Below are 72,089 nucleotides of genomic sequence, written 5' to 3'. Positions count from 1 at the left end.
ACGCTGTGCTGCTGCCTGACCCGACAGTAACAGGTCACCATTCCAGCTCGGCAAGAATGGTGGCACCAATCCTGGCGCTAACGGGTTCCATTCACGGATGGCTGAATGGTTGAATGGGCAGGTGGGAGGCGGTTTCCCCTACGAGCGTATTTTTCTAAATGACTCCTAGTGACTCCCCAATATTTAATATGTGTTGCAGTGCAGTGTAACTTGCAGTGCAGTGGTAATAGCATATCCAAAGGCTTTGTACTTTTCTATTTCCGTTTTTATTGGCCCAAAGTGGGACGAATATATTGATTGTATGTTTCGGAATACGGTTGTTGGATGTGGTTTACATTACATAATCCAACATTCGGTTACAGAACCCATTCGGTTACAACAGATAAGCCTCGTCTTTTGTAGATTTGTTTAATTCAATAAGAGTAGGGTTGCGGAATGTTTCACCAGGTTTGATGTGCTTCCTGTAAACTTTAATACAGTATAGCCCATTTTACAGTCAACAAAGTCGACAAGTAGTTCTCCATTTTGGTTTTCAATTTTGGAGAAAAATTCCCAGACATCGCTTTTGCCTCTCTTTTTCATAAAAGGTGTACATACCACTTTGCAGATTCTCTTTGATACTCACCGCGCCTTGCACAGCCTAAATATTTCAAACAAATTAAATTAACTCTGACAAAAAAAAATAACACAAAAAACACTTATGGACAGGTCACAAATACACAGTTTAATACCTAACAAAACCACGTACAAATACAAAAAAACAAATTGTTATAAATATACATATTACTAGCTGACCCGGCAGACGTTGTTTTGCCACCAGATGACTTTACAATTTCTGTACAAAATTTACTTAGTTCTAGACTTATGTATTATAAAGTCATCTGCATATCTAAAGTCATCTATCGTTATCAAATCTACATCTATAAAGCAGATTTGTAAGAATTTATGTGGTTCGGTTGGCATTACTCACTACTGTGAGCCCATTTTATGATAAACTTGGCCTCTGATTTTGAATGTAGAATTGTAATGTTGACCATTTGCATTAGTATTTCGAACTAAAAGCATGATTTTTTTTTATTTTTCTTATGCTCTCTACAAGGTACTTAAGGAAAAAAATATTAAGAAACACGTTCTTAAGTTGCCGCAAAAACCATAAAGATAGCCCTTTTCTATTTCCTATACACATTGATATTTAGTGACAACACATTAAGTTCGTTTATTTTAAAGACTAAGAAGTTGTTTTCTTTCTAATAAGTTTTTGTTAGTCACGGTAAGTTCACTTCACTTCATATCGTTTTTTGGTAACTTTTGGTGACTACACAGTAACCAATAAAAGAAACCAACAATCCCAGCAACCAGACGTATAATCTTAAGCCGCAGAACTCGAAATATGGCAAGTCAAAGATATATAAGAGCAAATCTAACAAATCTAACAAATAGCAAATTTTCTCTATCATTTAGTTTGACCTGCCAAATTATGAGAGGAACACAAACTTGTACTCATACAATGACATTTCATTTCTAGCATTCCTTTCACTCCATTCTATTCTATGTTATGAATGTTATCATGCAGATGTCTAGTACATCCGAGGTGTATTTAAAAAGTAAAAGTAAATTTTGCATCAAATGTTGTGTAAAAAATAAAATTAAGTGCTCCGAAACTCTTGAAATATTGACAGAGGCATACGGTGTCAGAGAGAGTTGCTGAAGATGTCGGTATATCGCTTGGCTCGTGCCATGATATTTTTTCAAAAGTTTTGGGCATGAGTATGTCAGCGGAGTTTGTTCTGAAATTGCTGAATTTTGACCAAAAGAACCGTCGCATAAGCATCGCTCAAGAGCTGTTGAATGACGTCAACGATGACCCAGATTTACTCAAAAGAGTCATAACTGGTGACGAATCATTGGTTTATGGCAGTGGTCGGCACGGCCCTACCCGAGGGCATAAGAAATTTTTCTGCCCGAGCTCTGCCACACACACACAGTATAAAAAAGCTAAACGTCATGCTCACAGCCTACTTTCTGCTATTCGTTACTAACACCAATGCGTTCAAATCATATCAATGTATTGGGGTACCGACCACTGGTTTATGGTTATGATATTGAAACCAAAGCCCAATCGTCCCAACGGAAGAGCCCAGGTAAGCTAAGATTGAAAAAAGCACGCCAAGTTCGATCAAATATCGAAGTTTTGATCACGGTTTTTTTCGATTACCATGGCGTGGTGCATTAAAAGTTCTTACCATATGGCCGTACGGTTAATAAACAGTATTATGTGAAAGTTATACGCCGTTTGCGAGAAGAAATACGAAAAAACGTACAGAATTATGGAAAAAGAATTCATGGTTTTTGCATCACGATAATGCCCCTGCTAACTCATCTTTGCTTGTGAGATATTTTTTGGCCAAAAAACTGTATTTCTTTCTTCGAAAACACGAAAGTTGGGTCATTTCCGATCGTTCAGTTATATGGCAGTTATAAGATATAGTCGGCCAATCCTTATGAAATTTAGCATGTCGTATTATTTTGCCAAAAATATGCCAAAAATAAATAGCACAAGAAAAGAAAATAGGAACAGACACGTGACATGCAAGAATATATTTTGTATATAGCAAATAACCAAACTGTTCTATATTATGAATTTATGGCTTCACAGGTAATATAAGATTATTAAGAGAAGATGTGGTTCGGGGTTAACTTCATTGAATCAGAGAAATTTTCAAGGTATTTTTTAATGTAAATAAATATGGTTTTTACGCAATTAATGGTTTTTAGTGCTTGCAGTTCAATTTTTAACACATTTATTAGGGGTTCAAATGCCAGGGTCAGTCAACGGGTGCAACAGGGGGACTTACACGCAAGCAATTTCGTGCCGTAACTGTGGGCATCAGTGGTAGTGCGACTATACTCTCCACGCAAGGGCGGCTAGTAAAAGGTCCCGGTACGGCCATGTCTATGCCACATGCCTCATACATGAACAACATCTTGCGACGCCAAGGCATCTTCTTCCAAAGCGGGGCTACCCATGGAGCACCGAACGGCGTGGAGAGGAAGACCCCAGGGTCAACCTCTAAACCAACCGACAGGGCCCTTAAGGTGAACCCTGGCCCGGGAGCGTCCGAGAACCCGTACCAGGCCGAGATTATTAAGTGGGCAAGGAAAGTCCTGCCCGACTTCAAACCGGAAGAAACGTGTATGAGGCTAGAGCCGAAACGAATCGCTGGATCAGATTCTGCCAAGGATACCGCGCAAAGCGCGAAAAGGCAGAGATCTACGGAGGGAGAAGCCCCCCAAGCCCAACCGCTCGTTTGCCGAAGTGACGAAGGGAAGAACCCTCATTGGAGTCCTGGAAAAGGGACAAAAGATGGGCTCATCCCCAAGGACCCTTGGTAACGAGTGGTTAACGAGTTGAATGGACGCTTCGTGGAGAATCAATGCAATCCGACGCTTCCAACGGCGGACTGAAAAGTCGCCAGGGTCAAGGAGGCGGTAGGACTGCGGAGGCAGGTCGTCCTTACTCTCAACGAAGAGACATTCGTGAAATTCGTGGAAAAGTCAGAGCACCGGATCAAATACGGATTCGAGCATGTGACGTTTCTACAAATCTGATGCGATGAGCAAACCAGGAGGTATAGAGCTGGAGGCAGACGTCCAAGAGCTAGATTTGGAGGAGCCGACCGAAGAGGGGCACCCGGAAGAAATGTCAAATGAGGAGGAGGACATCCTGGATCGGTACACCTCAGAGGAGAGCTATTTTCTGTTGACCTCTGAGACGGAGGCAGAAGTTACTGTGGTGGAGAATTTTAAGAATGTCCCTGACAATCTTGCAGATAAACAAGATTCGGAGACAGGATTCTTGGGTTGGGGGCGGCGGAGTATAGGCGCTGCAAAGCCGATACAACAGGTAAAAGGCGAGCAAAATCCTGCATCCTCACAAAAAAGAACCTTAACCTCTTTTTGCTACCCAATTTCATTAATGAAGACCACGTAGCACAAGGGCCCTCTAAGCCATCCCCCCGCAAAACAGCAGGAAGCATAAGATCGACCTGATCATAGGTTGCGATGCCAACGCCCATCATCATCAGTGGGGAAGCACTGACCAGAACGAGAGGGGTGAGTCAATCTTCGATTTTATCCTAGGCTGAAATCTTCTGGTGGGTAACAGGAGTACATTACCCACCTTCACAGTCAAGAACAGAAGGGAAGTACTTGACATTACTCTTTACTCTGACTCCCTAGCTGACAGGACTGTTAGATGGGAGTCTTAGAGAAATACTCTTTATCGGACCATCGATACATAGAATTAGTGGTCAATTTCGGGAACTTCAATCGACTAACAGTACGCAATCCGAGAAAAGCAAACTGAGAGTTATATACGAAAAAATTAGAAAGATCCTTGGGGAAACCTCAAACAGGAGACGTTGGCAGCAGGGAAGACCTGGATGCCATGGTGGACACGCTAACGGCGTCGGGCGCCAGGGCTTTCAATAAAGCTTGTCTCAGAAGTACGAATCCACTGTCTCAAATGCACGAACATTCAACAAACATCGGAAGCCTCCCGACTCAGGAAGGTCCTCGCAACAACTGCACCAAATGTAGGATACATTATAACCTCGGAAGGTAGCTGGACTATGTCCAGCAAAGAAACCCTGGAGGCTCTCACATATGCACATTTCCCGGAATGCTCTCAAGATGAAACAACCCCGGAAACGCAGAAACAACGAGAAAACCCCTCCTTCCCAAACCAACTCGAATACCTATTGAGTGATAGGTATCTTAGCTGGGCGATAAACATCTTCAAGCCTTTCAAATCCCCAGGCCCAGATGGCATTGTCCCGGCACAACTAATCAAAGCCTTACCCAATCTGGAGTCATGGGTCAGGAAAGATTTCTCAGCAATTTTCAGAATAGGCATCGTACCCGCAATGTGGGTGCGGACAAAGGTTGTTTTCATACCCAAAGCGGGAGAACCATCACACTGCACCCCTAAGGAGTTTAGACCTATAAGCCTGTCGTCCTTCCTCCTCAAGACAATGGAGAGACTAATCAGCTTCCACATTAATCTTACCTTCAACCCAGATGATATCTCGGGATCACAGCATGCTTAATGGAAGGGCCGATCCACGGCGACGGCACTCCACGAGATCTCTACGTTCGTCGAAAAGGCACTTAGTGACAAGGAATCCGCACTCACTGCTTTTCTAGACATTGAAGGTTCGTCCAACAACATCCCGCTATGCTCGATAATCAATGCGCTGACGAGACTATGAATCAATCCGTACGCCTTATAGAGCTGTCGAGGCGTCATTAGGAGGAGAATCTACTCAAAGATACGTCAGAAAAGGCACTCCGCAAGGTGGTGTACTCTCACCCCTACTGTGAAACGTGGCGGTTAACAGCATACTACGATCCCTAAAAGGTGGTGTTTGCAAGTTTATCGCTTATGCGGATGATGTCGCAATTTCCTTCTCTGGAAAATTTCCCCAGACCCTATGCGACCGCATGACGGACAAACTTAGGGTTCTCTCAACAAAACCGAGCTCGTCCTCTTCACTAGACATGGGATTACGCTAGACAGGAAACTGAACTGGAAGTCAAACACTATGAATAGAGCTACCAAGGCAACAATCGCGCTCTATACATGCCGAAAGTCCATTGGACTCGAATGGGGAATGTCCCCAAAGATAGTCAGATGGCTTTACACAGCAATCATAAGACCCATCCTTTTCTACGGGGTGGTGGTTGGGTGGCCTGCTCTCACAAACTCCACAAGTAGAGAGAGATTTAGGACACGGATGGCGGAGATCAGGATTATAGGCAGCCTGCGTACCACACCGACTGACGCCCTAGACTTCATACTCGACTTATTACCTGTAGATATAGTGGGGCCAAAATAGCCACGCTATCGGCAATTAGGCTACGGGAGATGGGTCTATTGAAAAGGACTTACTATGGACATACTGAGTTGGACCAACATCATTGCACGCCAATGGTGGCTACAGACTACAGGATACCCCTCGATCATCTCACTTTAAACTATAAGTTCTCCATTCCATTGAGGGAGGAATGGGCTACACAAGTCCCGGGACGGGTTTCCTTCATACATACACATAGTTGAAAGTTGAATGGCTAGGTGGAAGGCGGTTTCCTCTGCGAGCGGCTGTGTCTAAATAAATCTTTCAGACTCCCCGACCTCTGTAGTGTGTTCCAAGCAGAAGTAATAGCTATCGGGGAATCACTTAGATCTCCAGCACTTACTGGCAATCAAGACACAATCTTTATCTTCTAAGACAGTCAAGCGGCACTCAAAGCCCTTGACGGTTTTCATCCAACTCCAGGACATTGAATGACTATCGCAGATCTCTTAACGAGATGGCAGAACAGCATGACATCCACCTCATATGGTTGCCCGGACATAGCGACCACGAGGGAAATTGCGCCGCCGCCGCTAGCATGGGCAGGTACTACCAATCCTCTCCTCCCAGAGAAGGAACTTGTAGGCATTCCCTTGGGTTAAAAACAGAATATATATCGCAAATATGGGATATATGTAGTTATGAGAAGGCCGATCCTTATGAGAATATTATAATAAAATCAATTAATTACAATAAAATATCTTAAAAATAAAGTCCCAAGATTCTATCTTCAAAAACACGAAAGTTGGTTTTTCTACCAAAAACCATTTCCGATCGTTCAGTTATATGGCATCTATGAGATATAGTCGGCCCATCGTTTTGGAATTTGGTAGGAATCAGTCTTCATCTAGCTTTCTTTGAGTTCGGACGTCTACTTTTTCGCTCATGTCGCCTCTCGTTTGCACCGAGTGCAGTGCAGAAGTTACTGCTACCCAACTTCGTGGGTGTGAGGCCGTTCGGTGCGCGTCGATCTGCCGGCGTGCCTTTCACACCGCTTGTGTTGATTTGCCCTCGGAGGCTATAAAATTACTTATTAACATTCCGAACTTAATGTGGCAATGTGATAGCTGCGTCATTGGAAATGATTCGCATTCCAAAATTGATGAGCTAAATCATAAAGTTCTTGATCTGGAGTCCCGCTTCGAAAGCCTTAATGCCAAAGTTGACCTTGCCCTGGTAAATGGAGCGGCTGTGCCCGCTGGACGCGCCTCCTCGGCTGGGGTGCATGTTGTCGCTCCCTCTGCTATGCCCACCAGCACTGGGAGCATAAAGGCTACTCTGGGGCAGGCCACAACGGCATCTAAGGAGGCTGTCCCGAAGAAGAAGCGGATCAACCCTAATAGGCGCATTGTGGGACAAGCACCCAGTTGCGCTCAACTTCAAGTGCTTCCCACCTTGAAATACCTTCATGTGGGTAAATTCGCGACGTCTACTCAACCGGATGCACTGTGCAAATTTGTCGCAGATAAGCTGAACGTGGAGCCCAATGATTTAGTCTGTGCTAGGCTGATCAAAAAGGATGCTGACATCAACGCCCTCAAGTTCGTCAATTTTAAATTGGGAGTCCCGGAGCAAAATTTCCCAACAGTCTTCAATGACGATTTTTGGCCTATGTCGGTAAAAGTCAGCCGGTTTGTTCATAGAGAGCCGGCTAAGGTTATTGACCTCCCGGCGATTCTACCTTTACCGCATTCGCAATCTTCCAAAAACCCCCAGTAAGCGGCGCCGCTGGCGCCGTTACATCGTTTTCTTCTCAAGCTGCAGTTCGTCACCCCGATTGCTCTCTGCTGCGCTACCAACAACAATCGGCGTGGGTGTTCATGGTAACGGCTATTTTGCAAGCTATGCGTATTGGATATGCCTCCACATGCACCAGAACCAGGAGTGCACTTTCACCATCACCGCCTTGCCGTCCAATTCCCAGTTTGGACTGTAGCTACTCGTCGTCCTCGGACCCTAATAAAAGCCTAAAAGTTCTATTCCAAAATATATCGGGAATGAGAACCAAGACCCGGATGGTATTCCTCAATTCTTCTGCCTGCGATTTTGATGTAATCATCCTTGTGGAAACGTGGCTCAATGACAAATTCAGCTCTTCTGAGTTCTTCGACCCTAATTTGTACCATGTATTTCGAAAGGACCGAGATGCATTCAGTACCCAGTGTGAGCGAGGTGGAGGTGTGATCATCGCTATCCGTCGATCTCTTCAGGCTACACCTTTACTGGATCAGCTTGCGGTTTCAATCCAGGGCGTCCATGGCCCGTTCGTCATCATTGCATCATACATCCCTCCGAACAGCGCATTTAGTATCTTTCATGCGCATATGGAAAACATCAGTAGTGTCTGTGCTAGAACGTCGGACCCTACCGCTTTGATGGTAGCTGCCGATTTCAACCTGAGCTCCATTGTCTGGTCTTGGGACCCGGATTCTCCTTGCATGCTACCTAGCAACGTTCACCAGAGTCATGAAATTGTAGTTTTAGATGATATTTTTAGTCTGGGCCTCTCCCAAGTAAATAATATTTTTAATGATTTATCCAAAATTCTTGATCTTATATTTTTAAATAATTTGGTTAATAGTAAAGTAGAATTATGCAATGTACCATTAAGTCCTTGTGATATGCACCACAAGCCGTTGGTAATTAATATTGAGTTTTATAGTTTTCTGCCTTCTGCTTCTCCAATTCCATATTATCATCTGAATGATACTAACTTGTCACTTATTAACGCCTCTATTTCAGCCTTTGATTGGGTTTCCCTTTTTTCGGATGGCTCAATCAATTGTTATACTAAGTTCTTGGTTGCCCTTTTTAATATTATAGATACTTATGCCCCTGTGAGGGTACGAAGATCCTATAGGCTTCCCTGGTATACAAAAGGTTTAAAAAATTTAAAGAATAGAAGGGATAAGCACTATAAACGATTTATAATGACAGGTGAGACTCGAGCAGGAGAGCTGTACCGGCAATTTAAGCGGGAATTTGATTTCCTTAATAAGTTCCTCTACAATCAGTATATATCCGATGTCGAAGCTAGCCTTCGATTCAATCCTAAAGCTTTTTGGCGGTTTGTTAACAGCAAAAAGTCAAAATCGGACATACCTTCATCCATATGTTATGGTAATTTAGCAGCCGACTCGGATAAGGGCGTTTCTGATCTTTTTGCAAAATACTTTGCCTCTAACTTGGAGCCGAAGGTTTCTTGGAGTGATCATGAAACTCTTCTTAGCATTGAGCCTTTTCTTAATGTGAGTAACATGGACATTTTGGACGGTGACCTAGTTGAAGCCACTGGACATTTGACCGAGTCGCTCACACCTGACGTGGACGGTATCTCCCCATTCTTTCTTAAGAGGAGTATCGCTTCTCTTTCTACTCCCCTTCAGTTGCTGTTCTCCTTTTCGCTCTAATCTGGTAGATTCCCCCAACGGTGGAAGATGACTTCTATAACGCCTATTCACAAAGGTGGCAGTAGGTGTGATGTTACCAATTATCGACCTATTGCCAAAATTTGCAATGTCGCTAAGATACTGGAGCGGATAGTAACTAATAAATTGACTTTTCTGGCTCGCAATTTCATATCCCCCAACCAGCATGGTTTTCTGCCTGGGAGGTCCACTACCACTAATTTAGCTGTCTTTTCTAAGCACTGCTTTGAAGCTTTTGAAAACCGATTTCAGGTTGATGCCATTTACACCGACTTCTTCAAAACCTTCGACAAAGTGTGTCATGCTGCCCTTCTGGCCAAATTATATAAATTAGGTATTCATTCCTGCCTATTAAGTTGGTTCGAGTCTTATCTGGCTGACCGACCTTGCCACGTTACTGTTGGAGATGCTATCTCAAGTCCATTTGTCACCTCCTCTGGTCTTCCACAAGGCAGCTCTCTTGGACCTCTTCTATTTATCATTTTCATTAATGACATCTCGTCATGCTTTCGTCATTCGCACTTTTTAATGTATGCGGATGACCTTAAAATCTATAAAGAGATTAGCTGCATTAGTGACAGTTACTTGTTACAGGAGGATATATCCAGAGTTTACTCATGGTGCTCCCGCAATCTTCTTCCATTAAACTTATCTAAGTGTTTGTTTACCCGTTACAGTAGGCGGTCTCTTGAAATCTGTACGGGTTATTCCATCAATAATTATAATTTGGCAGCTAAAGAAGAGGTGTTAGACCTTGGTGTCTTATTCGACAGCAAATTTAAATTTTTTGGTCACTTAGACTATATTTTACCTAAAGCGTATGCTATGCTGGGCTTTGTTAAGAGGCACGGGAACCAGTTCAAAAGTCCATACTCGAGCCTCAGCGTCTATGCTGCATTCATTCGGTCGAGGCTGGAATACGCCTCAATCATTTGGAATCCGGAGTGTAAAGTTCGTTCCAACCGAATTGAGCGACTCCAGAAAAAATTTTTAAAATTTGCACTTCTGCCTCTAAGGTTTCAGGATCCTGTTCCTTCATACCAGAGCCGTTGCCTTCTTTTGAACGTTTGCACGTTGGAGGATCGGCGTAAACTGGCAGCGTTTACTTTTTTAAATAATTTAATTGCTGATAACATTGATTGTCCTTTTTTGTTGGGACTCGTTAATTTTAATGTTCCTCAAAGGGATCTTCGTACCCTTGCCCCCTTTCGGGTCAAGTGTCATAGGGCCAATTATCTTTTAAATGAGCCGATAGAGCGGGCTCTTTCTTATTTTAATTCTTTGCCGCCTAGCCTCCGAATTGAGTGGGGCTCTGATAAGGGTGTGTTAAAACGAAAGGTCATACGGCATTTATTAAGTTTTTCTTAATTTTGTAGTTTTATTTATTAGGTGTAAGTTGTTATTATGTAGCCATGTAAGGATTTGTCCGTTGGCGAAATGGAACTTGGAGCCGAAGGTTCCTTGGAGTGATCATGAAACTCTTCTTAGCATTGAGCCTTTTCTTAATGTGAGTAACATGGACATTTTGGACGGTGACCTAGTTGAAGCCACTGGACATTTGACCGAGTCGCTCACACCTGACGTGGACGGTATCTCCCCATTCGTTCTTAAGAGGAGTATCGCTTCTCTTTCTACTCCCCTTCAGCAGCTGTTCTCCTTTTCGCTCTCATCTGGTAGATTCCCCCACCGGTGGAAGATGACTTCTATAACGCCTATTCACAAAGGTAGCAGTAGGTGTGATGTTACCAATTATCGACCTATTGCCAAAATTTGCAATGTCGCTAAGATACTGTAGCGGATAGTAACTAAAAAATTGACTTTTCAGCCAGCATGGTTTTCTGCCTGGGAGGTCCACTACCACTAATTTTGCTGTCTTTTCTAAGCACTGCTTTGAAGCTTTTGAAAACCGATTTCAGGTTGATGCCATTTACACCGACTTCTCCAAAGCCTTCGACAAAGTGTGTCATGCTGCCCTTCTGGCCAAATTATATAAATTAGGTATTCATTCCTGCCTATTAAGTTGGTTCGAGTCTTATCTGGCTGACCGACCTTGCCACGTTACTGTTGGAGATGCTATCTCAAGTCCATTTGTCACCTCCTCTGGTCTTCCACAAGGCAGCTCTCTTGGACCTCTTCTATTTATCATTTTCATTAATGACATCTCGTCATGCTTTCGTCATTCGCACTTTTTAATGTATGCGGATGACCTTAAAATCTATAAAGAGATTAGCTGCATTAGTGACAGTTACTTGTTACAGGAGGATATATCCAGAGTTTACTCATGGTGCTCCCGCAATCTTCTTCCATTAAACTTATCTAAGTGTATGTTTACCCGTTACAGTAGGCGGTCTCTTGAAATCTGTACGGGTTATTCCATCAATAATTATAATTTGGCAGCTAAAGAAGAGGTGTTAGACCTTGGTGTCTTATTCGACAGCAAATTTAAATTTTCTGGTCACTTAGACTATATTTTACCTAAAGCGTATGCTATGCTGGGCTTTGTTAAGAGGCACGTGAACCAGTTCAAAAGTCCATACTCGAGCCTCAGCGTCTATGCTGCATTCATTCGGTCGAGGCTGGAATACGCCTCAATCATTTGGAATCCGGAGTGTAAAGTTCGTTCCAACCGAATTGAGCGACTCCAGAAAAAATTTTTAAAATTTGCACTTCTGCCTCTAAGGTTTCAGGATCCTGTTCCTTCATACCAGAGCCGTTGCCTTCTTTTGAACGTTTGCACGTTGGAGGATCGGCGTAAACTGGCAGCGTTAACTTTTTTAAATAATTTAATTGCTGATAACATTGATTGTCCTTTTTTGTTGGGACTCGTTAATTTTAATGTTCCTCAAAGGGATCTTCGTACCCTTGCCCCCTTTCGGGTCAAGTGTCATAGGGCCAATTATCTTTTAAATGAGCCGATAGAGCGGGCTCTTTCTTATTTTAATTCTTTGCCGCCTAGCCTCCGAATTGAGTGGGGCTCTGATAAGGGTGTGTTAAAACGAAAGGTCATACGGCATTTATTAAGTTTTTCTTAATTTTGTAGTTTTATTTATTAGGTGTAAGTTGTTATTATGTAGCCATGTAAGGATTTGTCCGTTGGCGAAATGGAACTTGGAGCCGAAGGTTCCTTGGAGTGATCATGAAACTCTTCTTAGCATTGAGCCTTTTCTTAATGTGAGTAACATGGACATTTTGGACGGTGACCTAGTTGAAGCCACTGGACATTTGACCGAGTCGCTCACACCTGACGTGGACGGTATCTCCCCATTCGTTCTTAAGAGGAGTATCGCTTCTCTTTCTACTCCCCTTCAGCAGCTGTTCTCCTTTTCGCTCTCATCTGGTAGATTCCCCCACCGGTGGAAGATGACTTCTATAACGCCTATTCACAAAGGTAGCAGTAGGTGTGATGTTACCAATTATCGACCTATTGCCAAAATTTGCAATGTCGCTAAGATACTGTAGCGGATAGTAACTAAAAAATTGACTTTTCAGCCAGCATGGTTTTCTGCCTGGGAGATCCACTACCACTAATTTTGCTGTCTTTTCTAAGCACTGCTTTGAAGCTTTTGAAAACCGATTTCAGGTTGATGCCATTTACACCGACTTCTCCAAAGCCTTCGACAAAGTGTGTCATGCTGCCCTTCTGGCCAAATTATATAAATTAGGTATTCATTCCTGCCTATTAAGTTGGTTCGAGTCTTATCTGGCTGACCGACCTTGCCACGTTACTGTTGGAGATGCTATCTCAAGTCCATTTGTCACCTCCTCTGGTCTTCCACAAGGCAGCTCTCTTGGACCTCTTCTATTTATCATTTTCATTAATGACATCTCGTCATGCTTTCGTCATTCCCACTTTTTAATGTATGCGGATGACCTTAAAATCTATAAAGAGATTAGCTGCATTAGTGACAGTTACTTGTTACAGGAGGATATATCCAGAGTTTACTCATGGTGCTCCCGCAATCTTCTTCCATTAAACTTATCTAAGTGTATGTTTACCCGTTACAGTAGGCGGTCTCTTGAAATCTGTACGGGTTATTCCATCAATAATTATAATTTGGCAGCTAAAGAAGAGGTGTTAGACCTTGGTGTCTTATTCGACAGCAAATTTAAATTTTCTGGTCACTTAGACTATATTTTACCTAAAGCGTATGCTATGCTGGGCTTTGTTAAGAGGCACGTGAACCAGTTCAAAAGTCCATACTCGAGCCTCAGCGTCTATGCTGCATTCATTCGGTCGAGGCTGGAATACGCCTCAATCATTTGGAATCCGGAGTGTAAAGTTCGTTCCAACCGAATTGAGCGACTCCAGAAAAAATTTTTAAAATTTGCACTTCTGCCTCTAAGGTTTCAGGATCCTGTTCCTTCATACCAGAGCCGTTGCCTTCTTTTGAACGTTTGCACGTTGGAGGATCGTCGTAAACTGGCAGCGTTAACTTTTTTAAATAATTTAATTGCTGATAACATTGATTGTCCTTTTTTGTTGGGACTCGTTAATTTTAATGTTCCTCAAAGGGATCTTCGTACCCTTGCCCCCTTTCGGGTCAAGTGTCATAGGGCCAATTATCTTTTAAATGAGCCGATAGAGCGGGCTCTTTCTTATTTTAATTCTTTGCCGCCTAGCCTCCGAATTGAGTGGGGCTCTGATAAGGGTGTGTTAAAACGAAAGGTCATACGGCATTTATTAAGTTTTTCTTAATTTTGTAGTTTTATTTATTAGGTGTAAGTTGTTATTATGTAGCCATGTAAGGATTTGTCCGTTGGCGAAATGGAACTTGGAGCCGAAGGTTCCTTGGAGTGATCATGAAACTCTTCTTAGCATTGAGCCTTTTCTTAATGTGAGTAACATGGACATTTTGGACGGTGACCTAGTTGAAGCCACTGGACATTTGACCGAGTCGCTCACACCTGACGTGGACGGTATCTCCCCATTCGTTCTTAAGAGGAGTATCGCTTCTCTTTCTACTCCCCTTCAGCAGCTGTTCTCCTTTTCGCTCTCATCTGGTAGATTCCCCCACCGGTGGAAGATGACTTCTATAACGCCTATTCACAAAGGTAGCAGTAGGTGTGATGTTACCAATTATCGACCTATTGCCAAAATTTGCAATGTCGCTAAGATACTGTAGCGGATAGTAACTAAAAAATTGACTTTTCAGCCAGCATGGTTTTCTGCCTGGGAGGTCCACTACCACTAATTTTGCTGTCTTTTCTAAGCACTGCTTTGAAGCTTTTGAAAACCGATTTCAGGTTGATGCCATTTACACCGACTTCTCCAAAGCCTTCGACAAAGTGTGTCATGCTGCCCTTCTGGCCAAATTATATAAATTAGGTATTCATTCCTGCCTATTAAGTTGGTTCGAGTCTTATCTGGCTGACCGACCTTGCCACGTTACTGTTGGAGATGCTATCTCAAGTCCATTTGTCACCTCCTCTGGTCTTCCACAAGGCAGCTCTCTTGGACCTCTTCTATTTATCATTTTCATTAATGACATCTCGTCATGCTTTCGTCATTCGCACTTTTTAATGTATGCGGATGACCTTAAAATCTATAAAGAGATTAGCTGCATTAGTGACAGTTACTTGTTACAGGAGGATATATCCAGAGTTTACTCATGGTGCTCCCGCAATCTTCTTCCATTAAACTTATCTAAGTGTATGTTTACCCGTTACAGTAGGCGGTCTCTTGAAATCTGTACGGGTTATTCCATCAATAATTATAATTTGGCAGCTAAAGAAGAGGTGTTAGACCTTGGTGTCTTATTCGACAGCAAATTTAAATTTTCTGGTCACTTAGACTATATTTTACCTAAAGCGTATGCTATGCTGGGCTTTGTTAAGAGGCACGTGAACCAGTTCAAAAGTCCATACTCGAGCCTCAGCGTCTATGCTGCATTCATTCGGTCGAGGCTGGAATACGCCTCAATCATTTGGAATCCGGAGTGTAAAGTTCGTTCCAACCGAATTGAGCGACTCCAGAAAAAATTTTTAAAATTTGCACTTCTGCCTCTAAGGTTTCAGGATCCTGTTCCTTCATACCAGAGCCGTTGCCTTCTTTTGAACGTTTGCACGTTGGAGGATCGGCGTAAACTGGCAGCGTTAACTTTTTTAAATAATTTAATTGCTGATAACATTGATTGTCCTTTTTTGTTGGGACTCGTTAATTTTAATGTTCCTCAAAGGGATCTTCGTACCCTTGCCCCCTTTCGGGTCAAGTGTCATAGGGCCAATTATCTTTTAAATGAGCCGATAGAGCGGGCTCTTTCTTATTTTAATTCTTTGCCGCCTAGCCTCCGAATTGAGTGGGGCTCTGATAAGGGTGTGTTAAAACGAAAGGTCATACGGCATTTATTAAGTTTTTCTTAATTTTGTAGTTTTATTTATTAGGTGTAAGTTGTTATTATGTAGCCATGTAAGGATTTGTCCGTTGGCGAAATGGAACTTGGAGCCGAAGGTTCCTTGGAGTGATCATGAAACTCTTCTTAGCATTGAGCCTTTTCTTAATGTGAGTAACATGGACATTTTGGACGGTGACCTAGTTGAAGCCACTGGACATTTGACCGAGTCGCTCACACCTGACGTGGACGGTATCTCCCCATTCGTTCTTAAGAGGAGTATCGCTTCTCTTTCTACTCCCCTTCAGCAGCTGTTCTCCTTTTCGCTCTCATCTGGTAGATTCCCCCACCGGTGGAAGATGACTTCTATAACGCCTATTCACAAAGGTAGCAGTAGGTGTGATGTTACCAATTATCGACCTATTGCCAAAATTTGCAATGTCGCTAAGATACTGTAGCGGATAGTAACTAAAAAATTGACTTTTCAGCCAGCATGGTTTTCTGCCTGGGAGATCCACTACCACTAATTTTGCTGTCTTTTCTAAGCACTGCTTTGAAGCTTTTGAAAACCGATTTCAGGTTGATGCCATTTACACCGACTTCTCCAAAGCCTTCGACAAAGTGTGTCATGCTGCCCTTCTGGCCAAATTATATAAATTAGGTATTCATTCCTGCCTATTAAGTTGGTTCGAGTCTTATCTGGCTGACCGACCTTGCCACGTTACTGTTGGAGATGCTATCTCAAGTCCATTTGTCACCTCCTCTGGTCTTCCACAAGGCAGCTCTCTTGGACCTCTTCTATTTATCATTTTCATTAATGACATCTCGTCATGCTTTCGTCATTCCCACTTTTTAATGTATGCGGATGACCTTAAAATCTATAAAGAGATTAGCTGCATTAGTGACAGTTACTTGTTACAGGAGGATATATCCAGAGTTTACTCATGGTGCTCCCGCAATCTTCTTCCATTAAACTTATCTAAGTGTATGTTTACCCGTTACAGTAGGCGGTCTCTTGAAATCTGTACGGGTTATTCCATCAATAATTATAATTTGGCAGCTAAAGAAGAGGTGTTAGACCTTGGTGTCTTATTCGACAGCAAATTTAAATTTTCTGGTCACTTAGACTATATTTTACCTAAAGCGTATGCTATGCTGGGCTTTGTTAAGAGGCACGTGAACCAGTTCAAAAGTCCATACTCGAGCCTCAGCGTCTATGCTGCATTCATTCGGTCGAGGCTGGAATACGCCTCAATCATTTGGAATCCGGAGTGTAAAGTTCGTTCCAACCGAATTGAGCGACTCCAGAAAAAATTTTTAAAATTTGCACTTCTGCCTCTAAGGTTTCAGGATCCTGTTCCTTCATACCAGAGCCGTTGCCTTCTTTTGAACGTTTGCACGTTGGAGGATCGTCGTAAACTGGCAGCGTTAACTTTTTTAAATAATTTAATTGCTGATAACATTGATTGTCCTTTTTTGTTGGGACTCGTTAATTTTAATGTTCCTCAAAGGGATCTTCGTACCCTTGCCCCCTTTCGGGTCAAGTGTCATAGGGCCAATTATCTTTTAAATGAGCCGATAGAGCGGGCTCTTTCTTATTTTAATTCTTTGCCGCCTAGCCTCCGAATTGAGTGGGGCTCTGATAAGGGTGTGTTAAAACGAAAGGTCATACGGCATTTATTAAGTTTTTGTTAATTTTGTAGTTTTATTTATTAGGTGTAAGTTGTTATTATGTAGCCATGTAAGGATTTGTCCGTTGGCGAAATAAATAAATAAATAAGTAGGTCGGATTAACTGACCAAAAATATAATCTATACTAAGTTCCAGCTTTCTGTCTATAAAAACATGAAACTTGGGTCATTTCCGATCGTTCAGTTGTATGGCAGCTATAGGATATAGTCGGCCGATCCCGGTCTTTCCGACTTATATACTGCGTGTAAAGGAACGAAGGGTGTGTGCAAAGTTTCAAGTCGATATCTTTAAAACTGAGAGACTAGTTTGCGTAGAAACAGACAGACGGACAGACGAATAGACGGTCATGGTCATATCAGCTCAGGAGGTGATCCTGATCAAGAATATATATAGGGTCGGATCCTTCACTGCGTTGCACTCTTACGACCAAAATTATAATACCCTCTGCAAGGGTATAATAAATAAACATTACACTAAACATTAATATAACATTATTTAAACATTAACATTAAGACGCTGTGCTGCTTCCTGACCCGACAGTAACAGGTCACCAATCCAGCTCGGCAAGAATGGTGGCACCAATCCTGGCGCTAACGGGTTCCATTCACGGATGACTGAATGGTTTAATGGGCAGGTGGGAGGCGGTTTCCCCTACGAGCGTATTTTTCTAAATGACTCCTAGTGACTCCCCAATATTTAATATGTGTTTCAAGCTGGAGTTATAGCTATCATGGGAGCACTTAGAGCCCCAGCGCTGGCTGGCATCCAAGAAACTATTTGTATTTTATCAGATAGTCAAACGACACTTGGGGTTCTTGACGAATATTCATCCCATTCAAGAAATGTGAATGACTGTGGGAGATCTCTCAACTAGATGGCGGAGCAGCATGGTCCCTATACCACGATGGAAATTGCGCCGCCGAAAAATTAGCAAGGGGAGAAAGAGAGAACTCCGGAGAAAGAACAAATAGGCATTCCCTTAGCAACGCGTAGGCTCAAATGTAGGGATGACTTCGACCGGGAAAATAATATAATTTAACTACAGAGGATTAGAGAGAGGAGTATCCTCCTTAGACAGCTTTTTGGATGCCGTCGTCAATAGAAATTTAGACAAAAAAAAAAAAAACAAAATTTTACGAATTTTCGTTTTTATTTTCTCTTTCATTATGAATTTTTAATCTTAACTAGTTTTGAAAAAATTTTTATGTGAAGTATGAACACAAAATCAATTATCGGACTAAATGAAGACAAGCGTATATAATAACGCAATAATGTCATCTAAATTCTTCCCTATATATGTAAATATATAATTATTTATTTATTTCACATATGTGGAGCACAATATGCTATACTTTTCGTTTGTTGTTATTCATTTATTACAATAATTTTCTTTTTTGAGTTGCTTATATTAAATATACAAAGTTTATAACGTTTCACCTAAATACGTTTTTTATACAATTATATATGTATACTGTTCTATTCGTATATACATAAAAATTTTTGCGAACTCGAAGACATACTTCACAATATTTTTAAAATGTATTTATAAAACAAAAATCTCAAAATATCTTATAACCAAAAAAAGTAAAATAAAAACAAAACAAGAAAGAACATAAAACTTTTAGTCGAGTTCTTTAAATTTCACCTTTACCATATTCAAAATACCTAACATGATTGTAAATATACATATTGTAAATGAATACTTAATATATCCGCGGATACTTTATCGTAGAGTACCATTTTACAATCGCCTTTGCAAATTTAACATTGCAAAATCATTTGTAATGCTTTTAAAAACTAATTTTCTATTCGCTTTTTTTATAAGCGTGTTTATTAATTCAGTATTAATTTCAGTCAAAATACCCACGGTACTATTTCTTGCACAATGAGAAATTAAACGTTACATTTATCTTTTTTTTTTTCTTATAGCCCTATTAAGGCTTATAAGGATATTAAAAGGGAATGTCCGAGTTTGTTTCAGATATTAAAGTTCTCATTCATTATTTCAGCGGATTAAGCGGATGGATTAAGATAAACTTTCTGATTCCCACAAACACCAAAAAGTGACTTTAAAAATCAAAAGGAAAAAATATCGAGCGGATAAGTGGCTAGTGGCTAGGCACTTTACGGCGTATAACTAGCTATCTTGCTAGTTCTGTATATACCTGGCCCGTGGTACTTTATTAAAACTTTTTTCAATATCTTTAGCCGTTTTCCTTTATGATTTAGTTATAACTAGATCCCTACATCTAGCTTTCAATTTTAAATATGCTTTATTTATTATTTTTTTGTTTATTAAATCTATTTCACCTTTCTCCTTCTATCTGATCTATTATCCTAAATTTTCAAGTTGGAATAACTCGATCGATTGCAAATATACGTTTAAATCAGTATTATTAAACCCATTATGTGATTTAAGCCTGGTCAGTAGAACACCCACTACATCAAATACCAACTTGAATTAGAAAATGTTGCCCGATATTTGCGTTATTAATACACAAACATTGGGTATGATAAAACAAAACACCTGACAGTTTAAAGGTTATATATGTTTGTGGCAGTTGAGGAAACTGTAAAATAATTAATATAGGGAGTGCATATAATATTATGTGACCGATACAATTGTGGTGTAATTAATGCTTTACCAGCTATGTAGTGCACTCCAAGCACAGTAGCCATACTTAATGCTAACGGTGAATTTATCCAATTCGCGAACATACAGCAAAATGAAGGTAAAGTTATCGATAGCCAGGAAAATGTCCGAATACATGTACTGTAGATGCAGCAATTTGGAGATGAAGATCCACTGTTATACGTCAATTCTTCATTCTTAACGACCTCGTTGGGATGCTTCTCATAATGATGATCATCTGTAATTAAAAATATTGTAAGTTTAATACTAAAAAAAAATGTTGGGCACATTAATACTAAAGGGGAAGTTTGTGTGATTAAAACCAAATATTTTTAGTCTTGGCACATATCCTTCTTTCCTAAATGCCATACCTTTAATGATCCCTAGGCTAAGAGGTTGGGACTTTCCAAACCAAAACACAGAATATTAAATATTTTTTTGTGTATTCTTATAAATGAACGCCCAAAACGTTCATAATTTCATGGAACGATTATAATAGGAAGGTTAATATCAGACCAATTTTGGATAATGTGAAATTCGAAAAAAAAATCTCATGTTTGCATTTACATTAAACGTGTAACATTTCCGACCATTCTGGCAAATCACAATTTATACAGTATTTAATAATACCTGGTCGAAATAAATATTGGGACATTTTATTTTTATACCCTTACAGAGGGTGTTATAATTTTGGTCAAAAGTGTGCAACGCAGTGAAGGAGACATCTCCGACCCTATAAAGTATATATATTCTTGATCAGGATCACCTCCTGAGTTAATATGAGCATGTCCGTCTGTCCGTCTGTCTGTCTGTTTCTACGCGAACTAGTCTCTCAGTTTTAAAGCTATCGTCTTGAAACTTTGCACACACCCTTCTTTCCTTTGCACGCAGTATATAAGTCGGAACGGCCCGGATCAGCCGACTGAGCCGACTATAACTGATTGATCGGAAATGGTATAACTCTAGTGTTTTTAAAGTTAGAGAGTTCAAATTTTAGGTGAGAGCTATTTTTGGCAAAATAATACGACATGCCAAATTTCGTAAGGATCGGCCGACTATATCCTATAGCTGCCATATAACTGAACGATCGGAAATGACCCAACTTTGACCCAACTCGTGTTTTTGAAGATAGAAAGCTGGAACTTGGTACAGATTATATATTTGGTCAGTTGATCCGACCTACCAAATTTCATTAGGATCGGCCGACTATATCCTATAGCTGCCATATAACTGAACGATCGGAAATGGTACTTGGTAGAAATATCAACTTTCGTATTTTTGAAGATAGAAGTCTGGACTTTTTTTAGATTTTGTATTGTAAAAAATTGGATTATATATTCCTATTCCCATAAGGATCGGCCAACTATATCCGATGTTTGCGATATATATCCGGTTTTAACTGCAAGGGTATATAAACTTCGGCTCCGCCCGAAGTTAGCTTTCCTTTATTGTTTTTAAATAAAATCTTAAATGATTTTTAATTTTTTTTGTTTTTATTTTATTTGTAAATATAATTTTTCCATCAGGACCATTCAAGTTGAAAGGAAAAAGGCCCTAGAGATATCCGCCGTGAACGCAAGTCCTGCTATACTCGCAATATCGGAGGTGGGTCACTGATGGTATGGGCCGCATTTGGACACGCCGTAATGAATGAATGAACACGAACACGAATGAATTCTCAGATGTACATAAGACTAATGGACGACGTTTTGATACCGTTTCGCGAAACTTATTTTGAGAAAAAGTTAATTTTTCAACAGGATAACGCCGCCATCCACGTATCCAAAGTGTCAAAGCAGTTTTTTGAGGATAAAAATTATTCTTTTGGGGTGGCCAGCTTGTAGTCCCGACCTAAACCCGATTTAGAATGTGTGGGGTATACACTCAAATAGAGTATACAGCAATGGACGACAGTTTGAAAATTTGGCACAGCTCACAAAGGGTTTTGTTGAAGAATAGGCCAAAATCGACTATAAACATTGCAGGATTTGGCTAATTTAATGTCTAAACACTTGGCTGAAGTAATTTCAAAGCACGGAGGCAATACCCACTATTAGGAAAGAAAATACATTTTTTTTCTACAATTATAAATTTTTTTAAAATTATTTTCTTTACAGTGTCCCAATAATTATTTCTAAGGGAGCTAACATAACAATATCAATTTTCGTGGAAAGGATCAGTAAAATAAAAAAATTGTATCTGTTTTCAATGCAATTCTTCTCTATATTTACAAATAAAATAAAAATTAAAAATCATTTACGATTTTATTTTAAAAAAAAATAAAGTGTCCCAATATTTATTTCGACTAGGTATAAATATCTAAAATATAACTTGGGCTCAGTTTGTAGCCCAGCTGTAAACATCCCTATCAATGCGGGATCTACGTCATACTACATTTTACTCGGGTGCCGTGCGTGCCGTGTAGTTGAACCAAGTTTAAAAAGTTGAACCAAACGTAAAAATTAACTAGAATTTAATTTTATATTTTATATTAATACTATAAAAAAAATATGGCGGCTTTTGTCTTGCCGTCGAGTTCTCACGAACTCTTAGAACGTAAGCAGCATTTTCCCCCCTCGCAAGCTTAAGTCAGATATAAACAAATTCCCCCTGATCGCCAACTGCAAAAACAATGAAATAATAAACATCCGAATCGATCACGCCACCGAGGCTTCCCCCTTTGGACATTTCGGTCGCTATCCAAACTTCTTTGCTGATCGAAGCAATCCCAATTAGGGAACCAAGATAAAAAATTACTTCGGATTCATCTTCGTAAAGATTCTAAGTCAAAAGCATGGAAAAGCTTGAGAAAATCGGACTTGGGAGGAAGATAGAACTGTTGTGCTTATAACTCCGTCCTTTAATAAAGTTTTTTTTTCAAAAGCTTCTGCTGAATGAGCAAGAGGATAACAAGAACTATATCTTATCGCACAACTGTCTCGACCCAGCGCCCAAGTTTCATTCATAATCATAATCATAATTTTCAGTCATTGTAGTTGGTGTTAATATTTGATTTATTGAAAAAAAAACAAACATTTCAGTAGTAAGTACTCCCTCCTTTGTTAGTAATAACTTCATATATCCAGTACAGGGATATAATAATACATGGAATCTATGTTTTTCAACGAAATCTTGCTCCAAGCACGTTTAATAGCTGAAGTTAATGTTTCCTTATTTTCGTATAGCTTTCCTTCTTCATATACCTTCCGCGTTAGTTAGCCCCAAACATTTTTAATCACGTTAAGATCTAGAGAATATGGTGTATCTAGGAAATCAGACTCCAACAATGTTTTAAAGAGATCGCTGTTCATCTTCTGATCGATACAAATCAAGTCAATTGTTTCATAAAACGTAATGGCACCCCACTGTGCTGGCGACTTGAATATATCTCATCTTTTCGGAAATCGTGATAATAATATTGAAAGCCATTGGGCCCATATAAATTAAAACGTCTTTCATCAGTAAAAACAACGTAATGAATTCTTTCGCGAATTGAAGCCGTTTTTCTTTGCATGTTGCATTCAGAGAAGATTTTTTCTTGATTTTTAGACGCTTTAGGTGGTCTGCATTTCTGATTATACGCTGAACAGTTGAAATGCTTGATTTTACTCCGGCAAATTCCTTAATCTTAGCTGCGGACTTAGCCGAATTTGATGCAATTCTACCATTTTGCGTACTGCTTTTTCAGATAGTGATCTTTTTTTTTTCTTTCAAGTTTTTTCCATATTTATCTGGATCTTTTAAATATCTTTTAACAGTCTTGGATTTATCTGCGATTTATCTTTTTGGCAACGTTTCGATTGAACAGTCCTTGCGAGTGAAAAAAATCTACATTTTGACGTTTTAATAAGCTAATAACACCAGCTTTTCCCATTTTCCCTTTAAATATTACTCTTAAACAATGTATTTGTTTCTTTTTAATATTTTATCAATACAAAAAACTGCACTGGTTTACGCAAGACCAAGGAATCTAAAGTGCGTCTATTTCAATGACCAACCGCAAATACGCGGGATTGCCAAATAATTTTCTGAAATCTTCGAATGTACAGATATTTTTTCGCAAATCAACCAACTGTGAGCACATATTTTTTGAACAAGATTCAAACTCTGATAAGAAAAGCTTTTTGGACAATTAGAATAAGCATTATTATAAATACACAAAGCATATTATTTAAAAAAAAAAAAAAGCCTCTAAGCTATGAACAGCAATAGTTTATATATCTATTTATTATATCCAGAATTATTAAAATGTTATTGACTGAAGCATTTAGAAAAAAATAATGCTAACTGTCAAAAAATAAGAAAAATGAAAAAAATTTCTGCTGAGGCGCATATGACTCGAACATAAAACACAAAATTTTAGAGCCAGCATTTTTACACTTAGACCACAATTCGTTTTGTTTGTAATGCGATAAATACGATTCCTATTGTCCTCCTGTCCAACGCACTACCACTTTGGATGTTAGTGACGAATTTTTCAATTGGGTAATATTTTAACTTATGCTAGATATCATAGTAACAGGAGAAAGAAATGGAGTTAAGGATAGTGAACGATATGTTTGATAATTTTCTCTGGCGTCTTTTGCAATGTTTCATTATACCCTTGCAGAGGGTATTATAATTTTGGTCAAAAGTGTTCAACGCAGTGAAGGAGACCCTATAAAGTATATATATTCTTGATCAGGATCACCTCCTGAGTTGATATGAGCATGTCCGTCTGTCCGTCTGTCTGTCTGTTCTACGCGAACTAGTCTCTCAGTTTTAAAGCTATCGTCTTGAAACTTTGCACACACTTTTCTTTCCTTTGCACGCAGTATATAAGTCGGAACGGCCCGGATCGGCCGACTATATCCTATAGCTGCCATATAACTGATTGATCGGAAATGGTATAACTTTGGTGTTTTTAGAGTTAGAGAGTTCAAATATGACACAAGAGCTATTTTTGGGAAAATATTGGTCGACTATATACTATAGCTGCCATATAACTGAACGATCGAAAATGACCCAACTTTCGTGTTTTTGAAGATAGAACTTAGTACAGATTCTATTTTTGATCAATTGATCCAACCTACCAAATTTCATTAGGATCGGCCGACTATATCCTATAGCTGCCATATATCTGAACGATCGGAAATGGTTTTTGGTAGAAATACCAACTTTGGTATTGTTAAAGATAGAAGTTTGGGACTTCAACAAAATGTTGTAAATTTTGTATTATAATAAATTGGGTTATATTATCATACTAGCGACCCCGGCAAACGTTGTTCTGGCCTTTTTTGTTTTCTATAAGGGCTAGCTGTTTTTTATTCATTTATTTTGGTTAATAAATGTTTTTCAGTATTTCAAGTACATCAGTATTTTCACGTACAACAAAATTCCCCTCGCCAATATCTAACAGTTGTTTAGAGAAAGGATGGATCCTGAAGCATTTGATCGCGCATATTCTTGGTCAGTTCTTTTTCAACATTACGCCACAGTTGCGATGATTTTAAGCAAGCATTGAATCCTTATATCCCTAAATGACCAATCCAATTCCCCAAGCGAATTTTTACGTCCTATAGTGCATTCATCCAAAATATGGGCACTATGCCCATAGACGATTGTTTTTATGTTGCACACTGCATCTGGATTATTTTGAATGTTCAATGACAGCTTAAGTGCTGAATGAGCTGTTATGCCTCCATCTAATAAGGTTGCTGCAACGCCAGAAGATGCAATGGCCAATGCGTTGCCATTTTTTTTTTATCGTAACTCGGCAGGAAGAAGCGAAATAAGGAACGTTCACTTTGGAACTTTCACTTTGAATGTTCACAATAATCACTTTGGAATAAGCAGAATTTTCAACATCAGGCTCTTACTGGAATGCTAGCCGACGAAATTGCCCAGATGTGAATCCTCGATAAACTTGTTGCCGTTGTTAGTTAATTCTTCTTCTAACTATTAATCTGTGCGCTTCTCTTCTTTGAAAAGTGGTCTTTGTTGATTATGTTCATCTCGTGCATCTTTCGATTGTGATTCACGTAACTGCGCCATGCTTACACGCGCCTTTTCATTACCTTTATAAATTTGTTCTCCTGATCTCTGTATTCTTCTATCTCGCGCAGCTCTAGAATTGACTGTTTGATGACTAAAATTGGCCCAATTGCGTTTTCTTGGCATTGGTGACTGTAGATAAGTAATCGGCGGACCCCTATTTCAGGGGCATATGACACACACATAAATGTACAATACGTTACGCTCACAGCCTACTTATTGTTATTCATTACTATAAAAGTAGCCAACGGGATAAAAAGTATCCTATGTCCGTCTCCTGGCTCTAAGCTACCTTCCTACCAATTTTCAGTAGGGTTGTTGGTTTTTGAAAAAATATCGTATTGATGATATTTGCTGTGAAAAAATATCAATCGATAATATTCAGAAACATCACAAAAAAAAAATCGATATATCGAGTATTTTCGATATTTTTAATAGTCAGCTAAAACTGAAAAAAGGTTATTTTTAAATTTAAAAAAAGGTTTTAATATGTGTTGTCATCCGTCATGAACTGCAAACAAGACATATTTTTTATTTAAAAAGTGAATTGAAAAAACAACAAATATTTATACCCACTCTCAAGCAACTTTTATTTAAGTTCTTTGAAATAAAAAATAACAAAATTATTAAGGACATTGTATTCAAATTTATTTATAAAAAAAACTTTATACAAAAAAAAAAGTTTCATGGAATTTATGAAATATGTACTTAATAATGCTAATTACTTAATTCTCTTATTTAATGCTCTTAATTACAAAATAAATCTTTCTTCAATGATTTAAAAAAAACTCTTTCGGTTATATGCTGGTATGTCATTCGACTACGGGAGTCACAGACAACACATTTAATGGCAGAAGCCAACCGTTCAGATGGAACCGAACTTCCAGGCGTGATAAGAAAACTTAAAGCAACCTTCGCTAGCATCGTCATCGTTGAAATTTGTGAGTTCCAGAATTCCAACGGATTTGTCTCCCAAATACAAAATGGCATACTCAAGTAAACCTGCATTTCCTTTCTTTCGCAACTAATATCGGAGAACACCAACTCAAAAATATTATTATCGACTATTTTTGCCCAAAAAATATCACGATAATAATATTTTTTTAAGAGAAAATATATCGATATATCGATATTTTGATATATTTCCGACATCCCTAATTTTCAGCCAAATATGTTCTGCCGTTCTTGAGTTATAAGTGGTGTAACTAACACGACTTTCTTTTATATATATAAATAAATAAATTGGGTTATATTATCATATTTTCATAAGATTCGGCCAACTATATCCGATGTTTACGATATATATCCGGTTTTAACTGCAAGGGCATATCAACTTCGGCTCCGCCCAAGGGTAGCTTTCCTTTCTTGTTATACCCTTGCAGAGGGTATTGTAATTTTGTTCAAAAGTGTTCAACGCAGTAAAGGAGACATATCCGACCCTATAAAGTATATATATTCTTGATCAGGATCACCTCCTGAGTTGATATGAGCATGTCCGTCTGTCCGTCTGTCTGTTTCTACGCAAACTAGTCTCTCAGTTTTAAAGCTAACGACTTGAAACTTTGCACACACCCTTCTTTCCTTTGCACGCAGTATATAAGTCGGAACGGCCGGGATCGGCCGACTATATCCTATAGCTGCCATATAACTGATTGATCGGAAATGGTATAACTTTTGTGTTTTTTGTTTGCGATATATATCCGGTTTTAACTGTAAGGGTATATCAACTTCGATTCCGCCGGAGTTAGCTTTCCTTTCCAAAAAACTGGGCGAACAAATCGTCTTGAACACCAGCCCGCACACACGAATTTTGAAAAAAGGGTGTGTGAAATGTTTTATGTCTGCACACTTATGACGTTTATACTTATACTTTTGACGTATAAGTTTTGGATAAAAGTGTGTTACGCAGTGAAGAAGACTTCTGGGACCCTATAAAGTATATAGGCAACGACTTGCAACTTCAACACGATACCTGTTCTGAAGATTGCTGTGAATATTTTCCTAATCCATAACCGCAGATCGGACCCGGCTTTGGTTAGTTGGGCCGGGAAGATGCCATCTGAGCATCTGGAGATTTAAAGGGTTTGAAACTGTTTATCGCCCAACTGAGATTCCTTTTACTTAGGAGGTATTCGAGTTGGTTCGGCATGGGGGAGCTGTATCGCGGCTCTGCATTTCTTGGATTTTTTTTTCTTCTGAGAACACTGGTCCTGGTACAGGCATTCCTCTTTGCCCTAGGCATTTGTTTGTTGCACTTCTTGATGCCCGCTTTATACGCCTCCCAAACTACTTCTGTGTTTGCTTTACTACCGAAGTAAAAGGCTTTTCGGGCCTTAATTTTAAAGGGCGCAAGTGGTTGCGACCACCATGGTGGTTTCTTTAACGTGCCAGATCTACTTTGGGGACAGGCCCTATTGAATGCCCTGGCGGATGCTACCGTTAGCGGACCCACCACGGCGTCCAGGTCTTCCCTGTTGTTAAAATCTCCCTTGTTGGAGATTTCCCCTAGGATCTTTCTAGTTTCTTCGTGTAGAGCTCTCAAAGTGCCTTTCTAGCTAACATGGCTAGCCCCGCTTTAGAGGAAGCTGCCTTTGCACGTCTCTCCTCTCTTTTGAGGGCCCTGGTTCGACCCAATTTGACCCAATTTCCGGTTCTCCACTATGGTTTTTATTTAATTTTCAAAACTCACCATCAGGTTATGCAATTTTCCACGAATTTCTGACATATGTACTTTGACATTTTCGCGAACCGGTACTTTGATCTGATTTTCTTTTAACACTTTGATCTAGCTGCCTAATCACGAACGAACCTCACACACGAACCTCACACAATCTCCTAATAGTGGACTCTAGGATTCAATTCCGTTTGTTGTACGACTTACTTTTAGCGCATTAGTAATGAATGAATTACTAATGAATTTTATTAAGTTCAATATACAGTACCTAGATGGGACATCTCATAAAAAAGTGCTCCTATGGCGGGTGGTGTGCAGAGTGAAACAAATTACAATCGATCTTAACACATCTACGTTAAAGGGGCCCATCCACAGGCGAGCATGTTCGTCAACCTGCTTGCCTACTTGAATTTTATTTTCCTCACTAACTAGAAACAACATTCGTGCGAACATCATTTTTCGATTAATTTTCAAACTATCAACATGTCAACGGACAACGACTGCGGCACTGTAATTGCACTTAAGGCAATAAGTATTTGCTTAGAAAAAAAGAAAAAAAAAATGAAGCGAAAAAACGGAAGCACAGTGCTCATCGAACTCTTTATATTTTTTGAGTTGAACTTCTTATGAGAAGAGAAGCGCACAGATTAATAGTTAGAAGAAGAATTAACTAACAACGGCAACAAGTTTATCGAGGATTCACATCTGGGCAATTTCTTCGGCTAGCATTCCAGTAAGAGCCTGATGTTGAAAATTCTGCTTATTCCAAAGTGATTATTGTGAACATTCAAAGTGAAAGTTCCAAAGTGAACGTTCCTTATTTCGCTTCTTCCTGCCGAGTTACGATAAAAAAAAAATGGCAACGCATTGGCCATTGCATCTTCTGGCGTTGCAGCAACCTTATTAGATGGAGGCATAACAGCTCATTCAGCACTTAAGCTGTCATTGAACATTCAAAATAATCCAGATGCAGTGTGCAACATAAAAACAATCGTCTATGGGCATAGTGCCCATATTTTGGATGAATGCACTATAGGACGTAAAAATTCGCTTGGGGAATTGGATTGGTCATTTAGGGATATAAGGATTCAATGCTTGCTTAAAATCATCGCAACTGTGGCGTAATGTTGAAAAAGAACTGACCAAGAATATGCGCGATCAAATGCTTCAGGATCCATCCTTTCTCTAAACAACTGTTAGATATTGGCGAGGGGAATTTTGTTGTACGTGAAAATACTGATGTACTTGAAATACTGAAAAACATTTATTAACCAAAATAAATGAATAAAAAACAGCTAGCCCTTATAGAAAACAAAAAAGGCCAGAACAACGTTTGCCGGGGTCGCTAGTATGATAATATAACCCAATTTATTATAATACAAAATTTACAACATTTTGTTGAAGTCCCAAACTTCTATCTTTAACAATACCAAAGTTGGTATTTCTACCAAAAACCATTTCCGATCGTTCAGATATATGGCAGCTATAGGATATAGTCGGCCGATCCTAATGAAATTTGGTAGGTTGGATCAATTGATCAAAAATAGAATCTGTACTAAGTTCTATCTTCAAAAACACGAAAGTTGGGTCATTTTCGATCGTTCAGTTATATGGCAGCTATAGTATATAGTCGACCAATATTTTCCCAAAAATAGCTCTTGTGTCATATTTGAACTCTCTAACTCTAAAAACACCAAAGTTATACCATTTCCGATCAATCAGTTATATGGCAGCTATAGGATATAGTCGGCCGATCCGGGCCGTTCCGACTTATATACTGCGTGCAAAGGAAAGAAAAGTGTGTGCAAAGTTTCAAGACGATAGCTTTAAAACTGAGAGACTAGTTCGCGTAAAACAGACAGACAGACGGACAGACGGACATGCTCATATCAACTCAGGAGGTGATCCTGATCAAGAATATATATACTTTATAGGGTCTCCTTCACTGCGTTGAACACTTTTGACCAAAATTATAATACCCTCTGCAAGGGTATAATGAAACATTGCAAAAGACGCCAGAGAAAATTATCAAACATATCGTTCACTATCCTTAACTCCATTTCTTTCTCCTGTTACTATGATATCTAGCATAAGTTAAAATATTACCCAATTGAAAAATTCGTCACTAACATCCAAAGTGGTAGTGCGTTGGACAGGAGGACAATAGGAATCGTATTTATCGCATTACAAACAAAACGAATTGTGGTCTAAGTGTAAAACCGCTGGCTCTAAAATTTTGTGTTTTATGTTCGAGTCATATGCGCCTCAGCAGAAATTTTTTTCATTTTTCTTATTTTTTGACAGTTAGCATTATTTTTTTCTAAATGCTTCAGTCAATAACATTTTAATAATTCTGGATATAATAAATAGATATATAAACTATTGCTGTTCATAGCTTAGAGGCTTTTTTTTTTTTTTTTAAATAATATGCTTTGTGTATTTATAATAATGCTTATTCTAATTGTCCAAAAAGCTTTTCTTATCAGAGTTTGAATCTTGTTCAAAAAATATGTGCTCACAGTTGGTTGATTTGCGAAAAAATATCTGTACATTCGAAGATTTCAGAAAATTATTTGGCAATCCCGCGTATTTGCGGTTGGTCATTGAAATAGACGCACTTTAGATTCCTTGGTCTTGCGTAAACCAGTGCAGTTTTTTGTATTGATAAAATATTAAAAAGAAACAAATACATTGTTTAAGAGTAATATTTAAAGGGAAAATGGGAAAAGCTGGTGTTATTAGCTTATTAAAACGTCAAAATGTAGATTTTTTTCACTCGCAAGGACTGTTCAATCGAAACGTTGCCAAAAAGATAAATCGCAGATAAATCCAAGACTGTTAAAAGATATTTAAAAGATCCAGATAAATATGGAAAAAACTTGAAAGAAAAAAAAAAAGATCGTTATCTGAAAAAGCAGTACGCAAAATGGTAGAATTGCATCAAATTCGGCTAAGTCCGCAGCTAAGATTAAGGAATTTGCCGGAGTAAAATCAAGCCTTTCAACTGTTCAGCGTATAATCAGAAATGCAGACCACCTAAAGCGTCTAAAAATCAAGAAAAAATCTTCTCTGAATGCAACATGCAAAGAAAAACGGCTTCAATTCGCGAAAGAATTCATTACGTTGTTTTTACTGATGAAAGACGTTTTAATTTATATGGGCCCAATGGCTTTCAATATTATTATCACGATTTCCGAAAAGATGAGATATATTCAAGTCGCCAGCACAGTGGGGTGCCATTACGTTTTATGAAACAATTGACTTGATTTGTATCGATCAGAAGATGAACAGCGATCTCTTTAAAACATTGTTGGAGTCTGATTTCCTAGATACACCATATTCTCTAGATCTTAACGTGATTAAAAATGTTTGGGGCTAACTAACGCGGAAGGTATATGAAGAAGGAAAGCAATACGAAAATAAGGAAACATTAACTTCAGCTATTAAACGTGCTTGGAGCAAGATTTCGTTGAAAAACATAGATTCCATGTATTATTATATCCCTGTACTGGATATATGAAGTTATTACTAACAAAGGAGGGAGTACTTACTACTGAAATGTTTGTTTTTTTTTTCAATAAATCAAATATTAACACCAACTACAATGACTGAAAATTATGATTATGATTATGAATGAAACTTGGGCGCTGGGTCGAGACAGTTGTCGGGGTCGCTAGTTATAATATAAAATCTAAAAAAAAAAAGTCCCAAACTTCTACCTTCAAAAATACGAAAGTTGATTTATACTTTACTATACTTTACTTTACACTTTTGGACAAAATTATAATACCCTCTGCAAGGGTATAAAAATATAATAAATACTTACCATTCGAATTGCTGCTGGGATTTCCTTTGTGGGTCGGATAATTATGATGAGTGGGAACATTATTTATCCGGATGCCAGTTTGAATGTGATGATGTCCTGGATAAGGTGTGTTTATCCCACCACGTCCTGGTTGCAGCATGTTGATGCTGCCATGACCATGTGCAGACAAAACTCCTCCATTACTTACGACATTAGCTGCCCCATCAGAGCTCGTGCCAATATTATTACCAATTATATTTGGTTGAATCGGAATTCTATTAAACTTATCAAGATTTGTATTAATACTAGTTCCAATACCATTAATATTAACATCGCTGTTGCCATTAGGAGGATATATAGAAGGAGGAGGCACTATGCCACTGCTTACACCACTTATACCAATATTATTCCCTTGACCCATACTTTTTCCATACAAATTATTATGACCAACATCATTGGGAGCAACATTGGCACTGTTAGTGGTAACAACTGTTTTGCTGGTCGTTGAAGTTTTGTTTTTTTCTTCAGTGGCACAGCACACTTTGAATACAACTTTCATATTATTTGTGGAACAACGACCACCAATTCGACGGTAAAGGTCGTCCTTGGATGAAGTTGCTAAATAAAAAAAGGACAATTTCAATTAAATAAGATAATAACTACAAATTGAACACACTCACAAATAAAGTAATAGTCATTTCCAGGTAAGAATTCCAATCCACCTGGCTGCGGTGTAAATGGCCGGAAAGTAATAGTAAAAAACATTAGTTTTTGAGGTTTATCACATATTGCTATTACTCGCGGATCTGCATTTGTTATGCGACAAGTTTCGTACTCCACTTTAGATACATTGTAAATGATATATTTTTCTGTTTCGTTGTCAAACGTCCCTGGTTCGTATACTGGACATATAATATGCACCTGATCAAACTCAAAAGCGAGATTGCCTTTATTTACGTCGATTATGTGATCTGTGTTATCAATCCGAAAGCTGAAAATGTATGAATTATTTTTTAGTATTTTTAATTGAATTGGAACAAGAAAAGCTACCAAGGAACGGTAATATACTATTTCTATTAAAAGGCATTTTATATAGAAAAAACACATAAAACATACCGCAAATAATATAGTTCGGTATTTGCAACATTTTTCCTACATCTTTTAGTTATAGGATATTCTCAGTTTATTCAGGAAAAATGGAATCTTTATACCCCCAAACCTTCTATCACAAAAATATGCAGCTTTAGGGTAGAGTCGGCATTATAAAATTTTACATAAAGGATCACTAAATCACTGATCACTGAAAAAATGTTGTCTTGTCTTTCAATCTGTTTGTGTTTTTTTCCGAAAAAATTAGCATGTTCATTTGCATTAACATTTTTTGTTCTACAAAAAAGTTTTAAATTCAAATTACTAATAACTTAAGAGCTAATTCTTTGCCGCCTAGCCTCCGAATTGAGTGGGGCTCTGATAAGGGTGTGTTAAAACGCAAATTAATCAGGCATTTATTAAGTTTTTGTTAGTATTATTTATTGGTTGTAAGTTTTTAATTTGTAGCCATGTAAGGATTTGTCCGTTGGCGAAATAAATAAATAAATAAATAAATAAATAGTCAGAAAAAAATATTTTTTAAGAATATTTTTCTTTTTTTTTTGTACAGGGTCCGGAACTTGAAGTGTAAACAATGTAAAAGGTTATAAATTATGTTTGGAAAGTTAATTTTATTTAATTCACAGCTCAGTACGTGTAAAATCAATCTAAAATTTAATGAAAATTCATTTTTCCTCGATGTGACCACCTTTTGCCTTGACCATAGCCTTGAGACGGTCGAAGAACGAATCGCAAGCTGCCCGAATGTAACTTGCGGGTATTTTGGCCCTCGAGACTGTTGTGTTATTTAGTTCGGACCTTGCTCTCCAAAATGACCCAAAGAGAATAATCCCGCGGATTCGCATCAGGTGAATTCGAGGGCCATTGTGTGTACGTTATTGTACATTGTTTTCCAGCCATTCTTGGTTCACTCGGTCTTTATGAGACGGTTTTGAGTCCTGTTGAAATGTCCATGGACTGCCACCGAAATGTTTGTCTGGCCACGGCTTCGAGGCAACCTTCAGAATACTTTTCTGATAAGGCTCGCTAAAAACGATTGAAGAGCGCCTACCTTGGGTTACAGCGGCCCAAACCATTACCTGTGGTTGGTGGTGGCTCCTGGTTGCCAATCGCTGCCTCAATTTATCGTACAAACGGTCGTCAGTGAAACCCTGGGTGTTTACGAATCGCTCAATTGGAAAAATTTTCTCTTCAGAAAACACAATGTTCGGAAATTGTCCAGTTGCGGCCAAGCGAAGCAACTTCTTTGCTCTCTTAGGTCTAACTTGTTGTTGCTTCGGTGTAAGATCATGATCTTTTATGATCTTATAAGGATTCCTCGGGATCATTTTTTACTATGCGGCGGATGATAGGGTTAGATATTTTTAGTTCTTTCGCCATTTGATTGGCACATCGTCAGGGATTTCGCTCAAGTCGCTTCTTCACTTTTTGAACCAACTCAAGTGACGTTGGAGTTTTTTGACCATCACTAGAGTTGGGTTGTTCCTGAACGAACACACAAAAAAGACCCGGTCACTCAAAAGACCGATCTGAACTAGTTTACATCGTTTATCGGTCATTGTTCCTTGGTATTTGTTATTGTTCTTTGGTCTTTGTTCTTGTTCTTTGGTCTTTGTTCTTTGATCTTTGTTCCTTGTTCTTATTCCCTAATAATTTTTTACATACCCTGGTATTTTTTCGCAACCCCTGGTAATTTTTCTTACACTCTTATTATGTATTCCTGTAACTGAAAATATTGTGTAAACAAACTTTTGAGTGGACAACAGCGAAATGTATCTTAAAAGAAAACACAGTAAAATATGGAAATTTTTAAATTTTTTAAATATAAATTTTTTAATATTGTTTGAATTAACGAAAATAACAAAAAGAACGACCTAGTTCAGTCCTAAAAATAAGAACGAACGATCTTATTCCCTAAAAAGAACGATGATTACCCATGTCTAACGATCAACTCCATGGCGTTTTGCGATGCTACCAATATCATTTTAACGGGTTATGCTGCGATAAACGAAAACTTTATTCCCATTAATCTGTTTAAGCTCACGAACAATCTCTGGTTGTGCCTTTCCAGCTAAGTAAAATGCAATTACACTATTACGTTTGAATTCCATAGCGAATATTTTATTTTCGTTTTTAAAGCTAGCGACTTAAGGGGTTATATACAGTTGTAATAGATGTAAAATCAATTTTTTTTTTATTGCATATTCTTTAAGTATATACTGTTGAGAATACTCTCACAAAAATTCATAATGATCGGAACGATGTTGTAGCTATTTACAGCGCACTACCTGCACATAAAACTTGAACAAACTTGAAACTTTAAACGCGATTATCTCAGAATCTTGATTTTTCGAAATTACCTTTGCGGTGGACACGATTACTAAAAAACTATTAATCCGATCAATCCAATTTGACGACTTGTTTATTATGATATTAGCTAGTCCGTGAGCGAAGAATTTTCAATTTTTTTTTAAAACTCTTTTTTTAGAGCATATAAATCAGTGGTCGGCACCCCAATACATTGATGTGATTTTACCGCATTAGTGTTAGTAACGAATAGCAGAAAGTAGGCTGTGAGCATGACGTATCACACATGTATACTGTGTGTGTGGCAGGGCTCGGGCAGAGAAATTTCCTATGCCCCCGAGATAGGGCCGTGTTGACCTCTGATATAAATCGAAAATCTTACACCTTGAAAAAGTACATTTTTTGTTAAAACCGTCGCCATTTTTTTTTTAAATCCAAATTTTTATAAATTTTTTTTATTTGTTCACGGACTAGGCAATACAATATAGTATCGAAATATTTTTGAATTTTTGATTTCGGATGAACCGTTCTTGGGATATGATGTCCACCGCAAGACACCATCGAAAAAAGACGATCTTGGAATTCGGCTATAACATAATTATTATTTAATATTTTTTTATGAAAAAAATTTAAATAAGTACCCAGAAACATGTACTATACCTACAACGTCGGTAAAACATTTTTAATAAATATTTTCTATAGTGTCAAAAAAAATCGATCAAATTTCATTATTTTGCGCGGTACAACTGTATATAACCCTTTAAAACTGTGCACACACCCACTTTCTTTTGCACCCTTTTATTCCAAAAGTGGCCACACTCTTTTTTTAGCACAGTATATTTGGGTGTGAATGAGTAGTGTAGTATTTTTTGTTTTATTTGACAGTTTTCTCACTCATTCCATAGTTGTACAGCTGTTAATGAGTACAGGTAAATTGGTGTGCCGTAGTCAACTCACTATACAGTGTTTTGGTGTTCAGTTGACTTATTGTACAGTGAGAGAAACTTCATGACTGGAACATACACACAAAATCTTAGTACAGATTCTATTTTTGGTCAGTTAATCCGACCTACCAAATTTCATATCGATCGGCCGACTATACCCTATAGCTGCCATATAACTGAACGATCGGAAATGACCCAACTCTCGTAATTTTGAAGATAGAAAGCTGGAACTTAGTACAGATTATATTTTTGGTCAGTTAATCCGACCTTCCAAATTTCGGAAATGGTTTTTGGTAGAAATAGCAACTTTGGCATGTTTGAAGATAAAAGTTTGGGACTGTTTTTAGATTTTGTATTGTAATAAATTGGATTATATATTAATATTCCGATGTTTGCGATATATATCCGGTTTTACCTGCAAGGGTATATCAACTTCGGCTCCGCCCTAAGTTAGGGCGGATATAGTTGGCCGATCCTTATGATTACATCATAATAAAACCAATTAATTACAATAAAAAATCTAAAAAAAAGTCCCAAGCTTCTATGGTACCAAATACCATTTCCGATCGTTCAGTTATATGTCAGCTATAAGATATAGTAAACCGATCGTTATGAAATTTCGTAGACCGGATTGACTGACCAAAAATAGAATGTGTACCAAGTGCCAGCTTTCTATCTTCAAAAATACGAAAGTTGGGTCATTTCCGATCGTTCAGTTATATGGCAGCTATAGGATATAGTCGGCCGATCCTAATGAAATTTTGTAGGTCGGATTAACTGACCAAAAATATAATCTGTACCAAGTTCCAGCTTTCTATCTTCAAAAACACAAAAGTTGCGTCATTTCCGATCGTTCAGTTATATGGCAGCTATAAGATATAGTGGGCCGATCCTTATGAAATTTGGCATGTCGTATTATTTTGCCAAAAATAGCTCTCATGTCAAATTTGAATTCTCTAACTCTAAAAACACCAAAGTTATACCATTTCCGATCAATCAGTTATATGGCAGCTATAGGATATAGTCGGCCGATCCCGGCCGTTCCGACTTATATACTGCGTGCAAAGGAAAGAAGGGTGTGTGCAAAGTTTCAAGACGATAGCTTTAAAACTGAGAGACTAGTTTGCGTAGAAACAGACAGACGGACAGACGGACATGCTCATATCAACTCAGGAGGTGATCCTGATCAAGAATATATATACTTTATAGGGTCGGAGATGTCTCCTTCACTGCGTTGCACACTTTTGGACAAAATTATAATACCCTCTGCAAGGGTATAAAAATTATAAATTGAATAACTACTCTATGCGTTACTTTACCACCATGTCAAGATCTACAGCGATTAAAAATACTATTTGTTCTACTTACTAACATATCGGCGCATTGAACACAGAAACGAGAAATTGAAATTTGGAAGCCAAAACATTCATACGACGTCGTGCGAGCAGTCACACATACACTGCCGCTCAACTGAATAGGTTCATGAGATCATGGCAGAAATTTATCTATAATTTTTTATCTTAATAACCCGTTTATCTTATAATATCCAGTTTTTCGATTTACATAATTTTTTTTTTCTTTAATTCTTAAATCACATTAAAATTAAAATCTGAAGAAGTTTTTTTCAAAAACATTTTATTTATTCCTTTTTTATTTTTTCTTCTGAAAGCTTAACAAAATCAATGATTTTTTTTCGTTCATCTGAATAGGTTCAGTCTAAAAAAATGCAAATTATTTAAATAACTTAAGGGGTTACTCCTTTTTAAAAGCACTCCTTTTTTAAAGCACAAAAAACGAAAATCTTATACGTTGAATAAGTACATTTTTTGTTAAAAACGTAGCCATTTTTTTTTTAATCAAAATTTTTAAAAATTTCTCGTTTACGGACTAGACAATACAATGTACTAACTAAACTTTTTTGAATTTTGGATTTCGGATGAACCGTTTTCGAGAGATCTTGTCCACCGCAAGACACCATCGAAAAAAGACGATCCGGGGATTCGGCTATAACAGTTTTGTTATGTAATATTTTTTTATGAAAAAATTTAATTAAGTACCCAGAAACATGTACTAAACAACGTCGGTAAAACATTTTTCATAAATATTTTCTATGGTGTCAAAAAAAAATCGATAAAAATCCATATTTTTGCGCGGTACAACTGTATATAACCCCTTAAGACATTTTCAAATTTTTGGCTCTTGGCTTATACCACTAACCATACAGCATATAGACAACCCATTTCATACAACGAAAATGGACGCAAAAATTTCTTGCGACAGGCCCCAGCAGGCCCCAGAGCGGATTTCTTACGCTCTCATACGCTCATGGTTCGTTCATCTTACGCTCATTCTCTCATTAAATGTTTTCTGTTTCTCAGTCTCTAAACGGAGCGCGATGAAGAAGGTTGGCCTGCGCTTGGTTGATCTTCGTATGTATGCGTGTCACACATTCACATACATGGGTGTATGTGTGCGTGCGATTTCGTTTCGAAGCCAGCGCACAAAATTTTGATTTTTCTTACTTTTCAGGCTTGCTACCCTAACAAAATTCGGGTATTCGTTATTTGATGAAATGACGAAAGAAATTATATTATTTTTTATATTCTATTTTTTATTATTTCAGCATACATTTTTAATTTATTTAGGAATAAGATTGAGTGTTAGTAGTAAAATGTTTTCTGTATATATATTTTTACGAATCATTAAAAATCAATATACTGAGAATATGTCAGAGTATATTTCGGTCGGAGTCACTTAAACAAATTCGAGCGGCGACTTTTTAAAGTTCCAAAATATATAAGGAAATTATTAAATTAACGACAATAATTTAATTAAATCTCACAATAACCCAAAATAATAACAAGTGCCTGAAAAATTGTAAACAAAAAAGGTAAACAAGTCCATGAGCTGTTTTCGGTTCTTCACCCTCCCCTAAAAATCATTCCATCGTTAGAGTAGGCATGCACAAGCCTCTTGCAAAACAACAAAAACTTAAAAGCAATCGGCGTTTTAAGTGACTCCGACTGAAATATACTCTGACATATTCTCAGTATATATATTTTTAATGATTCGTAAAAATATATATACAGAAAACATTTTACTACTAACACTCAATCTTATTCCTAAATAAATTAAAAATGTATGCTGAAATAATAAAAAATAGAATATAAAAAATAATATAATTTCTTTCGTCATTTCATCAAATAACGAATACCCGAATTTTGTTAGGGTAGCAAGCCTGAAAAGTAAGAAAAATCAAAATTTTGTGCGCTGGCTTCGAAACGAAATCGCACGCACACATACACCCATGTATGTGAATGTGTGACACGCATACATACGAAGATCAACCAAGCGCAGGCCAACCTTCTTCATCGCGCTCCGTTTAGAGACTGAGAAACAGAAAACATTTAATGAGAGAATGAGCGTAAGATGAACGAACCATGAGCGTAAGAGAGCGTAAGAAATCCGCTCTGGGGCCTGCTGGGGCCTGTCGCAAGAAATTTTTGCGTCCATTTTCGTTGTATGAAATGGGTTGTCTATATGCTGTATGGTTAGTGCTTATACTTAAGTACATTCCTAATGTAATTTTTAATAAGTTTAATAATGAGTGAATCCGCCGTTTTTCAATATAACTTTATATAAACGATCGGAAAGCGAGCTATACAAATTTTTCAGTATTTGCAGCAAAATTGTTGTCCAGGCCGTTTTAATTGAAGCAACTAAAGTTGTTTTGCTATCAAATTGCCTGCCCCCTTCATATTCCATACGCGATAGCAACCCCCATAGGTTTTTCATTTAGGGGGGCCATTCGAGCAAGTCTCCAATATTAAGCAAGTCTCCTTAATCCAATATTCTACCACCCTAGCTGTATAATAGGAGCGTTATCTTGCTAGTAATTTCATTTAATAACGTGAAAAATGTTGGAGTAATAAGGAAACGCATTCTGTATTATAGATTTTTAAGTTTCTGCGCTCATTTTGGAAGTAACAAATTGCAGGTCGCAAGTGCCAGACTGATACCGACCTCCAAACCATTACGCCTCCTCCACAGCTATGGCGATGGCTCAGGAAATGCTTTTCCTTTCGAAGATCATGATAGTAATAACTTTATTCATCGGGGACGTCCAAATTAATTTTTTTTTCGTCGGAAAAAAACACTTTTTGCCATTCGCTCTAAATGATTACCCGAAAAAATCACTCTGTTAACTGTTGACACACTGGCTTTAACACCGCAAATTACTTTAATTTTGGGTGCTGAGAGATGGGAATTGGACGCAGGTCGCACAATATGCCTCCTGTCTGCCGCAGAGGTGGCGTATTTAACACCGCTTTTCATATTTTTACCATATTCTGATTTGTTTCTAAAAAAAATTACTCACAAAAGTTTGGCTTTGTCCAATTTTTTGAACGATTTTGCGATGGCTAAGACTACTTTCACGATAGGTTTCAATTTGGCCTCTTTTAAACTCGGATAATTGTCCCATTTTTCAATTAATTTAAAGAAAATATTTGAATTTAAAAATTTGCATAAAAAATGTGTCACTAAGCCGCCAAGTTTAATTGCAAACTAAAAATCTTTCAGCTGAACCTATTCAGATGAACCAAAAAATTGCACAGAAATTAGCGGAAGCAATAGCAAAACAGAATATGTAAAGAAATGGTAATTAGCAAACGGTTCTTTACTAGCACACACTGATTAATACACATTTTAAGTTTAAATGTATTTAAAAACATGGCTACGATCAATATGTGATAAACAAATCTTGAAAATGCAAGCGGATTTATGTGAATTTATTCAGTTGAGCGACAGTGTACACACGAAGGCTCACATTTTTGTTGACAGATACATGTAAAGAGTTCTAAAAATGGAATCGTATGCATGTGCGTTCCCCCCTCACCAACAAGCTCGACGAAAAAAGTTGACCGTTTTGGGCCCTTATATCCCATCTATGTACTTTATAATCTTTGCTTCTATTTTCAAGAACAACAAAGTTGTTATTTTTTCAAATACCATTTCCGATCATTCAGTTAACTTGGAGCTATAAGATATAGTCGGCCGATCGTTGTGAAATTTGGTAGGTGGGATCAACTGATCCAAAATAGAATCTGTACGAAGTTTCAACTTTCTGTCTTCAAAAACACGAAAACACGTTGCGTCATTTCCGATTTTTGAGTTATATGGCAGCTGTAGGATATAGTCGGTATAATATAGTATATTTCATTCTTATGAAATTTGGTGGGTCGTCCGAACCAAATCCGAACTCTCTAACTTTAAAAACACCAATGTTATAGCATTTCGAATCAATCAGTTATATGGTCGATATCGGCCGCTCCGACTGATATACTGCGTAAAAAGGAAAAAAGGGTGTGTGCAAAGTTTAAAGTCGATAGCATTAAAATAAAGGTATACCCTCTGCAAGGGTATAAAAAGTGTAAAAAAAAAAGGTTTACAAAAAATACATTGCACATTTATTATGGAAAAAAAATTGTTATCACCTTTAAAGTATCGGTACTTATCGGTACTATCATGGTACTTATTTATTTTTATAAATTATATATATACAGGTTATATACAGTTGTTCTGCGCAAAAAAATTAAATTTTATGGATTTCTTTTTGACACCATAGAAAATATTTATTAAAAATGTTTTACCGACGTTGTAGGTATAGTACACGTTTCTGGGGACCTATTTAAATTTTTTTCATAAAAAAAATATTAAATAATAATTATGTTATAGATCGTCTTTTTCGAAAGACGAATTCCAAGATCGTCTTTTTTCGATGGTGTCTTGCGGTGGACATCATATCCCAAGAACGGTTCATCCGAAATCAAAAATTCAAAAATATTTCGTTACTATATTGTATTGCCTAGTCCGTGAACGAAGGATTTGTAAAATTTTTGATTAAAAAAAATGGCGACGGTTTTAACAAAAAATGTACTTTTTCAAGGTATAAGATTTTCGATTTTTATGCTCTAAAAAAAAGGTTTTCAAAAAAATTGAAAGTCCTTCGTTCACGGACTATGTAGCTATTATCACAATAAATAAGTGGTCTAAATTTGGTATTGATCGGATTTATAGTTTTTTTGTAATCGTGTCCACCGCAAAGGTAATTTCGAAAAATCAAGATTCTGAGATAATCGCGTTTAAAGTTTCAAGTTCGTTCAAGTTTTATATGCAGGTAGTGCGCTATAAATAGCTTCAACATCGGTTCTAATGCTCCGATCGTTATGAATTTTTGTGAGAGTATTCTCAACAATATACTTAAAGAACATGCAATAAAAAAATCGATTTTTTCATCTATCACAACTGTATATAACCCCTTAATGTAATTTATTTATTTGAAACACAGCTAAAAGATAAAATAGTGTGTGCTTTTGCCCGTACATGCTAGCTTTGTATACTTACATGCTATTTGAAGTGTTCCAATGCATATAAAAAGTTTTAGCGCAGCTGGACATGGTGGACAGCAAGATAGTTTCCATACAAATTAATGCGAGCAGAGTTACGAATGATGTCGCACCCAATGTAGGCAATGGAATTAACATTTTATACCGAATAACTGAAGACTTAGAAGCAGAATACTTATTGTTGTGGCTTAATTGTCTGCTTTTCTTATAGAGTGGGTCCCTTTTAGCTTTTTTTATTTCCGGAAAATGCTTTGATGTATTGAAGCCTATTTTCACTGATGCTACTGCACATAAATCTTTTACTTTTTCTAGGGACAATGTGTGATCCGCAGTATTTTCAATGTCTTCATGTGACTGTTTAAGGGAAAGCGTCCTAAAATCTTTGAACTTGCTTTTACTCTTCGACTTTCTATGCATAGCTGGTTGTTGATTATTTGAAGCTTTTGGGACTTGATTTCGACTACTCGCCATAGGTGCTGGAACGAATAATTTAATATTGTGGGGACACGCGTTGTATATCTTATCCCTATGGATCTGCTGATGTTCAAACAGATGTTTTTGAAAAATAGGTACATCTACAAGTTCTTTTTTTAACGTTACGCTATTGTTATAACGCAAAAAGCTACAACATGGATTGACATACTGAGCTTCTGGTTTTTTTTTCAGGGATTTGGTATTAAACTGGATCTGTGACTGCGACTGTGAATGGGTCCAGGAGACTGTAAAATGCAGCTCCTTTAGCTGTTCGGGCATTACGATTATAAATTAAATATTATTCGGTTTATTCTTTTTTATTATTTTTTGTATATTTTATATTAAAATTATTAATAAGCCGGTGTGCCATATTTTAAAATCTGAAAAGAGGTCAAGGAGTAAGAGTTGTATATATTTTTATTTTGGTTTAGTTTGTGAAAGCAGATTAATTTTTAATTTAAAATAAAAATACAATAAAATAAATTCATGGGAGACCCCATGAATGGACTAAGAAACTTAAGAAGAAAATTCAATAACTTCTTGAATTAAGTGGTCTTTGTAAATGCGTTGACCACCCTTTTTATCAAACTATCCGAGATCGAGTCAACTCATTAGTCGATTTAAGCATGTCCATCTGTCTGTCTGCGGGAACATTTATGCAAACTAGTCTCTATTAGAAAGCTTTCAAGTTCAAAATTTGCACACATCCTTCTTTTCTCGCAGTATATAAGCTTCACTATGGGGCCCAACAACCATTTTTTGTAACTGTCATTTTTTTAAAAGTCCTTAAAATAAGGATCTAATGACGTCATTAGCTTAAGATAACATGGTTCAATGGTTAATATCAAAAAAGTTAACAAACTAAGCCACTGTAAGAGCTGTTAAATTTCCAGAAAAAATTAAAGAAAAGCTAACTTCGGGCGGAACCGAAGTTGATATACCCTTGCAGTTAAAACCTGATACATTTATCGGTGATATACATCGGATATAGGTGGGTGATCCTTATGAGAATGTCAATATAAAACCAATTAATTACAATAAAATATCTAAAACAAGAAAGAAAAGGTAACTTCGGGCGGAGCCGAAGTTGATATACCCTTGCACTTACAACCGGATATACATCGCAAACATCGGATATAGTTGGCCGATCCTTATGATTACATCATAATAAAACCAATTAATTAAAATAAAAATTCTAAAAAAAAAAAGTCCCAAGCTTCTATCTTCAAAAATACGAAAGTTGATATTTCTACCAAATACCATTTCCGATCGTTCAGCTATATGGCAGCTATGGGATATAGTAGGCCGACCCTAATGAAATTTGGTAGGTTGGATCAACTGACCAAAATTGGAATCTGTACTAAGATTTTGTGTGTATGTTCCAGTCATGAAGTTTCTCTCACTGTTCCATAAGTCAACTGAACACCAAAACACTGTACAGTGAGTTGACTACGGCACACCAATTTACCTGTACTCATTAACAGCTGTACAACTATGGAATGAGTGAGAAAACTGTCAAATAAAACAAAAAATACTACACTACTCATTCACACCCAAATATACTGTGCTAAAAAAAGAGTGTGCCCACTTTTAGAATAAAAGGGTGCAAAAGAAAGAGGGTGCACAGTTTTAAAGGGTTATATAAAGTTGTACCGCGCAAAATAATGAAATTTGATCGATTTTTTTTGACACTATAGAAAATATTTATTAAAAATGTTTTACCGACGTTGTAGGTATAGTACGTGTTTTTGGGTACTTATTTTAATTTTTTTCATAAAAAAAAATATTAAATAATAATTATGTTATAGCCGAATTCCAAGATCGTCTTTTTTCGATGGTGTCTTGCGGTGAACATCATATCCCGAGAACGGTTCATCCGAAATCAAAAATTCAAAAATATTTCGTTAGTATATTGTATTGCCTAGTCCGTGAACGAAAGATTTGTAAAAATTTGGATTAAAAAAAAATGTTGACGGTTTTAACAAAAAATGTACTTTTTCAAGGTATAAGATTTTCAATTTTTATGCTCTAAAAAAGGAGTTTTAAAAAAAATGGAAAATCCTTCGCTCACGGACTAGCTAATATTATAATAAACAAGTCGTCAAATTGGAACGATCGGATTAATAGTTTTTTAGTAATCGTGTCCACCGCAAAGGTAATTTCGAAAAAAAACAAGATTCTGAGATAATCGCGTTTAAAGTTTCAAGTTTTTTCAAGTTTTATGTGCAGGTAGTGCGCTATAAATAGCTACAACATCGTATTCATCGTACAACAGTATTCTCAACAGTATATACTTAAAGAATATGCCATAAAAAAAAACGATTTTACATCTATTACAACTGTATATAACCCCTTAAGTCGCTAGCTTTAAAAACGAAAATAAAATATTCGCTATGGAATTCAAACGTAATAGTGTAATTGCATTGTATTTAGCTGGAAAGTCACAACCAGAGATTGTTTGTGAGCTCAAACAGATAAATGGGAATAAAGTTTTCATTTATCGCACCATAACCCGTAAAAATGATATTGGTAGCATCAGCGTTTGCATTTTCTGCTACATAGCAGCAATTTAAGTAAAAATATTCTTTGCTCCCGCTACTGCTCTGTTTTGGATCAGAAAACAGATCAGAAACAGAGAAAATTATATTTTTTATCATGCTCGGCAACTAACTTTTTGTTTTACTGAAAGGTTGTAAGGTGGCAAAGTTGTAGCATGGCCTACAAATTGTCCCTTAGAGCAAGACAAAAGTAATTTTGTAGATTTTTTTATTTTCTGTCAATAACTCAATAACGATTGATAAACGATAAAGTTATGAAACAATTTTAGTCCACTGAATGATTTACAACAGGGGTGCCCAAGCCCCATTGCTCTCGGTGTTTTTATACCCTTGCAGAGGGTATTATAATTTTGGTCAAAAGTGTGCAACGCAGTGAAGGAGACATCTCCGACCCTATAAAGTATATATATTCTTGATCAGGATCACCTCCTGAGTTGATATAAGCATGTCCGTCTGTCCGTCTGTCTGTCCGTCTGTCTTGAAACTTTGCCGACTATATCCTATAGCTGCCATATAATTGAACAATCGAAAATGACCCAACTTTCGTGTTTTTGAAGATAGAACTTAGTACAGATTCTATTTTTGATCAGTTGATCCAACCTACCAAATTTCATTAGGATCGGCCGACTATATCCTATAGCTGCCATATAACTGAACGATCGGAAATGGTTTTTGGTAGAAATACCAACTTTGGTATTGTTAAAGATAGAAGTTTGGGACTTGTTTTAAATTTTGTATTATAACAAATTGGGTTATATTATCATATTCTCATAAGGATCGGCCAACTATATCCGATGTTTGCAATATATATCCGGTTTTAACTGCAAGGGTATATCAACTTCGGCTCCGCCCGAAGTTAGCTTTCCTTACTTGTTTTGTTGTCGGAATTGCTCTTTCATATGGGAAATAAAATTTCATATACGTGTATACAAAAACCATTTTTCGTTTTTTCCTACGCTCTTCGTTCTTTGCTTCCGTTGCCGAGTTAAGAAACAACAATAGTATAGTCTCTCAGTTTTTCGAAGGCACTTCGTGTTTGTATTGCCGAAAACTTTTCACGGCAAAAAATCACTTTTGGTTGAGATCTCAAACAAAATGGTTGACATCAGGAGCTATGAATTTCTTTTATTTAAAATTTTATTACATTTTTTAATTTTAAATATTTTTTTTATTACTTTGTTTCCAATGAAAATGGAACTATAATATTTTTCAGTATACCGTATACATGACTTGCAAAAAAAATTTCTCGCTCCAATGTATTGGTGATATTTTGCATTGGTATTGGAGTTTTCTCTGCCGTATGCTGAGCTTGGGCACCCCTGGGCACCACTTATTTGAACATAATAAAATGATTGGACCACTTCTTAAGGGGAGGGTAAGGTCAAATCGTGCGAAAAAAGCCATGTTTTTGTGATTTTTTTCCTGACGACACAGTTAAAATTTATTTATTCAACCAACGGTATATTAAAGTGTGACATTAGAAGAATGTTTAACCCTTTACATGGCAATAACTCCGATTTTCTTGATTTTTTTTTTGTTCGGTAGATAAGTAAAAATAAAAAATACACTTCTTTTTATTTTTTTTTTTAAATTGGTTTTTCTTAATTTTTTTTTACAAAAAGCAAAAAAAAGCGATTTTTTAAACTTAGCGAAATTAATGATTTAATTGTATTATAATGCAACAAACACAAAAACTCAATAATATACAACTAAATATAATATTTTCCTGTTTTTAAACATTAATTGAATCAATTATACAATTTTTTTTTGTTTTTTATATTTTGGATCAGAAACTGCACAACCAATTCAGATTACCACATTCACCAAATTGGTTGGAAAAGTAATCACCTGTTGAGCATTGGACAGAATTCTGAGTGATCAACACTTTTTATATAAAAAACGAAAGTTGCTGAACTGCATCAAAAAGATTTTGGACAGTTTCGTAAAGCAGTTTGATAAATAATTGAATTTAAACGGTATGATGCAGATCTGCATCACCACCATGTAAAGGGTTAATAAAATTTTTACAACAAAATATTTTAAAATATGGCAATGGTAGCAATTGTCCGGACGTGTCGCCAAAAAATGTTGAATTGCGGTGCCCCTCATAACTCGGTGCTGGATCATTTTTAATCAAAAACTGAAAATTCATTCGTTAGATAATAGTTCGCCCCAGGTAACGCTGTAAAGGTTTTTTGAAAATTGCAATTTTTTAATTTTTTCGAAGACTTTGAAGTGAAAAACTTAATTTTTTGGGAAAATATCGGTTAATTTGACATTGCAAAATCAAAATTATGAACAAAAAAAAAAAACTCGACAGCGTTACCTCGTAAAATATGTACAGAAATAGTGTTTAAAATTTCAAAGGGATCGGTGCAGTAGTTTTGAAGTTATGAGGGGCACCGACTTTGAAAACGTGAGTTGTGGGAAAAACGCTTTAAAGTTTTAAACACAAAAAAATCTAGTGTAAAACCTTTATAAGCAACTTCGTCAATAGCTAATAACTTCAATTTTGCTTTAATTGACTTGAAATTTTGACACAATATTCTTCAGATATTATGCATTCAATTCAAAAAATAAAAAAAAAATGAAAAAAAAAAAAATTTAATACCTTACCCTCCCCTTAATACATTTTTTGCCGTTGGAAGTTTAAACTTGTAGAAAATTTACATCAATTAATTCGAATGATCGCGTGATTTGGTTTAACGGCACTGATCTTGCTTCAAATTACCAAGAGCACACAAATGTATGAAAAAAAATTTGAAATATCAAGAGACGTTAAGGGAACTCGTGCTAGCGTGCTATCGAGAGTCTGTACTGTATTCCATTTTAAATCATGCCCCCTACACACACTCTTATGTACTTATTTTATGTGGATATTTCCTGCAGGTAATTCCCATGTTCCAGTCTGTGCTCCATTTTGCGAAACATGTAACATATTCTTGTAAGGTATATGTAAAATGTAACAAGGGTTTCTAACGAGTACTGCTGTTTTATCAGCTAACTTTGCAATGAATATGCGTATAACCCAAAGAATCTAGCATGTCAGTTGTGTATAGTGAGTACAATGTTCCACCCCGTAGACTGTCGTGTGGTAAATTTCTTCTCCGATAGGAAGCTTTTGATAAGAAGGAAAAATAGTGGCGTAAGAATCGTTTTCATCTTCCAGTCTTCCAGGAAGACAAACCGGCACTTTTGAATTGTTCTGCTGTTCTTCTAGTTTAAGGATCCAATCCAGTTTAACTCGTAACATCTTTTTTAGCATACTAGTGGTAGCATACATAGTAGTTTTTCCTAATAGTATACTAATTGGTCTGTACGCATTCACATCTGTGGGGTGCTTCTCAGACTTTGGGATCATCGTAATAGAAGCAGATTTCTATACGCTTGGGAAATATCTCAACCTCAAAACGCTGTTGAACCGTAAAACAATGAATAACTTGAGCGTCTAGTTTAAGCGTTTTTTTTAGCTTTTCGATCCGGATCCTCTGCAAGGTTTACTGGGTTTGTGGGAAAAGACTTGAATCTGTCTTTTAGGCTGTAGGAAAATATTTCCACCTTCTGACCTAAGCAACACCATTCACCAGCTGGATTTCTAATCGGAACCTTTGTGATGACTTGCATTTTGAAACGCTTCCTTAGATTTCTCAAGTTCTTCTTCAACAAGAAGAGCTCAGTGTCGACAAGTTTTGGCTCAGTGTAGCAAATCTTGCAGTCATACGTATTTTCTCTATTAAAAGGATTACGTAATCTTTGTAAGATTGCACAGATCAAGTTAGTTTAATAATACATATGTCAAAATGTATAATTCTGTCTATGCCTTTCATTAACTTCTACGTGAAGGATACAAGCGGCAGTGGTGGGTTTTGCTGTTTCTAAAACTGGCACATACATAGTCTGAATACAGCTCGTAATTTTTTGCAACCGAAAGTTTGTTGAGTGAGACGACATATACTATAAAGCAGGGGTGCTCAAATTCGTCTTATGGCAGTGCGTTTACTAACACAGACACAAGAAAACGTGTACATACATATGTAGCGGCGCTTTAGTGTTGGGGCGCAGCTGTGCACTGAGAGAAAAAAAACAGTTTTAAATATTTATTTATTTTTTTTTTTTATATTTGGCTTAAAAAAGATTTAATATTTATATTAATTTTAGTGGTTGATAATTTTAATTGAGCTTCCAGATTATTATTATTTAGTCCCACGAAATAAATCAAAAGCCAAAGCAGACAGAAGAATAAGTTCCAGTGCATGTGCTCGAGGAAAAAACAAAAACAAAATACACTGCGTTCAGCGAAGTGTGACGACGGATAGAGATGTAATGAAGAAACAAGCAAAATTGTTTTTGTTTCGCATGGTAATCGAAGCCCATATGCACGGTGCTTATGGGCGCACTAGCCATAAGCACAGAGCATCTACAAAAACAAAAGTGCACTCAGTGTATAGGCGTTGAGCACCCCTGCTATAAAGTAATCCAGAAATTTTGGTGTTGGTCTGAAGTTGCTAGGAAAAAAGGACCACAAGTACCATAAGTAGCTCATTTTAACTTTTGAAAAAATACATTTTTGCGCTTAGTGAATGCTCTGCTCTCATTGTTTTTTTCTGCTACACATACACAAATTTTGTACACTTTCGTGTTTTGCCCTCCTCGACTTTGGAGCAGTGCGCAGAATTTCTTACCTTATGCACGCGTGCTATGGAAAATGATAGTTTGCCCTCTCTTGCCCTCAGAACAGGAGACTTACTTTCTTTTAATTTTGGTTTCTGTTGTTTTACGTTGAGAAATTCGTAAAATGCTTGCCTACATCGCTAGAGAAAATTACATCGCTCATTAAAAGACCGATTGACCGAAAAAGTCAATTCAAAAAGTCTTTTCAACCCTTTGAATTCTGTTTGAATGAAAAAGTAATTTTTTTTTTATTACATTTATTTAAAGCTCCGCCTAACAATAAAGAGTAGGTGTTTTGGGTAATTATTAGAGTAGATTCGTTCGGTTAGAATAGATTGTAAAGCTGAAATTGATCTCTCAACAGATACCGGGTAACCGAGAAGACCAAGACTACATGTGCAAGCGCAATCAAGTTTGCAATATTAGCCTTATGTTAACGGATTTGTCGTATTTGATTGGATTTAATATTAATTTGAAGTTGTTTTTAATTTGAATTGTATTTTTTAGATTAATTGTTAGTCTCTAAATCTAGTCTAAGATAGCTTAGGGCGGAGCGGGAGCGAAAGCTCATATTCGCTCTTGTGCAAATTCGCCCCGCTTCGTCGCCATAGATAACTTAGGCTTCAGATTAGAGAAATATAGATCGAATTATAACGTTGACGAGGCCACATCTTTTTCGTTTCGCTTTCGCTATCTTATATATATATTATATTATATCCATATATATATAAAAATGCTCTGTTCGTATCTACTTCCTTTATAGATTTGAAAAGTTCTGAACCGTTTAAGCCCAAATTATGACACAACAAGCGTTGAGGTTCCAGCTCGGTTATTGTCTACTTTTGATGTTGATAGCTTATCTGCGTTTGCGAATATATCAGTTTTTTTCGCGTTTCCCCGTGCCCCTACTTTTCTTTCTTAGGCAGTCAGCTAAGAAGAAAATGTCAAATGAAAATGTCAAATGTCAAAATGTCAGTTAGAAACGAAATCATGCCACCCAAGAAGTCGAATTTGTGTCGCCATACTCGCAATACAAAAGCAAAAAGACGTAACATTTCGAATATGACTGACGAAGAGCGGGCCTCCATCCGAGAGACTGAGAGGCTGAGAGCAATGCGGATGCACAACGCGAAATAAGCAGAAACGCGAGCAGCTAGGCTTGAGCGAACTTGAGCTTAGGCTAGGCTTGAGCGAGCAATCGATTTGATTCGGTCTCAAAATAATGAACGTGACAGGGCAAGGGTAGCTGAAGCGCGTTTACAGCTTGCAACAGATCAAAACCTGCAGTACAATCGTCTTGGATTCCAATATAATCCAACTGTTGATTATAGCTCGAATCGCAATGTCGTTATTGGCCGGATGCATCAGATGCCGGATGCACACACTTTCAGGCTCTCAAATTCAACAACCAACCAAAAGGATTCTGTTGCGCTTCCGGAAAAGTGAAATTGCCTCAACTTGAAGAACCACCAGAGCCTCTGCACTCTCTATTCGCTGCATCTACTGCTGAATCGAAGCATTTCCTGTCGAAAATTAGGAAATACAACTCTTGCTTCCAAATGACGTCATTTGGTGCGGAAATTATAACTGCGCAATTCATGCCAACTTTTAAAATCAAAGGACAAATCTATCACAAAGCCGGTTCCCTGCTTCCGTTCTCAAACAGCGAACACAAATTTCTTCAAATGTACTTCATTGGTGATGATGGAGCTGAAGTCGATGCACGTTATTGAATCAATACCTCGCTGAAGAAGCCCATTATTTCGCAGCTACAGAAGCTTTTTCACGAACGGAGCCATTTGGTGCGTTTGTTCAAAACAGCAATCGATATGATGCCTTCGGATACCCATAAAATTGTCATTCAAGTAGACAAAACGCCTGCTGGAGAACATGTCAGGAGATACAATGCTCCAACTATAGACGAAGTGGTAATTGTCATAGTCGGGGATCAGTTCCAACCTCGAGATATTGTTCTCCATCGACGAAACGATCGATTGGTAAACGTCGCAGAAACTCACCGTTGTTACGATGCTTTGCAGTATCCACTCATCTTCTGGGATGGTGCCGATGGATATCATTTCAATGTGAGGATGGTAGATCCAGTCAATGCACAGTGGTCGGTTTCATAGGCCAAAAATAAAAAATTAAAAGTTTGAAATTTGCCGCTTTAATTTTATGAACTGGTTCGTAATAGAACAATGAATAGAACGACAAAAGACTTTTTTCATTCCATCGTTCGAATAGCGAGAGAAAAGAGACAATAAGAACACGTGGAAATCGCAGCTCTTTGGAAGATCTTAAAAACCAGATTAAATCGCGTTTTATCGCCATAAAGTGTAATGAATTACCAAAAGAAAGGTATGCGCTGTGTATTTATGTTATTTGTATGAAATAATATGTTGCATTATTGTTTTAAAATAATTGTTTTACCAGTGACCTGTCGAGTGATGTGTTTTTCTTCATATGTTGCTTTCAGTTGGACAAAAAGTTGTTACGCGTGCGTACGCGTGAAACAAAACTTGATTGTTAATATTAGTTAATGTATGTTTGTTTTCATGTATGTTTTCAATTTCAGCTGCCACCTTTTGCCCCTCTTAGTGCTATGCGATTTTTTGTGAAGCCTTGCTTGTCATCGTTTACTAACCTCAATTGTCAAGTAACCTGAATTTGAAGAAAGCGGGTATATATCGCAAGAATCAGATATAGTTCGCCGATCCTTATGAAAATATCATAATATAACTAATCTATTACAATACAAAATCTAAAAAAAAAGTCCCAAACTTCTATCTTCAAGAACACCGAAGTTGGTATTTCTACCAAAACCATCTCCGATCATTCAGTTATATGACAGCTATAAGATATAGTCGGCCGATCCATATGAAATTTGGTAGGTTAGATCAACTGCCCAAAAATAGAATCTGTACGAAGCTTCAACTATCTATCTTAAAAAGCACAAAAGTTGGGTCATTTCCGATCAAACATTTATATGGCAGCTATAAGATATAGTCGGATGATCCTTGTGAAATTTGGTAGGTCGTATTATTTTGTCAAATATAGCACTCGTACAAAAACTGAACTTTCTGACTATAAAAACACCAAAGTTATAGCATTTTCGATCAATCAGTTATATGACAGCTATATGATATAGTTGCCCGATCTGGCTGATTTTAACTGAGTGAGGATGGTAGATCCAGTCAATGGTGTAGACTTTTACTCATACCGATTAATGGTTCGGAGGACCGATGACAATCATATATTGAAATGTAGTCAGTTGTTTCATCAGTACATTGTCGATATGTATGAAAAATTAAAACAGAACGTTTGCTGTTCCTCCGTTTGAATCAGACGAAACTTCGGTCTGAGGAATATATTCATTTGTGGGATGCTGTGATGAATGACCGTAATACAACCAACGTTGGAAAGCTCACGATTTTACCATCCTCATACATATCCTCCACGCCACATGCAGGAATATGGCACATGTTCGTTGCTACGGCCGTCCAGACTTATTTATCACCTTCACATGCAATCCAATAGGGTTGTTGATAATATATCAAAATATCAATATATCGATATTTTATTCTAATAATGATATATTTATATAGTAATATTTTTTTTGCCTAAATATCGAAATATTGATGTTTGTTTTTGATATTTTTGGATATTATTTCCTTGGTCACTGAATTTCAAAGCAACGTGGATTGATCTTCTGTACCAAGTTGAGCAGTGGGATATGGGATTTTATGGATGGGATCGCTTTATGGGATTTCTATACATCCAATGGGTTGCTTTTCCACGTAGCTTGAGACAAGCTGAAGTAATAATTAGCTTCTTATTTTGTTCCGATAATAAGGAGCTGAAATTATATGACGGACACACACATAAAGCAAAGGGTATTCTTAAAATCCCTAAATTCAAAACATTGGGATTAATTTGGTATATCATAAAATAAAAGTTAGGTTTATACAATATATAAAAATAAAATTAAATAATTATTTAGGCAACTTGTCTTTTTAGTTCAAGATTTAACAGATAAGAGAACCCCCTAATTGTGCAGGAAAACAATTTATTCAAAAAATATCAAATATATCGATATTTCCCATTGATATTTTTAATATTATCATCATATTTTTTGATAAAAAAAATATCATCGATACGATATTTTTAAAAATATTTGACAACCCTACAATCCAGCTTGAGACGAGGTAGTGCAGCTGTTATTTCCTGGACAATCGTCTACGGATAGGCATGACATCACAGCCCGTGTTTTCAGACAAAAGCTCAAGTCAGTGATGAATTTCATTGTGAAACATGGAGTTTTAAGATCTGTGCGGTGCTGGATGTATTCAGTAGAATGGCAGAAGAGAGGATTGCCGCATGCGCACATACTGATCTGGCTGTATGATAAAATTACTCCAGATGAAATCGACGATGTGATATTAACCACGGGCCGAGGTAAATACGGATTTGCATGCAGTTGTCATCAAGAACATCATCACCATCATCCATGGCCCATGTGGTACCCTCAACCCAAGTTCACCATGCATGGTAGACGGGAAGTGTTCCAAGCGATATCTTCGAGCTTAGGAAGTTAAGCAGTTAATTACTCTACGGAGTATCTAAACTCACTTGATCTGCCTGGAATGCCACCACACATATTGAAATTAAAAATAGGTGTGCCGATTATCATGCTCCGGAATATGAATCAGGCGAAACTCTGCAATGGTACGCGACTCGCAGTCAAGAAATTGATGAACAACGTTGTAGAAGCAACGATCATAAGTGGTCCTTTTAAAGGTGAAGATGTCCTAGGATTCCAATGTACCCGACTGATACAATGGAGAAACAAAGAATATTGTATACCAGTAGGAATACCGAGGGCATAGGAAATTTCTCTGCCCGAGCTCTGCCACACACCCACAGTATAAATGTGTAAAACGTCATGCTCACAGCCTACTATCTGCTATTCGTTACTAACACTAATGCGTTAAAATCATATCAATGTATTGGGGTGCCGACCACTGTTGTATACCCACAAGTATTACAGTATTACATTAATTATATATAAGTTTTAAATATATAAGTATTACATTAATTTGAAAATTATTCTTTTTTGTTTGACTTATTTCTTATGCGTGCAACCACAATATGCCACAGCGAAACGTGGCAGGGTTCAGTTAGTTTTTTATATATAGTTAGCAGCCACTCTAATTTTTTATTTTTTATATTTTATCGTGAGAAATAAACCCGTAATCGTAAATAATCATTCAACATTTTGGCGCCCCCGGGTGGACATTATGCTAATTATTTAAACAAAAAAAAAAGCTAACTTCGGGCGGAGCCGAAGTTGATATACCATTGCAGTTAAAACGGGATATATATCGCAAACATCGGATATAGTTGGGCGATCCTTATGAGAATATGATAATATAACTCAATTCAATATAATAAAAAATCTTTAAAAAAAAGTCCTAAACTTCTTTCTACAAAAATACCAAAGTTAATATTTCTACCAAAACCATTTCCGATTGATCAGTTATATGGCAGCTATAAGATATAGTCAGCCGGTCGTTATAAAATTTGCTTTATTTACTTCTCATCAATTAATATTGCCGAAACTTGTCGGCGGGATTCACATATGACTATAACTATAACTATAACTACAATTATAGCTATTATAATGCCCTTTATTGTAACCTACACATACGTACAAGATTAGAGATAAGATCAACTGTAATTAGACTTTAAACTCTTTCTGATCGCTGCTAGGAGCTAGTTGAATTTATACCGTACAAGAGTTCGGACGTAATAATAAAGTCATACTAAGAGTCTAGCAACCTTCTCTTTGTCTGACACGTGAAACTCAATTAGCAATTGAGTCATCTACACATCAACTCATTTATAATCGACTTCGGACCCGGCTGAAATAGCTCCTGGTCCCAAAAGACACGGAGATCGAAGAAGATCTGGCACGTGTGGTACCTCTACTAAACTGGGTCCAAGCATCGACATAACTATATACATATATCCACATCACTGTCGCCCTCCCCCTTTACCCCTCTTTAGTTTTGAGTTTGAGTTTGTCAAGTCAGCCTCATTATGTTTAAATTGTCTGCGAAAAGGTTGCGAAGTGTAAATCGACTAGAAGTGAAATTTGTGCAAGATCGCACCACAAACTTCTGCACCGATTTACTGTGACCGAAAATAACTTGGCGTTACCACCACCAAATGAACATCCTCCTAGAACTAAAAATGGCGAGCACATATTGGCCCGAGCATTACTTGACTCTGGGTCACAAATGAACTTCATTACTGAAGAACTTGTCACAACTTGCTTGGAATTGGTCAAGCTTATTCCCAGGTTAATAAAAAGATACAAACTGTGGTAAAGTCAATTATTAATGGTAGTGAGTTTTCGTTCGACTTTTGGATTTTGAGAAAAATTTCGGGTTATCTGACTTGCCGTTAGCAGACCCATATTTTTATAAACCTCAGCGGATAGACATGTTAATTGGAGCTGAGTCATTTTTCGAACTGTTGTCCGTTGAATGGATAGTATAGTATCGGGAAAATATAAGGCTAATACCTCAACTCCTCAACAGCCTGTCTCTAGCCTGAATTGCCAAGAAGAATTACTCGAGTCTATAGATGGCAATTTGAAAAAATTCTGGTCGTTGAAAGAAGTACTAACTTCTGAAAAGCTGTTGTCACCTGAACAAAAATTTTGTGAGGAACATTTTCAGAAAAATACAGTTGTACTGCCTTCAGGTCAGGCTTCCATTTAAATCTCGTTCGATGTAACTAAACGCCGATTTTTGTCGCTCGAGAGAAGATTATCTCGTGGTCCGAATTTAAATAAAATGTATTTGGAATTTATGGAAGAATACGAATCCTAAGGTCATATGTCCCCTACAAGCAATGATGTTCTTGCTACTCCACACTACGTCATACCCTGCCAGTGTGTCTCATGGCTTCAAAGCACATCGACCAAATTACGGGTCGTGTTTGATGCGTCTTGTAAGACATCAACACAGAAGTGCCTAAATGATCTGTTTATGGTTGGTCCCATGATACAATTAATTAATTGTAGCCTATCGGCTTCATTAACCATAACTTGGCGATAAATCTTTTTTATGTCGGCTATCAGAGCGAATCTGTTCAGCCGGAACCGAAGAAGAGTTGAATACAAAAGCCGATATAAAAAAGATGTATCGCCAAGTTATGGTTAATGAAGCCGATAGGCGATACCAGTTGATAGTGTGGAGGAAAACCCCATCAGAGTCCTTGAAACTGTGCAAGCTCAACACCGTTAAATATGGCACTGCGCCAGCCCCATTGCTGGCCATAAGGTGTTTGAAGAGGTTGAGTGAATCTGTAAAAAATACATTCCCTCGAGCTGCCGAAGTTATTGGGTCCGACTCTTACGTTGACCACATGTTAACGGGTGCTGGTTGCATTTAGGAGCTAAAGACAATTAAGTAAAGACTGAAGTAACTCAGGTTCTTCAAAACGCTGGGTTTGAATTGAGCAAGTGGTTGTCAAACTCGCCGGAAGTTACTGCATCCGCGAGCACGGTTAAGCCAATAACACTTTTGGACTTAGAACTGAGTAAAGCAATAGGAATCGCTTGGGTTCCTAAAGAAGATACATTTAAATTTAAAAATTGATGCTTCAGCCATGGGTCAAAGGGCGACCAAGCAGAACATTCTTTCGGTGACATCGAAGCTGTTTTAACCCCTTGGCTTATTAAACCCTATACTTATAAAAGGAAAGATCCTATTGCAGGAACTTTGGCTAAGTAAAATAGATTGGGATGAGTCAATTCCACTGCACTTAGAAACAGCGTGCCTTGTCGCAATTAGAGGACATCTCAATTCCGAGATTCATGTTTACCGAGCCGATGTCACCGATTTAAATTCATGCCTTTTCTGACGCATCGATGAGAGCCTATGGAGCCTGCGTCTATATTCGTTGCAAATCTGCCGAAGGTATTAAAGTTTCGTTGTTGACTGCAAAGTCCATAGTAGCGCCGCTCAAAACAAAGACGCTCCCCCGTCTTGAGTTATGTGCCGCTCACCTTCTCGCCTTCTCATCTCTGCCGCAAGATAAAGCCTCTAATAAAATTTCCAATCGAACGAACTGAATTTTTGTCGGATTCAGATTAACTCTTCATTGGATTCGTTCCCATCTATCGAAAAAAGAATGCGGTCTCATTTATTGGACGTGATAGAAGGATATTCCTCTCACCTAAAACTGCTGTGTGTGTTAATATGTTTCGCTTAATAAGGAAATCGAAGAGATTAGTAGTGAATTCTGATATTGCTAAAATCAGAGAGCACAAGTATTAAGAAGAAATAGAAAAAAATTAATGGTTGGCCCTGGTTTACAAAAGCTAAATCCTTTTTTACATGAAGCCTCAGAGGTTGGGTTTAGCTTTTCGTTTTTGCGCGTCAGGGGGCGACTAGCTAATGCCCCTATATCGTACAATGCCAAGTTTCCAGTATGGTTGACAAAACGCTCTTAATCTGTTCAAAGCTACGTCCGATACTTACACGAGTCGAATTTTTATGGGGGTCCACGAGCACTTGTGAGTCTTTTGCGACAGCGCATATGGATCGTAAATGCGCAGGATGTCTGCAGTCAATCAGTACGGTCATGCACACGCTGCTTTAAATGCAAGCCTCGTCTGATGACTCAAATCATGGGAGATTTACCCTTAGATAGAATTCGTGCTCTCTGCCCATTTTCCATATGTGGTGTTGATTTTTCTGGCCCTATTAATACGACATTGAAAGTTCGTGGTAGGCCACGTTTGTTTGTTTTGCGTCCAAGGCAGTGATTCCTTATTGTTGGCTTTTCAAAGGTTCAAAGGACAACGCGACAAACTTCGGAGAGTCACCCCTTCGCAGAGCTTCGTCGGAGAATAGAGGACGAGGTCGCCGCGGTCACGTAATACGCATCAAGAAAAGGATGCTTAATTGCGTTCATACCGCCGCGGGCTCCGCACATGGGTGGACTATGGGAGGCAGGTGTGAAGTCTGCAAAACACTTACTGCTACGAGCGGTAGGGAATGCCAGGCTGACCGCGGAGGATCTGCAGACCATGTTGGAGTCGAGGCCGTCCTGAACTCCCGACCCCTGGGGGCTCTGAGTCAGGACCCAAGCGACGACGAGGCGCTTACTCCCGGGCACCTGTTGACAGGTCCGCTCATCGCCCCACCAGCACAGCGGACCCCGGACCAGCAGGGTCTAACGTGCTTGCGGCGATGGCGGCTTGTCTTGTCAATCAAGCAAATGTTTTGGCAGCGATGGTCCCGGGAGTACGTCTTGGGCCTACAGGCGCGGTCGAAATGGCAGCACCAGGAGGACGACACCCGGACGGGCGAGCTGGTCCTGATCGCAGAGGATCACCAGCCGCTACAACAGTGTGTCACAGCAAGGGTAGGAGCAACGCACGCCGGAGCGGACGGAAGGGTATGGGTCGCCGTCGTCAGGACTAGTTCTGGAGCGGAATATAGGAGGGCAGACCACAAGCTGGCGCCAGATGGCGACTGCCCAAACTTAAAAATCAAAATGTTTCCACTGAGAAAAATTTGTTCAGAAATTCGGTTGGAAAAAGTTTTTGTAATGAAGAATATAGATAGGAGAGCGTAGTTTTTCATTTTATTAAGAAATTTTTGTAGCAAAGTTTTTTTTTAAATAAAATATAAAATTTTAGTGCCCATTCCAACTTTTGAATTAACGAAAAATTAAATAAAAAAATACGTTTTTTTCGCTCAGTGAATTCTCTGTTTTCATTGTTTTTCTCTGCTACGCATACACTCAAATATTATACATGTGTTCGTTTTGCCCCCCACTGATCTAGTCTAAAATAGCTTAGGGCGGAGCGGGAGCGAAATCTCATATTCGCTCTTGTGCAAATTCGCCCCGCTTCGCCGCAATAGATAAGTTAGGCTTCAGATTAGAGAAATATAGATCGAATTATAACGTTGACGAGGCCACATCTTTTTTGTATCGCTTTCGCTATTTTGAATATACGATAAAATATAAAAAATAAGAGTGACTTCTAACTATACATTTATGGAAAAAATAATAGAAACGAATATTTCTATTTCACTTAAAGGCTTTATTTTTAAGTTTAGGCTTTAGAAATATTTATGAAATCCACTGAGTTAGTAACGTGAATAACGATACTTGTTCACGATCTTCTTTTTGAACGCTTTTCGTCCGCAATTTTTGTTTTTCATGGAAATTCGTCAGAAGACCTCGTGTTTGGGTTGGAAAAAATAATAGAAACGCAGTCGTATTTTGTAAAAATCTGTGGTTATTGTTCGTTTAAATTAAAATAAAAGGTATTGTTTTGAATATTTTTATTACAAAGAGTGTTATTATAGCAATTTTTTGTACAATTTATCATTTAATTTTGTTAAAAGCTTTCAAATGGGTCGTGGAGCACATTGCACCGCAGTAGAGAGGAATCTTATTCTCACATTAAAAGCAGAAGTCCAATCCATGGGACTAATTGTAAACTATGCTAAAAAAAAAGTGTTTTCTGCTATCCACTATACAGATAAACAGGAAAAACGTGGCAGAAAGAGAGCAACTTCCACAAAATTTGACACGACCCTTATTAGAAAGTCGAAATAGGAGCCTTTCCTTTCTTCGAAGGATCTTATAAACTATATGAACGCATCCTTAACGAGTCATACCATTTGCAAAAGACTGATTGAGCGTGGTTTGAAAGCGCATTCAGCATGGAGAGTTCCTTTTATGAGCAAAAGACATATCGAAAGGCGACTCTGCTTTGCCAAAAACCAAGAGACCCGCCAGAACTGGAAAAACGTCCTTTGGTCCGTTGAGACAAAGTAGATCCCATGTTAGACACCCAAACATCACAGCATTCGATCCCAAATACACCAAAAAGACAATCAAACAAGGAGGCGGCAATATAATGCTATGAGGATGTTTCTCTGCTTCAGGTGTTGGTTCACTTTATCGGGTACAAGGCAATAGGTGTTCAGACTATGTAAACATAATGAAGGACGTTATGTTACCATATGCCGAAGAGGAAATGCCTTGGAAGTGGGAATTTATTCAGGATAACGATCCCAAACCCACATCCAAGCTTGCGATAAAGTGGTTCCAGGGCAATAAAGTCGACGTTTTGGATTGGTCCGCTCAGTCACCCGATTTAAACCCTATTGAGCATTTGTGAGGCAATCGTATAAAAACGTTTAAATGGGTTTCAACCAAAATAAGGAGCAAATGTGGGAGAAAGTCCAGAAAGAAAGGTACTCCATTTAGCAAGCAATATGCTACAATCTGGTGGAGTCTATGCCTCGTAGGTGAGCTGCAGTTTTAAAAAACTATGGTAACGGCACAAAATATTAAAGCTAAATACATTTTATGGTACATTTTTCTATACTAGTTAATTTAGAGAAGGATTAGTCATTTCGTTTCTATTTTTATTTCCGGGTCAAAAACATAAAATTAAACTTTAGTTTTATTTTTTAGCTAAATAAATAGAGCTAAATGGATTTCTGTTTTCTATTATGTAAGATAGATGTATATATATTAAAGTAAAAGAAAAATTTTCACTCATTACAACGTTTCCTATAAAAATACGTATTTGAACCCAAAGGGAAAATTCGTTTCTATTATTTTTTCCTTCACTGTATAGTTAGCAGTCACTCTTAATTTTTATATATTATCTTATTTTTTATAGAGATAAACTAATCTCCTTCAACACCTTACATTTGTATACAAATCTAGTATATAGTCGTTCTAATTCTGTTTATTTCCCGACCCACTATCGTTTTATTTTGGGAAACAAGAGCAATTGGGAACAGAAAATATCGCTCGTCATTTGAGCGAGAGCCAAATATTTATACGAACAAAGCAAACGGTTGCTCTCAGACATTGTGATCAAAGATTCTTATTGTCCACTTATTGTGAGAGGCAACACTTATTGTGAGACCTTAGCAATCGGTTCACAGTTAATTTCGAGCTATGCAGAGAACCTATACTTTCCACCGCTACCTTTGTTCTCAATATTTTTTCTGCCTATTGTTTTTTTTACAAAATTATATTTAAATAAGAATGGAAAGCAAACTTCGGGCGGAGGCGAAGTTGACACACCCTTGCAGTTACCCTTACCCTTGCAGTCAAGAACGCAAAAATCGGATATAGTTGGCCGATGAGAATTCATAATATAACCAATTCATTACAAAACAAAATTTTACACGAGATTTATTTTTGGCAAAATAATTTCATATCGAATTTCTTAAGGATCGACCGACTATATCTTATAGCTGCCATATATCTGAACGATCGGAAATGGTTTTTGGTTGAAATTCCAACTTTGGTATTTTTGAAGATAGAAGCTTGGGACTTTTTTTTTTTAGAATTTTTATTTTAATTAATTGGTTTTATTATGATGTAATCATAAGGATCGGCCAACTATATCCGATGTTTGCGATATATGTACATATATCGGATTTAACTGCAAGGGCTTATCAACTTCGGGTTATCAATCAACAATTGGGTTATATTATCAAGGGCTCCGCCCGAAGTTAGCCTGCCTTTCTTGTTTTATATTGAATTTTAAAGTGGCGTACGTTTGCGACCGTATGTATGAGGTTGGTATAAACAATTTTTTTTTTTTTAATTTTTATTTTTGTTTAAAAAGTTTATAAATATTTGTAGATGGATAAAAAAAAATGGCAATTAAAATTAAATTAGCCCTCGTACACGCACATGTGTCTGTCCAGGCATATTTCGACTTTTAACGTTAATTTAACTTACTCGCAACTAAGATATCGAAAATTGCTTCCAGGTAATCTCCACAAATTCTATTGGCTTCCGATATGTGCATTTTATAATTGAAAAAGTCATTAAAACAGGACAAAAAAAAAAGATTTAAAATCTGCACCTTTCTACACGCACTTGGTGCCTGGCCAGACCCTTATGTATTTATTTCAGAAACATACGGATTTTACATAGGATATTTGTTTTCATGCGTCCTTATTAACGATCTTATTGCTTATTCTTTTATTTCTCTTTCTTGTTTTGCTTCTATTTGTGAGTCATTTTTCGATAAAACGCTGAACAGAAAACAACTACTATCAGAGCTGACTATCAGACTTTTTTCGCTGCAATTTTTTGTTTGCTTGTTTCATTTTTGTCAATCATGAGTGATGAAGTCAAATTCGTTTATAATATGCGATCGCGTTACAAAAATCAAAGTACGGATTTTCACGCACGTTTATCAGCGGCGTCGAAAAACTCGCTTTTACTGCTGTAAATGTACGCATCCGGTGTGTCAACAACATTCGAAAATCAAATATACAGTGGCGAGCACATGTGGATACATGTTTGTCACTTCAGACTTTAAGCTGTTGTAAAATCCGTAAAAATGAATAAATCTCTTTAATTTTTTTTTTCTAGTAATCTTTATTAATATCTACTAGATATATGTACAAGGAACTAATATTTAAATAATAAGTTGCTTATATGTATATTTTTTTATTATTCAAATTTTAATATTTCGTCCAAAGACCCTTTGCCTTAATTACCATTTTAATACGTTTGGGCATACTCTCGACCAATTTCTGCAACATTTCATTTGGAATACTTTTCCATTCCGCTTGCATCCTGGCCCAAAGTTCATCAAATCCTTTTGGTGGACTCTCATACTTTGCCAGCCGTTTCTTTCGCAGAACCCATAGATTTTCAATAGGATTAAGATTAGTGAGAGCAAGTCAGCTCGGGAAATTGCAAGGCACTGGGTATTTGTCACTAAACTTTCCTCCAAGTCAGAAAACGACGCAAGGTTACCGCGCCTGATCCGCCTAAATCGCGACCATGCCTCCTAACGGATAGGGCTGCACGAGCTATGGAGCACCACTTGACCGATAAGAACAAGACAACCCCCAAGGAAGCTCTTCACAGAATCGGTCTGACATCGTCAGTTAAACAGAAGAAACCAGCTCTCTCTGACAAAAATGTTGCAGCACGTCTTAAATTCTGCAAGGAACACAAGTCCTGGACGGTAGACGACTTGAAAAAAGTGATTTGGTCAGACGAGACCAAAATAAACCGTTTTCAGTCCGATGGTAAGGAGTACTACTGGCACCGGCCCCACGAAAAATTAAAAAAACATCAAGTTAAGGAAACCATGAAGCATGGAGGAGGAGGCTTCATGGTGTGGGGCTGCTTTACGTGGTGGAACAGTGGCCCGTTCGTGAAAATCGATGGGATAATGAAGAAGGACGACTATCTTCGTATTTTGGAGACCAATCTTCATGAATATATAGAAAAATGCTTATCCCATTGAGGAAATCACTTTTCAACAAGATGGAGACCCCAAACACACGGCTAAAATCGTGAAGAATTGGCTAGGTCATCAAAGTTTTAAACTTATGCAGTGGCCAGCTCAGAGTCTGGATCTTAATCCCATTGAAAATCTATGGGTTCTGCGAAAGAAACGGCTGGCAAAGTATGAGAGTCCACCAAAAGGATTTGATGAACTTTGGGCCAGGATGCAAGCGGAATGGAAAATTATTCCAAATGAAAAGTGGATACATTGACTTTTTTCAAATAATAAAAAAATATACATATAAGCAACTTATTATTTAAATATTAGTTCCTTGTATATCTAGTAGATATTAATAAAGATTACTAGAAAAAAAAATTAAAGAGATTTATTCATTTTTACGGATTTTACAACAGCTTGAAGTCTGAAGTGACAAACATGTATCCACATGTGCTCGCCACTGTATATGCTTCGCGTGCCTTCCCCAGAAGACATGAAGAAATTTTATGTTATGTTTAACTACAAAACTCATTACTATTCCATTTCTTTTGTATTAAAAACTTTGTTTAATAAATGATAAAAAATGACGAAAGAAAAAGTTGTTTCTCTCACATTCTGGATATTTTTGCAAGTTTATTTTTCCTCACATAGGTACTCTTATCTAAGTCAAAATAAAATAAATTGGTCAGAAATAAAAATATTTACCTATTCAAGATAAAAATTTGACCGCATGCAACTCTAATTCCCATACAAATGCATGTAAACGTATAGGGGTCTGGCCAGGCACCATGTGCGTGGAATAAGGTTTTAAAATATGTGCGTGTACGAGGGTTAAATAAGAATTTAATTTTTAATAAAAAAAAAAAAATAGGTAAACGTGTTTTTTTTTTTTGAAAATATAAATTTATTTATACAAACAAAGAGGTAAACAACAAAATATATTATATAGTAGAATCCGGCTATAACCACTCCGCTTATAGCGGCCGTCCGGTTATTGCGTCGAAAACTCGATGGTTTGGTTGGTCCCGATACAAACTTATATGAAAACTTATTTTAGCGTCTATCCGCTTATACCGACGAAATTCACAATTCAACCGGATATTGCGAAGTTCTAAAAAAAAATATGTGCAGCGAAATACATAAAACGACATTGTAAGAAATGTATGTATTTATAGGTGATCGGCACCCTTTCCTGTGTGCTTATCAGTGACACGAAGGATCTTACACTCTCACTACTCTGTGTAAGTTTCAGCTATCGGGTTAGCAACGCTGCTGGGAGATAGTCAAAGTGCAATATTGAATTAAATTTATAACATTTTTTGTTTTGATTACAAAATTAATTTGTTTTATTTTAGAAACCTTTTACGATCATGGCAACCATAAAATAAACAAAAAAAAATGTGTTTATTGCTCCTTTTGGTTATAGCGTCGTCCGGATATAACCAAATGCTATCGGAAACAAAAAAAAAGTTTTAGAAAATGTTTTTTTCTTCGCGTTAATTGCGTACGAACGTACGTTCGTGACCCCAGGATTAGCCCATATACTTATTATTTAAGCCTCTTAAAAAAATTGTATTTTACCAAAGATTATTTAAATTAAAATAAATGTTTATTGGGGTCCAGAAAGTTGCCACTTTCGCTCTTGAAATACATACATATGTCAATATTATTTTAAAAAACTCTACAAAAAACTTTGTTTCAATACTCTACATAAATTTTTAATTTTGACTCTTTAAACAGGTTAGCACCAAAAATTTCACCAAAAAAAAGAAATTTGTCATTTTTGAGGGCGGTAAATTTTGGAATTGCAAATAGTTAATTGATAGTGTTGTCATTTATAAGATACTTGGAATTGTTTTTATATTTTTCTTTTAACACTTCTATTTTAATGAACAACTCAAAGCTTGTAATTTTATGCAAAAATATGAAATAAGACAAAAACAAAGTAAATATAAAATGTTAGACAAACCTGGCATAGGCTCGAAAAATTGACAAAAAAATGGTATATTTTTTCGATGCTATTGCATTGCTATTTCTATGAACACAGCTGTATATGCAGGCTAGGGTACATACCCCTTTGCCGACCGTTTTGACATAAATACATACATACATACATGTATTCAATAAGATTCAGGATTTTTTGTATGATGACATACATACATATCTCGACGGATTCGAAATGGAAATATGTACGTATGGTATATCTTTCGCAACCAAATCATTTGTTGTTTTCTAATGATACTTTTGTTGATCATAGAAGGAGAAGGGCAAGTTATGATTTACATATGTATGTATGTGTTGTTATCGTGTTGAAATAGTCGGTATAACATTTCAAGGCGCTCGCCAGTAGATACATACGTTTTTTTTGTTTAAAAAAATTTTACATATGTATTTGGCACTAATTTTTCTATTATTTTTAATTATTTCTTTTCTTTTTCCGATTTTTCTGTTGGCTATTTCTGATGCAAGCCTACACACATTCATACATACATTTGTATACAAGCGATTAATTTTGTGTATACATACACAACGACGACGAACTCCTACAGGACATACAGGGAACATTTAAATGGCAGAAACATATACATACATACATGTTTAAGAAAATTTTCTTGGTTGAATTTAAATATATTGTCACTTTTATAAATTATATCTTTTCTATATTGATACTTAATTTATAAAGATCTATTATTAAAAGAAAATTTAATAATGAACATGTACAACAAATAAATTTAAAAAACACATTTTCTATAAAGATAATCACACTACACGTTACTTTTTAATAAGGTTCCAACATATTCGACATTCACCAATCTGGTAGTCATTCATTGTTTTCATTTTAAAAATATTAACTATACGTTTATACTAATTACTTTATAAATACATAATTTCCTGTTTTTTTTTTTGTTAGAAAAATCGTAATAACTCCATTGACATCAGTGGGACCGTTGATGCACTACTAGGAAAATGAGCTAACGCTATTTGAAAAAATCCCTGTTCGATTCGATCACAAAAAAATGGTTTTTGAAGAAATGGGTATGATTTTAAATATTCAAGAGAATAGATGTAGCTGACAGACGGTTTTAAAATTCAAATATCAAATAATATAAATGCAAATGTGAAAACTACAAATATATCACCAAAATGCGGGCTATTTAAATTTTTTATCGGATAAAAAGAATTTCTTCTTCCAAGATGAAGAAGTCTTCTTCGAGACTTTTCTTTAAGTCACGAAAAAAAGTGTGAACTTCAATGGGTGATCGTTTTAAAGCTTCTAGAAAATATATGGTTTTTGGGAAAAAAAACCATTAAGAGCAATTTGTTTTTTTTTTTTATTTTATGCACATTATATGTTTATGTGATTATGAAATTTCATTATACCGCGGCACACTGGACCGGATTGTGACTATGCGGCATAAGATGGAAAATTATATACATATAAAGAGCAGAACCTTGGAATGTTTTAAAAATATACCACAATAAATGTTTAAGCAATGTTTTAAGTAAGCTTGACCACGCCTACCTTAACTGCCCGTTGAAGACAACATAACGTATACGTGATCTGAAATTAAATTTCAATTTTACTTATTTTAATTATTTTCAGACATAATATAGTGATTTTTATTATTTAAAATAAACATGGATTTAATTTTTGCTTTGGCAAAGACTACATAATTATATTTATAAGACGAAATGAAATGTGAACAGTCGTTCAAAAGAAGAGATTTTCTAAAGAAAATGGATTTATTTCATTTGAATCCGAGTCTTCCGAGTCATCTAATATACATATGTATCATTAAAACTGCAGTCATTAGGAAATGATTTAAAGTACTAGGATTATCGTTTTTCGGTGCTGCAAAGAATTCAATTACGTCTTGCGGAAGGGGTTGTTTTTTATGTCGAGCTGCCCTTTTTGGAGATATTGGAAATACTTGAGATATAGGAATCTGATGAGTCCATAGATCTGTGGAACACATCCATTATATTATTTCGTCTATCTTGCTTATAGAAGTTATTTCGCGCTTCTGACGCGTTTACTGCGAGACAGCCTACCGGCACTACTGAGTCAGCTAATATTTGGAATCCAAAAATAAATATTTTTAGTAAAGTTGAAGAGGATACCCTGCGTAATTCCTTTTCTTGCCACATTTTCCTTGCACATGTTTTGTTTTTAAAAAGCATATCGAGTTTGTCACTTTTTTTTCGTGATTGTCATTTTGTAGAGGGTATTACAATTTTGGTCAAAAGTGTGCAACGTAGTGAAGGAGGATCACCTTGATCAAGATCACCTCCTGAGTTGATATGAGCATGTCCGTCTGTCTGTTTCTACGCAAACAAGTCTCTCAGTTTGGAGCTATCTTCGGTTTGGAGTATATAAGTCGGTATCGACTGACTATATCCTATAGCTGATTGATCTACCTGATTGATCGGAAATGCTGTGACTTTGTTGTTTTTTGAATTAGAGAGTTCGGATTTTGCATGAGTGCTATTTTTGGGAAAATACTGCGACTTGCCAAAATTCATATCGATCGACCAACTATATCCTATAGCTGCTATATAACTGAAAGATCGGAAATGGTATTTGGTAAAAATACCAACTTTGGTATTTTCGAAGATAGAAGCTTGGGACTTTTTTGTAGCTTTATTGTAATAATTTGTAGCTTTATTGCAGTGCTCGGCACCCCAATACATTAATATGATTTTAACGCATTAGTGTTAGATCCGAATAGCAGAAAGTAGGCTGTGAGCATGACGTTTCACACATTTACACTGTGTGTGTGTGTGGCAGCTTTATTGTAATAAATTGGTTATAATTGGTTGTAATAAATTGGATCGACCAACTATACCCAATGTTTCCGGTTTTAACTGAATGAGTATATCAACTTCGACCAAACCGAAGTTTGCTTTCCTTTCTTGTTAAACTCCATTCTAAAGGATAATTTCAAAAATAATTCAAAAACACATATCATGTATGTATATCAGGGATCGGCACCCCAATACATTGATATGATTTTACCGCATAAGTGTTAGTAACGAATAGCAGAAAGTAGGCTCCCTTCAGTACCATACCTCAAGGATTCCTTAAGGAATCGTCTAGGTACTAGTATTGCCCCCCGAGGAATCCTCTAGGTATGTTTCATACAAACCATCAAGGAATTTCCATAGAAGAGTTCCTCACATCGAAGAATTCGAACAACTCAAGGAATACTGCAGGATTCCTGCAGGTATTCGAAGAGGATTTCGAACAAAATACCCCAGGGAATCCCTGAGGTATACTCTGAGGAATCGTTGAGGAAATACCCCAGGGAATCCCTGAGGTATACTCTGAGGAATCGTTGAGGAAACACCCCAAGGAATCCCTGAGGTATACTCTGAGGAATCGTTGAGGAAATACCCCAAGGAATCCCTGGGGTATTCTTTAAGGAATCGTTGAGGATTCATAAGGGATTCATAACTGTAAGGATTTTCACACCCCCCCCCCCCCCTTTCCAACCAAAATTATTATTTTATTAGAAATTTTATTATTATTAATATTATTTATTATTATAGAAATTATTAATTGTTATAATCTATAAATACAATTTATTTATTCTAAAGATTTATTCTACTTATTTTATTTATTTACTTATTTTAATTTTTTTTTTATTATTATTATTTTTGATGGCCGTCAAAGCGTGCCCCAACACTTTCTCAGCCGAGGTCCCCGGAACCACTTTGGATATACTATCTATAAATACAATAAATAGAAATTAGATATTGTTTACATTATTTGTAATTAAAATACATACCGATCAAAACTCCATAAAAATGTGGAAACGCCTTCAATCTCTTCTTCCCACTAACTGCGTCGATGTTATATTGCACGATCATTTCCTCAATTAAATAAATAAACAATAAATAGATAATAACTTAATATGTACAAGCGGCTAATGCCGTTTAATTTATATATGTACATATGTACATATATTGAACGTCCGCTCGGTATTTAATAAATAACTTAATGCACATTACTTTTTAATTTTACTCACCAGAATTATTTTTTTGGTCACTTAAACTTTATTTCACAAACGCGTGTGCTTTTGGTGCAAATTTAACATCAAATGCAAAGAGAAGGGGAGAGGCAAGACGAAACCGAAAATTGACAACCGATAATTCTGGCGCGTGCCAGGGTATAGTCGACCAACGCAATGCCTTGTAATTAGAATCGTACAAGGCTAATAATCAAACATGAACATATTGGCTTTGCCTAAAGCAAATTATTAATACATTTCAATATACCATATGATTAGATAAGAAAAATTTATTAAATATAATCTTAAATATATAAAAATATTTCAACATATTTTAAAAAGGGTATTCTGACGTCGCTTCCATTCATTTGGTTTTCGACACAGGTTTTTTTTCTCTCCCTTCCCTCCATCTACATCTCTCTAATTGTCTCTCTGTCGCGTGCCGCTGCTCCGAAAATATGACGTAGAAGCTTCGAGAATCATCGAATATATGACGTCGAAGCTTCGAGAATCATCGTCGAAAACCGAAAGCAGGTAGAATTTTCGTTTCCCCTTTCGTTTCGGACTTGAGTAAACGAAGCCCATGCAATTTGTTTTTGTTTTTCGAACATGTCGCCAGGAAACGTCGGGGTAAGGAATTTTGGTACTGAAGGGCTGTGTGCATGACGTTTCACACATGTATACTGTGTGTGTGTGGCAGAGCTCGGGCAGAGAAATTGCCCCCGAGATAGGGCCGTGCCGACCTCTGATGTATATCAAAAACACATGTAGTGGATTTATCCTAG

At 37.1% G+C, this 72,089-nt stretch overlaps 1 protein-coding gene across 3 annotated transcripts; it reads right to left on the bottom strand.

Annotated features, from left to right (window-relative positions):
* Positions 1 to 18,495: 18,495 nt before the first annotated feature.
* Ephrin (ephrin) lies at positions 18,496 to 68,255 on the bottom strand. Of its 3 annotated transcripts, none has more exons than XM_043213630.2 (5): positions 68,070 to 68,255; positions 43,275 to 44,130; positions 33,189 to 33,499; positions 32,530 to 33,126; positions 18,496 to 20,234 (listed from the first exon to the last, which is right to left on the bottom strand). In XM_043213630.2, exons 2-5 carry the CDS (start codon positions 44,027 to 44,029, stop codon positions 19,900 to 19,902), a joined length of 1,998 nt encoding a protein of 665 aa, XP_043069565.1. In that variant the 5' UTR covers positions 44,030 to 44,130; positions 68,070 to 68,255; the 3' UTR covers positions 18,496 to 19,899. The 3 variants fall into 3 exon arrangements, with proteins under 3 accessions (XP_043069565.1, XP_070138534.1, XP_070138535.1); XM_070282433.1 differs by having other exon boundaries at positions 68,167 to 68,245; XM_070282434.1 differs by lacking the exon at positions 43,275 to 44,130.
* Between the last annotated feature and the right edge of the window lie 3,834 nt (positions 68,256 to 72,089).

The sequence above is a fragment of the Drosophila bipectinata genome, chromosome 4, assembly GCF_030179905.1.
Source record: "Drosophila bipectinata strain 14024-0381.07 chromosome 4, DbipHiC1v2, whole genome shotgun sequence".
Taxonomy (NCBI): Eukaryota; Metazoa; Arthropoda; class Insecta; order Diptera; family Drosophilidae; genus Drosophila; species Drosophila bipectinata.
The sequence above is the reverse complement of the archived record's forward strand: the minus strand, read 5'-3'. Positions and strand labels throughout refer to the sequence as shown.

Bases quoted from the DNA above. Each gene is read 5' to 3' on its own strand.
- Ephrin (XM_043213630.2), bottom strand. From the start codon at position 44,029: ATGCCCGAACAGCTAAAGGAGCTGCATTTTACAGTCTCCTGGACCCAT. The intron at 33,500-43,274 runs GTAAGTATACAA...ATACATTTTCAG, and splicing joins TGGAACACTTCAAATAGCAT to CTTTCGGATTGATAACACAG. The intron at 20,235-32,529 runs GTAAGTATTTAT...TTTTAATTACAG, and splicing joins TCCCAGCAGCAATTCGAATG to ATGATCATCATTATGAGAAG.